General features: G+C 41.1%; 1 protein-coding gene across 1 annotated transcript; it reads left to right on the top strand.

The window, feature by feature from the left end:
- Positions 1-340: 340 nt before the first annotated feature.
- LOC144689906 (deubiquitinase DESI2) lies at positions 341-55787 on the top strand. The gene is made up of 5 exons (XM_078557407.1): positions 341-481; positions 35156-35228; positions 35984-36077; positions 37548-37689; positions 52296-55787. Exons 1-5 carry the CDS (start codon positions 443-445, stop codon positions 52536-52538), a joined length of 591 nt encoding a protein of 196 aa, XP_078413533.1. The 5' UTR covers positions 341-442; the 3' UTR covers positions 52539-55787.
- The last annotated feature ends 5161 nt before the right edge of the window (positions 55788-60948 follow it).

Here is a 60948-nt window from a genome sequence, read left to right as displayed (position 1 = left end):
TCCCTCCTCAACACCACCTCCTGCTGTAACGCCCCTGGCCTGTGGCGCGGTCCGGATGTCCATCGTCGTCATCATCACCACCGCCGCCACCTCCTCCTCCTCCTCCTCTTCCCGCTGTAGCGCCGCCAGGCCGCGGGGAGGGGTAAAGAACCGGCTTCGCCTTTTGTCCGCCGACGATGGGGACGGGGATGCGGTGATCGAGGAGGGCTCGCGCGCCGTTGGTGGAGGAGCGGCGGCGGCGGCGGCTCGCCCGGTGAGACGGAGGAGGGTGGGGGGGAACAGGGCCGGGCAGGGCAGGGGGTTGGAGGAGGAGGAGGAGGAGGAATAGCGGGGGGGAGAGGATAGCCCCTGGAAGCCGCGGGTTGGGGTGAGGGAGGAGAGAGAGGGAGAAAGCCCAGCCCGCGCCGCCCGCTCGAGCGACTGACCGACTGACCGGGAGAGAATGGCCAACGAGCTGGTGATCCTCAATGTGTACGACATGGTGAGTGACCCCCCCCCCCCTCTCTCTATTACACTCGGGAACTTAACTCAGCGACTAACATTGTGTCTGTGTGTGTGTGTGTCTGGGTGTCTATGTTCAAATAACCATTAATTACCTTCCCTTCAGCTCCGCCTCAGGAAATTTGTCCCTTTGCTGCCAAAGGAAACTCAAGAAATTTGGGACCAAAAAAAAAGTGCAGCAGATCTCAGAGCTCCTCTCCCAAATCCGGTTCAAACCTATAGTTATATATATATATAAATGAAATGTGCACAGACATCATTCGACCCAAAAGGATCTAATTTGCCTGAAGCAAAATAAAAGTCAGTTTTTGTCTCATCTGGATTTTTTTTTAAAAAGAAAAACAAATCTGTGGGTTTTGGAAGTTGAATTCCTCCTTTTCTCTTGAACCAGCGGGGGGGGCGGGGGGTGGGGGAGAAAAAACGCTGCAATTTATTGTCTTATTGTTGACTGGGTTATGATTTGTTCGAATAAAAGCCATAAACTTCACCTTTTCAAACTGTCAGTATGTTTGTCTGTTGCAATGTGGTACAATCGTGAAATGGTTTGCGTGATAAAACCATGGTGGAAATTTAAGCTGAAGTGGAAACTTTCGAAGCTTAAAGAGCCTCGCCTGGAGCTGAATGGCACTTTTTGTTGCAAATTAAAATGTTTCTTTTAAATTATTACTGACAGTGCATCCACTTGTTCAACAGTGAGATTCAGTCATTGCCACTTTGAGTCGAGATAAATTTTAGTTCCTGTTGAATAACTTGAATCTGATGCTTTTTACAAAGTTTAAAGCTCACCCTTAGTGAATTTTATTGAGTGTGACTCAAATAATCCATTTTTTTTCTAACCCCTGTGGGATTACAAATGTATGTAGAGCTACTCAGCATTGTCAACTACTGATCTGGCAGATGGTAGCATATTGGTAATGTCGCTGGACTAGTAATCCAGAGGCTAATGGCGACATGGGTTCAAATCCCACCATGGCAGCTGCAGGAATTTGAAAAATCTGGAATTGAAAGCTAGTCTCAGTAATAGTGACCATGAAACGTATCATTGATTGTCGTAAACACCCATCTGGTTCGCTAATGTCCTTTAGGGAAGGAAATCTGGTCTGTCCAGACCCACAGCAAAGATTCACCTACCCCCTCTAATGGGATGACCTCACCTATTTTGCAAAGATTGAGTCAATGGGATCGGTTTATTGTTGCGATGTGACATGGGTTTAACTGGAAATCTTGTTCGCACTTCCCTTCTCCCAAAGTTTTGCCAAGTAAGTATTGGGGAAAGAATTGCTCTGCCAACATTTAGCAACGTTGTAAATGAATTAGAAAAAACACATGATTGCACTTTCACTACACAGTGAGCAGAGGAACTAATCTACCACAAAGACTAACATGACTTTTAAAAAGTCAGTATTCATCAAAGTGTGTTTTACCCTTGTATGTTTAGTGGGATTGTTCAAAACCAAAGGGAAGGGGTCAGAGACATGGCTTAGAAGTGTTTAAACATCTAAATTTTCTTCTAACAATTCCCATGTGGACTGCTGGATGAGTGCAGCATCAAAGGAGAAGAACATTGTGTTCATACCAAGTTTCCATTCTGACCTGGTTAGGGATTGGAACTTGTAATGTTTTGAGCTACGATGGAATGGCTTTACTTCCAGTGCTACCCCACTATAGTTTATTTTCTCTTCTAGTGCCCAGAAAGAAAGAAAATCTTGAATTTATGTCGCACTTTTCACAATCACTGAACATCTCAAAGCACTTTACAGCCAATCGAGTACTTTTTGTTTGAAGTATAGTCACGCTTCTAATGCAGGAAAAGTGGCGGCCAATTTACATATAGCAAACTCCGACAAAGAGCAGTGTCATAATGACGCATACAATATGCTTTGTGATGTTGTGAGGGATAAATATTGACCAGGACACCTGGGAAGTACCAAGGGTCAGTGGGACCTTGGTGTGCATGTCCACTGGTCCCTTAAGGTAGCAGGACAGGTAGATAAAGTGCTTAAGAAGGCATATGGGATACTTGCCTTTATTAGCCAAGGCATAGAATATAAGAGCAGGGAGGTTATGCTGGAACTGTATAAAACGCTGGTTAGGCCACTGCTAGAGTATTGCGTGCAATTCTGAAATCCACATTCTAGGAAGGATGTGATTGCACTAGAGAGAGTGCAGAGGAGATTTACCAGGATGTTGCCTGGGCTGGAGAGTTTTAGTTATGAGGAGAGATTGGATAGAGTGGGGTTATTTTCCCTGGAGTAGAGGAGATTGAGGGGGGACATAATTCAGGTGTATAAAATTATGAGGGGCATAGATAGGGTAGACAGGAAGGAACTTTTCCCCTTGGTGGAGGGATCAATAACCAGGGGGCATAGATTTAAGGTAAAGGGCAGGAGGTTTCGAGGGGATGTGAGGAAGAATTTTTTCACCTAGAGGGTGGTGGGAATCTGGAACTCGCTGCCTGAAAGGGTGGTAGGGGCAGAAACCCTTATAACATTTAAGAAGTATCTGGATGTGCAATTGCCATGGCATACAAGGCTATGGGCCTAGGGCTGGAAAATGGGATTAGAATAGTTAGGTACTTGTTTGACCGGTGCAGACTCGATGGGCCGAAGGGCCTTTTTCTGTGCTGTAGACCTCTATGACACCAGGGATAACTCCTCCTGTTCTTCGAAGTAGTGCCAAGGGATCTTTTACATTTACCCGTGCAGGCAGATGGGGCCTCAGTTTAACACCTCAGCCGAAGGACGGCACCTCCAACAGTGCAGCACTGCACAGGAGTGTCAGCCTTGATTTTTGTATTCGAAGTCTGGAGTGGGACTTGAACCAGGAACCTTGTGATTCAAGTGAGAGTGCTACCAACTGAGCCACTGCTGACACAAGGAATTCAGTTGCCATATCAGTTGAATATCTTGAAACTTAGACCAGCAAGGGTGCAGCTAATATGTTGCTTTTATTACCGAGATGACTCTGCAGCAAGAATGCAAAATAAATAAGGGTGTGTTCTTGCCCCCTCACAAGGTGATTTGTTCTTCACCTCCAAGCAAAATATTCCTGGGCATAAACACAAATCTGGCAGTGTTTGTTGTTGATCATGTGCAGGCTCAGTAAGGACAGTTCTTAATGGGTTGCTGTGCAGGGCCTACAGCCTATCCTGTCCAAGGATATGATGGTGAAGTTGGATTGTGATTTAGGGGAAACCTCCATGTGAAAGAACATGCACGTGTCATTTGGTTAAAGTTAAGCTCTTGACTTTTAAGCAAATGTTTATCATGTGTTACTGCCGGTTTCAGAATTACCTGTACTTGGGCACCTGTGTGATTTCAAGCAGCCAATCTAGGTTACAAATGTCAATGCCTTCCAAGTATAGGGACAATATTGAATGGTAAATATTTGGAGTACAGTTTTGTTTTGTACAGTACAGTGTCTCAAATCCAGTTGTCTGAAAACTGGGCATTTTTTAGAATATGCCATGCATCAATTTTAATTGAGTAAAATTAAAAAAAACCTAATTTACCTGGACAGTTTGGCTAGGTGCCGCTCACATTGGCGTGGTGTGGCGCCTGACTAGTTATCCGCTTCATGCACCGGTCTATTCCCACGCTCTGAGCGACCCTTGATCCCACCCAACCCAGCTTAGCCCAAGCTGCCCAACCTGAAACCTGGCAAGATCCGAAATCCGGCACAGCCTCAGTCCCAAGGTTGCCAGTTTGGAGACACTGTACTGTACATTAAACAGTTTGTGCAGTAAAATAATAGGCACATTGTAACTGAAACCATTTTTGCAAAATTGAGTGGGACATATTTTGCTGTACATACTTTTGCAAATCAAAATTACCGTTTTATTCTGGATGAGTAATGGCTACGCAGTTTCTAGAGTTAGTTCACCTTAAAATTTTAAAGTTTATTTTAGTGCTTGAGTCACTCATTTGTTCCGCTAAAAATTGGCAGAAAGCTTGTTGTGATTTTTTTTTTTGAATACAAGAATGACCCATCTTTAATTGTCATGGGTGAAATACTGTGCAATGGGGAGATGATAGCCAGTGGTAATGTCACCTGGACTAGTAATCCAGAGCCCGAGCTAATTCCCTGTGTAACAGGTTCAAATCCCACCGTGACAACTGGTGGAATTTAAATTCAATTAATAAATATGGAATTGAAAACTAGCCTCCGTAAAGGTGACCATGAACCACCATCAATTGTCATTAAAAACCCACCTGGTTCATTAATGTCCTTTAAGGAAGGAAATCTGCCATCCTGAGCTGGCTTGACCTACATGTGACTCTAGATCCACAGCAATGAGGTTGACCCTTAACTGCCTTCTGAAATGGCCCAGCAAACCACTCCGTTTGAGGGTAGTTTGGGAGGACAGCAAATGCTGACCTTGCCAGCCACGCCAATATCCCGTCAAAAACTCAAAATTAGCTGCATAATTCCCATATTCTTCACTTTAAGGTAACATGCATTCAGGTGCTGTTGAACTTTTGTTCCACTGATGTCACCAGTCCCCGAATATGTCCTGTAGTTTTTTTAATTTGACTGAATTCAGAACACAGGCAGTCACATCATGTTGCAGTAATTCTGCAATGTAAACATGTTATAAGTTACTTGAGTGAAACTCTGTCGAAAGTATAGTGAGAATATTGTGATTGGATTTGGATCCTGCACCTTCTACGTCAGAGGTGATTTTTGTAACTCAGACCATTTCTCATAATTTTACTCTTTTTTTAGCTTGGTGATAGCCACATGGTGCACCACTTATCCACTAGGCAGTGGGCAAGAAGGTTGCTGGCTTGACTCCCAAGGCTGTGCTGAGTTGATTTACCTCATGGTATGGGACGAGAATACCACTATAACACCAGTAGAGTTAAGTAATCAAGCCAGGGCTTCTGCTCTGCGTCCCCATTTGGAAACATCTGGTAAATGGATATCTGTGGAAGTCGTGAGATAAGGGCTCAGTTGAGATTTAATAGCCTCCAAATTATTCAGTAGTTCTTGGTGCTCAGTCAAGATGAATGGCTATTTGGGTGAGGGCGCAGAGAGCTGCCAGGGTTTATACACTGTGGCAACAGTCCATGTTTTTCCAAGGGGCAAAGAAATAAGGAGAAAGAATTGGAGAGAAAGTTGAGCATTTCCTAGCACTTGAACAGATTATTTGCTACATTTTGGCATTGAGTAATAAATTGTGTCATAGACAATCTAGCAGCCATGTTGGCTGTTCCTTGCATTATAATTCAAATATCTGGAAGCAAATCAGTAATGCTTGGCCAGTCTGAGAACAATCTAGATGTATATGCTGCACATCAACATTTCAGACGCATTGCCCGTAGTGTTCAAGATGTGTTTTCTAACCATAGTATAAATGAGACAACCCCCTTGTTTTGTCTTTCTCAATGTTTCCAATTATATCTCCAGTTATCTGCTGTACGGCATACTGGCATCAGAATACATAGTCCGTGCAGATATGTGTTCCTGTGGAGAAAAATTCCATAAAATTGCAGTGTGTTTAAAAAGTCTTTTATGGAATCAAAAGTTACAACATAGATGACCATTGCTTCTGCCTGAACTGTGCTGGTTCTAGCTCATCAACTTGGGTTACTTAAGCTGATCTCATTTCACCGTCCTTTCTCTGTATATTCGTCTCTCTCAACTACTTGTTTAATTCTCTTTTTAATAATGGGAAAAGTGGCATAGCGGTTATGTTACTGGACTAGAAATGCAGAGTCCTGGACTAATAACCCAGAGACATGAGTTCAAATCCCACCACGGCAGCTGGGGAACGTAAATTCTTCTTTTATTCATACATGGGGTGTGGGCTTCGCTGGCTGGGCCAGCATTTATTGCCCATTCCTATTTGCCCTTGAGAAGATGGTGGTGAGCTGCCGCCTTGAACCGCAGCAGTCCATGTGGTGTAGGTACACCTACAGTGCTGCTACGACGGGAGTTCCAGGATTTTGACCCAGCGACAGTGAAGGAACAGCGATAAATTTCCAAGTCAGGATGGTGAGTGACTTGGAGGGGAACTTCCTGGTGTGTTCCTTTGGTGTTCCTATGTGTCTGCTGCCCTTGTCCTCCTAGGTGGTAGTGGTCGTGAGTTTGGAAGGTGATGTCTGAGGAGCCTTGGTGAATTCCTGCAGGGCATCTTATAGATGGTACACAATGCTGCTACTGTGCGTTGGTGGTGGAGGGAGTGAATGTGGTGCCAATCGAGTGGGCTGCTTTGTCCTGGACGGTGTCCAGCTTCTTCAGTGTTGTGGGAGCTGCACTCGTCCAGGCAAGTGGGGAGTATTCCATCACACTCCTGACTTGTGCCTTGTAGATGGTGGACAGGCTTTGGGGAGTCAGGAGGTTAGTTATTCATCACACGATTCCTAGCCTCTGACCTGCTCTTGTAGCCACAGTATTTATATGGCTAGTCCAGTTCAGTTTCTGGTCAATGGTAACCCCCCCCCCGCCCCACAGGATGTTGATAGTGGGGATTCAGTGATGGTAATGCTATTGAACATCAAGGGGCAATGGTTGGATTCTCTCTTGTTGGAGATGGTCATTGACTGACACTTGTGTGGTGTGAATGTTACTTGCCACTTGTCACCAAATGGCTGGATATTGTCCAGGTCTTGCTTCGTTTGGACATGGACTGCTTCATTACCTGAGGATCATCGCGAATGGTGCTGAACATTGTACCATCATCAGCGGACATCCCCACTTCTGACCTTATGATGGAAGGAAGGCCATTGATGAAGTAGCTGATGATGGTTGGGCCTAAGACACTACCCTGAGGAACTCCTACAGTGACGTCTTGGAGCTGAGATGACTGGCATCCAACAACCATAACCATCTTCCTTTGTGCTAGGTATGACTCCAACCAGTGGAGAGTTTTCCCCCTGATTCCCATTGACTCCAGTTTTGCTAGGGCTCCTTGATGCCACACTTGGTCAAATACGGCCTTGATGTCAAGGGCAGTCACTCTCACCTCACCTCAGGAGTTCACCTCTTTTTGTCCATGTTTGAACCAAGGCTGTAATGAGGTCAGAAGCTGAGTGGCCCTGGTGGAACCCAAACTGGGCATCAGTGAGCAGGTTATTGCTAAGCAAGTGCCACTTGATAGCACTGTTGATGACTCCTTACATTACTTTATTAATGATCGAGAGTATACTGATTTGGTGGGGGGGGGTGTAATTGGCTGGGTTGGATTTGTCCTGCTTTTTGTGTACAGGACATACCTGGGCAATTTTCCACATAGCTGGGTAGATGCAAGTGTTGTAGTTGTACTGGAACAGCTTGGCTAGGGACGTGGCTTCAGTACTATTGCCGGAATATTGTCAGGACCCATACCTTTTGCACTATCCAGTGCCTTCAGCTATTTCTTGATATCACGTGGAGTGCATCTTGTATTACTATACTTCAATAATTCAATAAATCTGGAATAAAATACTGGCATTAGTAGTGGCAACCAGGGCACTACCAAATTGTAATAATTACCCAGGTATGCCCTGTCCATGGAAAGCAGAACAGATCCACTCCAGCCAATTACCACCCCATCAGTCTTCTTTCAATCATCAGCAAAGTGACTGAAGGTGTTGTCGACAGTGCCTCGGCCGGTGGGCACAGACTGCTTCACATCTGGAATTGTGAATGGAACTGAAGACTGTGCAATCATCAGCAAACATCCCTACTTTTGACTGTGTGATGCAGGGAAGGTGATTGATGAAGCTGCCAAAGACTGCCTGTATGTACTTGCATATAAGAGTCATAACTTTCGAACACTGGGGACTAAAAGAAAGAAGATCACCTTTACCTGAGTCATTGTGTGCGGGTGGGATGCGTTCACCAAATCCTTGTCCGGTCCCCCTCTCTTTACTTTGGGATTTTTGGCATTGGCTGATTCCTTCTGGCTCAGCTCTGCTTCCCCACTCCCTGTGTGGCTGCACCACTTCTACATAGAAGAACTATCAGAGTTACAATCAAATTCCCCACTTTCAGCATATAATAGCTTTGAAATGGTGGGATTCTCATGTATACAGATACATCCAGTAGGTGCCATGACAGTTCAAACTATAAGGAACTGTCAGGGCTCATTCCCTATAGGTATAGTTTATGTCTAGGAATGTACACTCATGGGATGAATATCTCTATAAGTGAGACTGGCTGAATAATTTCTGCTTGAAAAGTGTCAGTGAATAATCCAAATGAATAGAGTGATTTGTTATTTCTTTGTGACACATTGTTCATTGCGCACATTTACAGTAATGAATGGAGCTGTTATGGCATTGCTCTTGATAAAGATTTGTTTTGGAACACTATTAGACAATATGGAAAGCAAAAGGTATATGAGCTGCACATAAGTTACATAAAGAAAGCTGTATACTCTGCACACACTATTTACGTAAAAATCTGGTAATTAAAACCCAAATTAAGAATTTAATTTTGAACATTGTTATCTGCTTATTAACATTACTGGAGGTTTCGCCAAGTGTTACCAGCTCCTATTCCCGATTCTTGAGTACATTGGAGTTCCTAAGGAGAGCAATAACATAGAGGTATTGATGAACAAAATGCAATCTTATCTAGGTGGCCCTAGACTTAATTCTTTGTGTTATATGCACATTTCTGGTGGCTCCATCATTTTGTTCAGCTAGAGGCATGGGATGTTTTTGTAGCCAGTGTGTTGGGAGTTCCAAGTAGCTCAGGGCCAGTGTTTTTTTGAAGAAGAGTCTTACGGACTCGAAACGTTAACTGTATTCCTCTCCACAGATGCTGTCAGACTTGCTGAGTTTTTCCAGGTATTTTTATTTTTGTTTTTGTTTTGGATTTCCAGCATCCGCGGTTTTTTGCTTTTATCTTAGTGTTTTTTTTAAATGTATTGAGTCCCGATTGGTATCAATTACCCATACCTATATCTCATTGGTCAGGGTTACGACCAATCTCCCACTTCACAAGCTGATGCCTCTGTGAGTGAAATATGTTGCCTCCCTATCTCTGTCATCTCCTCCAGCCCCAAACCCTCTGAGATATCTGTGCTCATCTAATTCTGACCTGTTGAGCATCCCTGATTTTAGCCGCTTCGCCATTGGTGACCGTGCCTTCAGTTGCCTCGGCTCCAAGCTCTGAAATTCCCTCCCTGTACCTCTCCCTCACTTTTCTCTTTTAAGACACTCTTTAAAACCTACCTCTTTGACAAAGCTTTTTGTCATTTGACCTAATGTCTCCTTATGTGACTCAGTGTCATACTTTGTTTTATAGTGCTCCTGTGAGGTGCCTTGGGACAGTTTAATTACTTTAAAGGTGCTAAATATAAATATAAGGTGTTGGACCAATGAAGCAAGAGGATATTTGGGATAGACAAGCTGAAGAAATTGCACCGAGCAGAGATGCACTGAAGGTTTTCAGAAAAGTATTAATATAGATACTTGTATTTTAATGATCTTGTAAGGCTGACAAAAATCTTCTGTCCCAAGATTGACAGTATGGTGTAATAAGTCATTCTCTATTATTCACACCATGGGAGATTGGCTCTGATTTAGCTTTGGTTATGTTTTGAAAATAAAGTTGGTTGATACTGAATCTAATGGTGATTAAACTGAGTGATTCTGTTGTAGCGTAGTTTGTCTCTTATGCTATCTTGCCTAATTATGTTTCTCTTCAAGTGAGTTGGTCAAATTTAGTGGTCTTCCCAAATGACGTAACAGTGATTTACTCCCTCCTTCCTGCTCTTCAGTCATCCCTCTATCCATGCAGTGATGTGACCTTTTTCAGTACAGTAGCCCTTAATGTTCATAATTTCTTATCAAATGCTTTTTGAAGATCCAAATAAAAACCTTTCAGTGCATTCCTGTTGTCAAGATGTTCAATAAATTGCCCAAAGAAGTTTTATAAAATTGGTTAAGTATGACATCTTTCTAAATTCACAAAGACCCTATGACTAAATCTTTTTTGAATGTTCATTTATGCTAATCGTTATTATGACCATGAGCAATTTGCCCATTATTGATGTGAGGCTAACTGATTAGTTATCCGGCATTCTGTTCCTTCTAGATCTTTGTTACAATTTTCTTTTGGAAAGAATGTCATAAATTTGGTTTGTTCCTCCTGCTGGTTCATCACTCCCTTCAGTACCCTTGAACTGTAAACCTGACTTGCTAGCACGCGCACAGACCATTGATAATTACCAAAATATCAGTGAGGAAAGAAATATCTAGTTGGAACTGCCTATGAACAAACCTGAGGAGTGGAAAGATGATGATGTGCCGCCAGAGCTTTGCTATGGTTATATTCTACATAGATTATTCTTGGATGCTAAATTAGGAGGGTTTATAAGTGCAGGAGGTGTAATAGAACAGAATGGAAACTTTGGGCAGCTCTGTAGTACTGTGCTACCTCATGTCTACATGATTCTTCAAATCTCTAACCATGTGTTTTTGAGTATGTTGGACTTAGCTGAGTGTTTACTGGTAGTGGTGTGAGGGGAATTTTCAAGACAGTAATGTTGGCTCTAAAGCAGTACTGTAATAACTTATTTGTACGATATGTGACTCCAGTCCCACAAATTGTTCATGGTTATGAGCAAATGCACCGAGCTCTTATATGCGTAGTAGCTCAAAAGCCACGTTTGTTGCGGGAGAAAGGCTGTGCAGATCAACAATTAGATAATGTAGGTCGAGGGCTTAGGCTGCTTCCTAACATCGGGGAGTAAATACTCAGCAGGCCTGGCAGCATCTGTGGAGCACAGAAGATTAAGGAGTGATTCAGTAGGGTTATTCAATATCATGAAGGGTTTTGATAGAGTCTTTAAGGAAAACTGTCTCCAGTGGCAGAAAGGTCAATAATCAAAGTCATAGACTGAAAGTAGTTGGCAAAAGAACCAGGGGTGAAATGAGAATTTTTCTTTTACATGGAGGTTGTTTATGGCTGGAAAACACTGCCTGAAAGCAGATTCAGTGACAAAGCTTCAAAGAAGGGGAACAATTTGCAAGCTTATTGGAAAAGGGCAAGGCATTGCGACTGTTTATTTTATCAGCTCTTTCAAAGTGCCAGGGCAGGTAGGATGGGCTGAACAGCCTCCTTCTGTCCTTTATCATTCTATATTTAACAATTCTGCCTCGTGATCATTGTGAATAATGCTTACAAGTGGTACGAGGACAAGGGGACACAGATTTAAGGCTTTGAGCAAGAGTTGCAGGGGGTTGTGAGGAAGAACTTGTTTACACACCTAATGGAACTCGCTGACTACGAGGGTGGTGGAAGCAGAGACAATGAATGATTTCAAAAGGAAATACATTTTCAAGGGAATGAAAGTGATTGGATTGCTCTACAGAGAGTTGCTATGGACTTGGACTGAATGCTCCTTTTTTTTTCATGGGATGTGAGTGTCGCTGGCAAGACCAGCATTTATTGCCCATCCCTATTGCACTTGCGAAGGTGATGGTGAACCTTTTCTTGAACCGTTTTCAGTCCATATGGTGTTGGGACACCCACAGTGCTATTAGGAAGGACCCTATTACTCAATAATTCTACTTTCAACTGGCGATGTTCTTCTACCTCTGAGCCCCTACCTCCTCTCTTAAGTCCAATAAAGTTCTAGTTAATGAAAACCTGATTTAGAAAAATGATAGCTTGGCTTTCCTTATTTTACAGGATTTGAAGTTGTAGAAAAGGTAGAAATTGAGTTGCCACCTTTGTCCTTCCCCTTATTTTCCTCTTCAATTATTTTCCCCAGAAGAGCTGTTTCCTATCATGCAGCTCTCTTCAGCTAGTAAGGTGGAATATACCACAGTATAATGCTTGATGTTAAACTGATGCTTCTTCCTTTTTCTCCCCTTCCCCATGATAATCTGGACTCTTTTCATTTCAGTTGAACCTGTTAACTGGGATTTAAAATTTGCCGTTTTGTTGAAACACGCATGTCTGTCTGTGGAGGCTCCGCTGTTCACTCTGTGTGAGTCAACATGTTGTGCTGGTTGAAATTTTATCTACTAATAGAATTCTGTGTGTTCATGAGACCCAAGCAAATGCATGCATAAACTTTTTTAACTATCCTTTTTCCTTTTCAATATGATGTGTTTTCAGATTTAGTAATTAGTATAAGATCCTATTATTTGACTGGAACAATGAGAATCCTAATGATAAAGGCAATTGTTGGAATTTATGTTTCATGTCAGAGAAGGACGAATGAAAGTACATGTGGTTATTATAATCAAATTGAGCAATATTGAGAAATGCTGCTGGATAGAGATCAGACAGGAAATAGAGTCCGTTACAAAATTAATCAACACGGTGACTATTTGTGAACAGGAAAACCTGGGCTGTATGAGAAATTACGAACCTTGCACGTCACTACAGTCTGCTGTCATAGAAACCATATGTATGTGTAGCCCTGTGCTAGATCTATCCAAGTGCTGTTTCCTATACTGAACCTGGAGTCCATCATTAATGGACAGGATCACTTTGAAAAGCTTGTGGGTAGTAATGGATGGTGGTTCCCATCATTTTGGACTGGGGTTTCTATCTAAAGCAATCTGCTTTAGATTTACCTTCTTACCTTAAAAATACCAAATATTCCAGCTTATTTGAAATTGAGCACATTGCAATTCAAAAATTGTCTCATGCCTCCTTAGGCTACTTCTGTTTTCAGTGCCAATTGTTCCCATCTCTCTTAGTGTGCTTCTGGAAACTAATGTGCTTTATTAGAACTATTACTGAATCTTGAATTCTAAGCGCACAGTATTTTTTTTCCAAAAGAAGGCAGCTTTGTAAAAAAGTAGATGCTTATGTACCAAAGTATGCTACAGGCATTCGGATGATCCAAGGATTAAATTGCCTAGGACTGTAATTTGAATCCTGTGATTAAATTACAGCTTCAATCTCGCTTTCTACCATGTAGCACTTCTATAAAATAATCTGAATAAATTAAAACTGTTTATGTAATAACAATTTGCATTCATATAGCCACTTCAGTGTAGAGAGACATCCCACGGCGCTATGCTGAAGCCTAATCACAAACATGGGTGCGAGTTCAAACATGATGATAGGGGACTTAAATTTAATATATAGGTAGGTCTTAAGGTGGAGAGGCAGAGCAATTATGGACCTAGGTGGCTGACGGGACAGACAACATCAGTGGATGTAGGGGGAGGGATAGACATGAGGCCAAAGCCAGAGTAACAGAGTTCTTGGAGGGGACATGGGGATGAATGGTTTGGGGGATGAAGGTTACAACATAAGGGAGGAATAACATGAAGGAATTCGAGCATAAAGAGGAGAATTTTAAATTGGAGACATCGGAAACCAATAAAGGTAGGTCAGATGAAAGTATGACATTGGCAGCAGTTTTGAATTAGCTGAAGATTAGAATGTGGAGGGTGTGAGGCTGACCATGAGAACATGGCAATAGTTGAGTCTAGAAGTTATAAAAGACATGGATGATTATTTCAGCAGCAGATGGGCTGAGGGTTTTTTAGTCATTCCCAGGACGTGGGCTTCACTGGCTGGGCCAGCATTTATTGCCCATTCCCAGTGGGCAGAAGTGGATAATATTATGGAGGTGGAAGTAAATGGTCTTAAATGATGAGAACGATATGGGTTCAGCTCAGCCCAGGGCGAAATACAATGTCAAAGTTGACAATAGTTTGCTTAATATGGATAGCAGCCAAGGAGAAAGATGAAATTGATGGCAAGGTTGCAGCGGCAATGGCTTATTCTAGTTCTAAAAATAACGACAAATAGTGTTGCAGTGACATTGATTAAAGATTGTGAGCAATTATTCTGATGGCATTGATGAGCAAAATGGTTTCACAATTAACAGGAAACGTCAATATAGAGAATAATGGATCCCAAAAATTGTTTGTGAAACGGTCATCTTATTGAGGATTTGAGTCATTTCTATAAGGAATTCAGAACCAATTTGCAGAAAATAAGGACCTGAATCCTGCTCACTGAGTTGTTTCTGTAATGACGCATAGTTTATTTGTAGAAACCTACAGTTCCTGATGTGCCTTCTGTTTACATAATAGTATATTAGTAATTCAGTCATTTTGTGTTTGGACAACAAAAATCACAAGCAGTGCAAACTACAAGAATCTTTGTAAACCGTACAAGAGGCTGATTGTTACATGGCTTTAGTTTGAAGGAAGAGAACTGAACTGCATATCTCTTGCAAGTTCTAATTCGTATATTGCAAGTGTTTCGTTAATTTTTTTTCAACGCATTGGGCATTTTAAGTGTGAAGTGTGCTATGTATGGTGGAATTAGGTTCTGCTGTTGGAAAGTTTTAAGTCAGAAAAGACAATCATGTGCATTCCTTGCACAGATGACTTGTTGTATCCAACACATTCAACCTTCTGAGGACATGTTCCTCAGAGTTTCTCACTCTTTCTCCACCCCAAACTTTTCTCCTCAGAAATGTTAAATTGGGCAAAAATGAATCATACAATTTTTACTTGATGCCTTCCGTGGTCATAATTGCTCATAAATCATTTCATGGCATATTCAGTCACCCTAATCTGTATACATTTTTAACCTAAATCTTGCGCCTAACCAGGTATTCTTTTAATTTTTTTTGTTAAATGGGTGATTCTGAAAATGGTTGCATTAGCAGTTTGAAGGATGGAGTCTTAATTGTGGCGAGCTAAAGTACAACTGAGACCTGGAATATTTTCCATCAGTTTTAACAAACGCTGGAAGTAGAATATTTGGGGAGGTAATTGTAGAGGAGGAATTGTTTTTGCAAAATTGAGGGTAATTCCAAACCGATATATCATTGGATCGTGATGGTGTATACCCTAGATTGTTAAATACAGTCAGAGATGAAATATCACAGATTCTGGTCACAATTTTAAAATTCTCTTTACATATGCAAATTATGTTGTTAGATTGGAAAATAGGCTATACAAGTTTGTTCAAGAACAGAGAAAAAGATAAACCAGGTGACTGTTAATTTACTGGGGTGACTTTTAGCCAGCATGTAAAAATGCGTGGACTAATCAATGACAGCCAACACAGATGGATTAAAGGCAAATCATGTTTAATAATTTTTTTTAAAAATGTAGAAATGACACATTGGATAAATAAAGTACAGTAGATTTAGTTAATGTAAATTTTTGGGAAAAATTCCATAAGGTTTCAAGGTTTCTAGTGTTGGAAAATGGGATTAGAATAGTTAGGTACGTGTTTGACTGGTGCATACTTGATGGGCCGAAGGGCCTTTTTCTGTGCTGTAGACCTCTATGACTATGAAACCTGTTAGGAAACTTTGGGTGTAAGGTCTGAGGAAATGTGGTACCATGGATAAAACAGAGTCAAGTGACATTACAGAGGTGGTAGTAAACAGGTAGGATTTCTGGGTTCGTAGGCATAGCCTCTTTAGGTTTGGATGATTTATGTAGGTGACAAAATATTTTTGATATATTGCTAATAAAGTGTCAGTATTACCAAGTATAAATTTGAGAAGTGTACACATTGAAGATATCTTTGGGACAATGTAACGCTAACAATTCCATTGAATGAACCCATATGCACTGACTTAAGCTACAACAGCTTATGAACCTTCTACTTAGTCGCTTGAAATGGGTGGCCTAGCTGTCACTAATTATTTCTGAGACAAGTAGTGAAGATAATCACTAGGCCTGCCATAATTCTGTGTAAGATTGTGGTTTTACAGTTCACCACAAGACATAAGCCTGACATTATTACCCTTGAACCTATACTTATCCTATATTAACCTGATGCATCACAGCAGATAAATATCAGGAAGACTGAAACGGTTGCCTTTGGACCCTGCCACAAACTCCGTTTCCAAGCCATCAACTCCATTCCTCTCCTTGGCAACTGTGCAGTTGAACCAGATCATTGACAACCTTGGTGTTATATTTGACTCTGAGATGAACTTCTGACCACACACATGCCATTGCCAAGACCGCCTATTCCACTTCCATAACATTGCCCAATTTCGTTCTTGTCTGAGCAGATCTATTACTGAAAGCCCCACAAATCATCAATTCCAAAATTGCTCAACTCTATCATCCTAGTGCAAATCCAGCTAATGAGGTTGTATAAAATAAAATGGGAATATATATCAAGAACTGGCATTCTGTGGCACGTAAACTGCATATGGTATTACCAATGCCATTCAGTGCACTTTACGCTCTGTAGAGCCGCATTCCCTAACATGTATCCTATATACACAGATGATATATGCAATAGTACTTATATTTTGAGTTTAAAAGAAATGTTTGAGTGTGGGATGTTGCATTTGATGGTCAGGTGATTTGCTCCTGTGGTATCTTGTTTTTTTTTCCCAAACTAAATGCCGTACGACCAGGAATATTCTTTAATGGAAGAATTGTAATTATAATTTTAATGCAACTGACAATCCACAACCAATGATCAGGTCAAAACCCTGCAGTCCTGGCACATCAAGTCATGAATGGTGTTGGACAATTAAACAACTAATAGGAGGGGGAAGCTCCATGTGCTAATAGAATCCAAGCCAGTTGGTGAAGTCAAAACCAAGACAGAGTTTTTCTTTATTGAGAGAATTTATTGACTTTGAGTCTCATAGACTCCCTCTCCGCTTCTTCCTACCCGTGTGTGTCAGTTGTGCCCTATATATATGTGCCCAAAATACTTAATTAAACAATGCCTTTCACCTGTGTACCTCAACAATATAATTAACATACTATCAACACCATAAACATCCCCATCCTGAACGAGAGAAGAGCTCAGAACAATTGGCAAAAGACAAGGTTGAAGCATTTGCAGCCATCTTTAGCCAGAAGTGCCAAGCATATGATCCATCACAGCCTCCTGCGGACCCCACACCATCACAGATCTCAGACCTCTGCCAATTATATTCACTGCACATGATATAACAAAACAGCTGAAAGCACAGGATGCAGCAAAGACTATAGGTTCCTACAAGCATCTTGGCAGTGGTGCTGAAGACTTATGCTCCAGAGTTAGCCACACCTCTAGCCAAGTTATTCCAGTGCAGCTAGAACCAGTACCTTCGAAACTCAGGAGCTCCAGCACCTGAAGGAGCAAGAGCAGTAGATGCATGGGAACAACATCAACAAGTACCCCACCAAGTCTCTCACAATTCTGATTGGAACTATATCGTTACTGGGTTAAAATTCTGGACCTCCCTACCCAACCACACTCTGGATGTAACTACACCACCATGGATTGTCACAGTTCAAGAAGATGGCTTAACCAACAACATTCCCTAAGTTGTATGGCTGCATAGTAATCGTAAAACTGCAACATGGGACTAACGAGCTGCACCCAACAGTGGCCCCTTTAAGATGCAGACATGTGTAATCATGCAGCCATCTTAAAGGGTCCACAAAGTCCACCTTCAAGCCCGCAACCTCTACTCTACTACCTAGAAGACAAGGGCAGCAGATGCATGGGAACAGCAAGTTCCCCTCTAAGCCACACAACATTCTGACTTGGAACTATATTGCCGTTTCTTCACTGTAGCTGTGTCAAAATCCTGGAACTCCCTTGCTAACAGCACCATGGGTGTTCCGACAACACATGACTGCAAGAAGGCAGCATGCCACCACCTTATAAAGGGTAATTGGGGACGGGCAATAAGTGTTGGCCGAGCCAGTGACACCCACATCCCATGAACAAATAGAAAAAAGCGCATTAATCAGGTTGTGCTCAGCAAAGGGACATTATAGGGAACATTACTCACTACCACAGTTTCAAGGGCAGCTAGGAATGGGGAATAAATGTGGGCCTTGCCAATAACGTCCACATGCCATGAATGAATTTTTAAAAAAAACTTGGAGGGATTTTGATTTCATTAATTGTTTTTTAGGATCTGCATGGTTTGGGTGGATGTTTTATGTGCATCAGATTTTCCATCAGTAACTGTAGAATTAAAATCTGCTTTTGATTCTTTATGCATCATATTTTTGATGTGCTACATTTTAATATGTCTCAAATTTTCTTTTACTGATTGTCTTATTTTTCTATATTACTCTGTGTTTTGCCGGAAAGAAGTAAGGAACTAACTTATGTAGTGTCTTTCATATGCGGACATCCCAAGTGCTTCACAACAAAATAAGTATTTGACAAATGTAATCATAGTTGCAACGTAACAAAGTACAACAGAAATTTTATGCAAAGCTAGATCCCACAAACTACAATAAGGTAAATGACCACATCATCTGTTTTTGGTGGTGTTAGTTGAAGGATTAGTGTTGGCCATGACACCTGGCGAGCTCTGAGGCCCTTTGAAGAGATTCACTAAAGATTACCCTGAGAGGGAAAATGGGACCTCAGTTTAACATCTTATCTGTAAAGCAACATCTCAGACAGTGCTGCACTCCTTCCGCACTGCACTGAAGTGTCGGCATGGATTTTGTGCTCAAGTCTCTGGAGATGGTCTTTAACATCACTTTTTGACTCAGAAATGAGAGTGTTACAGTTGAACCAAACGTGCTATTTGTAAGTATTCCTGTGTAGTCTTTGTAGGAGGTTCTTGTACTGAACGGGTTCTCCGCTTTTCCTAGAATTTATTGTTACAGTTCTCATTCTGTCACTACTAATCCTGTTCAGTTTATCATAAAACAGCCTTGCCTCTGTTCAGGATTTTGGAGACTGCTGAGACAAAAAGCCAATGCGTTTGGGTCATTTAGCCACAACAGTCTTGTGTGCTGCTCCTAGGTCTCAAAATGTTATTTTCTGTTGCGAAGCTGGCATTTTTATCCATTTTCATCTGCTTTTATGGTTGCATGTGCCATTTGTGACTTCCAAATTGTTCACTTGTATCTTGTATAAAATTATGAATTTTTAAATTGTGCTGGTGCTTGTGGAGGGTGTTATGAATTATCTTACTAAATGTTTGCTTTCTATTTGAGTCGTTTTTATTAACTTGATTAAAGAAGGATGAAAACTTACTTCAAAAAGTACCTCTCCCCTTCCCCGTTCACTACATCTTTTTTTTAAAAATAGATCCTTCACAACAATAGTGACTGCACTTCAAAAAGTAATTAATTGACTGTGAAGCAGTTCGAGGTCTTGATCAGATACAGTATAATTGTGAATTCTGCTTGTTTAAGAAACCTTCTGTGCAGCATTTTCAATCTCATGGATACCTACCATTTTAGGTCCTTGCATTCTTTACGTGCTGCTCTTGTTAACTAAGCTATATTAATGCTTTGCATATGTTCTAGAGCAGCTTTTCTTGTTTATATATGAACTTGTAATTTGAGCAAGCCTGCCAACCGTTACACCACCTAGGATCTCCTGCCAGTCTGAAATTCTGTCTTCTGTTAATATCTTGAGCTATTTAGGGAGGAAATCAGAGCTTCCCTGTGACCGAGCTCACCAGAATGATTTGGAAACAGTGCACAGATTTGAAATGGTGGGTCTCCTCAAAGTCTGAAACTACTGAGAGTTTTAGAATAATTAATTACTTTTTGAAGAAGAGGGAGATGCAGTCTGTACCCAATGCATTTTGATTATTATGGGACCTGAATTTGTAAAATAGTAAATAGCATTGCAGACACATTTTGTCAAGTCTCAGTCTGAGTGTTTGTATCGCTATACTGCCAATATAGACAATTGTTTTTATTTTTTCATGGGATTTAGGCACCGCTGGCAAAGGCTGGCATTTGTTGCCATCCCTCTTTGCCCTTGAACTGAGTGGCTTGCTAGGCCATTTTAAAGGGCAGTTAAGAGTCAATCACATTGCTGTGGGTCTGGAATCACATGCAGATTTCCTTCCCTCAAGGACATTAGTGAAGCAGATGGGTTTTTACAACAATTGATGATATTTGAGACTAGCTTTATATTCCAGATTTATTAATTGAATTAAAATCCACCAGCTGCCATGGTGGGATTTGAACCCATGTCCCCAGATAATTAGCCTGGGCCTCTGGATTTCTAGTTCAGTGACGTCCACCTCTATGCTTACGTTTCCCCAATGCAAAATGCCTATTATAAATGTTGCATTATATCCTGTGTTATCCTGATTGAAAAAGAAAATAGTGCATTTAAGTAGATGACTTATCTTTCGTTTGGGGGGGAAAAAACTTAGTATGGCAGTTCTTATTCTAGGGTGTGGAAGATCCATTCATAATGTTCATTCTAAAGTTGGGTGCAAGGAAAGCCATGGTATTTTGCATTGAAAATTTAGCTGTGTTACTGACATTATGGGGAATTTCTTTAAACAACAGAGCTTGATATGCATCCTGCCACATCCTCGCAACTTGCCAAAGTGCTTCACGCTTTGAAATGTAGTCGCTATTATATGGCAAACACTGCACCTCATTTCTGTTCAAGGTCTCATAAACAGCAAATTAGATGATTGACCAGAAAAAATTTGGTGGACATTGAGGGAGGGGTATTGGCCGTGGCAATGGGAGGACTTACTGCTGTTGTTCAAATAGTGGACTGTAATCTTTCAAAGGCAGCAGGGACATCCGGCAATACAACACACTCAGTGCTATGTTTGAATGGCAGCCTTTTTTTAATACACAGTAGAGAGTGAAATATAAGACTGCTATTTTAAAGTGTGGAATGAACCATCGATGCTATATAGAGTGGAATAAAATATATATCTCCATTTGCAAGGGTGGAGAATTTACTTAAGAACACTCCCAGATTGCCCTTCCCTTTGTTATGATTGCTTTAAATTAAATTGGAGGGAGATAGACTTTTACATGATACTTGCTGATTACACATGTATACATGTGATGTGGCTGGGGCTTGCTCTATATTTAAGCTTCTGCTCACTGCATTATGAGTACAGTGCTTCTTGATTATGTTTGCAACATTGGTCTGTTTGGAAACAGCATCACAAGTGCGGTACAAAAGGAAAATACTGCTGATGCTGGAAATGTGAAATAAAAACAAATGCAGGAAATACTCAAAGTCGGGCAGCATCTGTGGAGAGAAAATAAATTCATGTTTCGGGTCTTTTGTCAGTTCTGATGAAAAGCCATCGACCTAAAATGTTAAGAGTTTCTCTCCACAGGTGCTGTCTGACTTGCTGAATATTTCCAGCAATTTTTGATTTTATATCAGAAACTCATACCCAAAACATAGTGAACAGAAGCTGAGAGCAGCACACATACAGTATACTTTGTTCAACACTGCAGCACCAACCTCTTGCTCCACCTCATGCAATACTGATCTCTTGCTCATTTTCCACAGTGCGCTAGGTCGCAATTCTTGCACCAAAGGCAGTTTGGTAGCTGATGAATTTGGGTTCTGAGGGTGTAGGAAATTTGAATCCCCAGCTGTATGAAGATAAGACTGTGTTTTTGTAATTGCAAGGATTTTTTTCTAAAAATCACAGTGACAGAAATTACAGCACAGCAGAAGCCAATTTGGTCTAATGCTCCTGTGCTGGTGCTGCATGTTCATTGGGAGCTATGAAATTTAATTTACCTGCTTTTCCCTACATCCTTTAATGTTCTTTAATTTAAAATAGTTACTATTATCTAAAAGGCAAGTGGTTATAATTATACCTCTACTACTTGTTAAAGCATTTCATGTTCTAATAATTCTCCATATGGAGAAAGAAGTTTCTTTTCCCTGTTCTACTTTCATGGGATGTGGGTGCCACTGGCAAGGTCAGCATTTGCCCATCCCTAAATTGCCCTTGAACTGAGCAGCTTGCTAGGCCATTTCAGAGAGCAGTTAAGAGTCAACCACATTGCTGTGGGTCTGGAGTCACATGCCAGCCAGACTAGGTAAGGATGGCAGATTCCCTTCCCTAAAGGACACTAATGAACCAGATGAGGTCTTTAGAACAATTGATGACAGTTGATGTTGTCACCAGTACTGAGGCTAGTTTTATATTCCAGATTTTATTAGTTGAATTCAAATTCCACCAGCTGCAATGGTGGGATTTTAACTCATGTCACCAGAGCATTAACCTTAGCCTCAGGATTACTATCCCAGTGACAGTACCACGACACCACAATCTCCCCCCCCCCTTAACATTCTATTTTTCCTTTTAGCTATAGTCCTGACTATCTGCTAACTGATTTCTCAACCAATGGAAACATGGCCCTCTTTCAACTTTTCATAATCGAAAGCAGATAAATTTTCACACAAACATATGAATTAGGAGCAGGAGTAGGCCACTCGGTCCCACAAGCCTGCTCTGCCATTCAATATGATCATGGCTGATTTGAATGTAACCACAACCCCACATTCCTGCCTACCCCTGATAACCTTTCTGTTACTTCTAACCTGTTAATCAAGAATCTATCTAGCTCTGCTCCCTCCCCACTTAACTTTCTCTCTCCCAGTGAAAAAGAGCCCCAATTTTTCAATACTTCATTCTGGTATAATTTTACTTAATTTTTGTTGTACCATTTTAATGGCTCTGATCAGGGCTTGGGAAGAGAAGAGGGTGGTGCACACAGTGCTAATCACTAGGGTCATGCCTTCTGGGGACCCAGGCTCAGGCAGCACCGCCCCCTCCTCCTGTGGCTGCCTCGGGCATCGATGTGGTTGTGCACACGGGTGCGGTGGGTGCTCTGCTCTGGGATAAAGTCCCAGCACTTGAGATCCGATTGTCCTGGACTGAGAGCTCGAGTCTGTACAGCCATTTGTGCTGACCCACCAAAGAGCTACAGGAGTTGAGATGACGGAACAGGGAGGCCAGGAGGAGGAGCAGCGTCTGCAGCAACAGCATGGCCCAGGGCAATGTGGAGTGTTACATTCCATGCCCAGCTGGAGTGTTTGACAGGTGGAGAGAAAGTGCTTCTTGCCACCATCACTGCCATCCTGAACTACTCCTCAGCGATGTTAATCTCCAAACCTCCCAGGCCCATGGATCAGTGAGTGAGTGCCGGTTGTGAAAGACTGTGGCAGGACATACACCAATAGGACATAGAAAGGGTCAGAGATTGTGCAGGTGCAGTTCAATGTAGAAAAAAGCGAAGTGATAGATTTTGGAAGTAAGAATAGGGACAGGAAATGCAGAACTGAAAAACGTAAGACATTAATTAAATGGAGCAGAGGAATCTTATTGTGCAGATATACAGGTTCTTAAAAAGATGGAACACAAGTCAACAGGGCCAGGGAGGCCATGACATAGTGGTATTGTTGCTGCACTAATGATCCAGAGACCCAGGGTAATGCTCTGGGGACCCGGGTTCGAATCCACCATGGCTGATAGTGAAATTTGAATTCAATAAAAATCTGGAGTTAAAAGTCGAATGATGATCATGAAACCATTGTCGATTTGTTGTAAAAACCTGGCCTAAATGTGACTCCAGACCCACAGCAATGTGGTTGACTCTCAAATGCCCTCTGAAATGGCTGAGCAAGCCACTCAGTTGTATCAAACCGCTACAAAAATCACAAAAAAGGAATGGAACCAGGCAGACTACCCGACATCTACCTTGAATGACGGTACCAATGGATCAGATCCAAGCTCTGCCACATCCAGTCATGAATGGTGGCAGACAATAACCCTCTGGAGGAGAAGGTTCCACAAATATCCCCAATCTCAATGATGGGGGAGCCGTGCACATCCATGCAAAAGATAAGGCTGAAGCATTTACTACAATCTTCAGCCAGAAGTGCTGAGTAAACGATCCATCTCGGCCTCTCCCGGAGGTCCCCAGCATCACAGATGCCAATCTTCAGCCAATTTGATTCACTCCACGTAATATCAAGAAACGGCTGAAAGCACTGGATAGTGCAAAGTTTATGGGCCTTGACAATATTCTGGCTATAATACTGAAGACTTGTGCTCCAGCACTTGTCGCGCTCATAGCCAAGCTGTTCCAGTACAGCTACAACACTGGCATCTACCCGGCTATGTGGAAAATTGCCCAGGTATGCCCTGTACAGAAAAAGCAGGACAAATCCAACCTTGCCAATTACCACCCCATCAGTATACTCTCGATCATCAGTAAAGTAATGGAAGGGGTCATCAACAGTGCTACCAAGTGACACTCAGCTTCTGACCTCATTACAGTCTTGGTTCAAACATGAACAAAAGAGCTGAACTGGTGAGGCTAGAGTGATTGCCCTTGACATCAAGGCCTCATTTGACTGAGTGTGGCATCCAGGAGTCCTAGTGAAACTGGAGTAAATGGGAATTGGGAAAAACACTTCACTGGTTGGAGTCATAACTAGCACAAAAGAAGATGGTTGTGGTTGTTGGGGCCAGTCATCTCAGTTCCAGGTCGTCATTGCAGCAGTTCCTCTGGGTAGTGTCATATGCCCAACCATCTTCAGCTGCTTCATCAACAACCTTCCTTCTATCATAAGATCAGAAGTGGGGATGTTTGCTGACAATTGCACAATGTTCACCATTTGCGATTCCTCAGATACTGAAGCAGTGCATGTCCAAATGCAGCAAGACCTGGACAATATCCAGGCTTGGGCTGACAAGTGACGAGTAATATTCGTGCCACACAAATGCACCACACAAGTGTCAGCCAATGACCCCCATCTCCAACAAGAGAGAATGTAACCATTGCCCCTTCACGTTCAATGGCATTACCATCACGGAATCCCTCGCTATCAACATTCTGGGGGGTTACCATTGACCAGAAACTGAACTGGACTAGCCATATAATTACTGTGGCTACAAGAGCAGGTCAGAGACTAGGAATCGTGTGACGAGTAACTCACCTCCTGACTCCCCAAAGTCTGTCCACCATCTGCAAGGCACAAGTCAGGAGTGTGATGGAATACCCTCCATTAACCTGGATGAGTGCAGCTCCCCAACACTCAAGAAGCTTGACACTGTCCAGGACAAAGCAGCCCGCTTGATTGGCACCACATCCACAAACTTTTACTCTCTCCACCACCGCATAGTAGCAGCAGTGTGTACCATCTAGAAGACCCCAAGAAGACACCAAGGCCCCTTAGACAGCACCTTCCAAACCCATGACCACTACCACCTAGAAGTGCAAGGGCAGCAGATAGATGGGAACACCACCACCTGGAAGGCCCCCTAAAAGTCAGTCCTGACCTGGAAATGTATCGCCGTTCCTTCACTGTCAGTGGGTCAAAATCCTGGAACATCTTCCTAACAACACTGTGGGTGTACCTACAGCACGTGGACTGCAACGGTTCAAAAAGGCAGCTCACCACCACCTTCTCAAGGGCAATTAGGGATGGGTAATAAATGCTGGCCCAGCCAGCGAAGCCCACTTCCCATGAATGAATAAAAAAAGTAAAATAAACAAGTCCTGGTGTGTCTCGAAGTATAGAATACAAAATAAAGGAATTTTACAGGACCATAATTAGCCTGTCGTTGGGATTACTGTGTAGTTTTGAGCACCCTCAAATAGGAAGGATATAAAAGTCAGAGGAAATGTGCATTGTAGATTCACTGCTGAAGGATGAGGAGGCAGAGTTAGGAAGAGAAAATGGAGAATTTTGGGTTTGAGTGTGAGTGGGTGAGAGTGGAACCATTGCCCAAAATTGGTTGGTAAACAAGAGTCTTGGGACTCCTGTACTATCTGCCTTGGTTCTCTTCGACTGCCTGGTGGTCCCTTTCTCTCTCACACTGCAGGTTAGGAGCATGCAGGCAAACACCTCCCCAAACGTGCTGTCCGCATACTTTTCTGCCTTGCGAATGCACTGCAGTGACTCCAGCTGCTGCTCATGTTCTGAAACCCAGAGCTCAAGCTTTTACAGCGAGTGATTCTTCCTGCAGATGTTTGCCTAGGACATGTGGTGCATCCATGACTTCCCACATTCTACAGTATGCATATTCAACTCGGTTGAGCAACCCCTGTCATACTTTTAACTTTTACTATTTATTATAACCAGAATAACTTAACAGTTACTCACCAAACAGCATCTTCCTCTGTATCGAATTAAGAACCAAATACTGGAGGCAGGAAAAGGTAGAAAAAGAAAAGAGCACCTCCTTTCCTCCTTCACCAAACTCCGTCACTCACCAAACTCTTAGCTCGCTCTGTAAAGTCGCACTCTATATATAGTGTGCAAAAAGTGCACAAGCCAAGAAGTTTTGCTAAACCTATATGAAACATTTCGACTCCACTGTGACTATGGTTCCCAATTCTGGGCACCCAAAGGATGTGAGGGGGGAGGTGGGGGTTATTGATAAGGGGCCCGGGAACAGGAGAAGCTGCGGGACCCATGATTTCTCTCCCTGGTCCTGATTCCCATATCCTTGCTATAACGGGTTACCTAGTACTGCATGTACTAGTCCAACTGTTACCTAGCTACTACCTCATACTAATTCAGTACCACTCCCTTTTTTCAATGTTCCTATAAATAAAACCCAAAATCTATTTACTTCCTTATGGCCTCTTCTACATGCACTGCCACCTTTAAGGATCTATGTCATACATTCTCTCCTCCATTCTAGTTTGGGGGATACATTCTTTTACTATTTTTCTTCAGGGTTCTACTTCACAATATTCTGCATTGAACTACATATGTTAACTCTATGTACACTGCACACTTGTTCCTGAGATCCTCCAATCTGTTGTGTTTACTCTCGTATAAAAAAAAGCAAAATACTACTGGTACTGGAAATCTGAAACGCAAAATTGAAAATACTGTCTGACCTGCTGAGTATCAGTGGGGAAAGAAACAAGGTTAACGTTCCAGGTCTTTCATCAGCACTGGAAAAATTAGAGATGTAACAAGGGTTAAGCGCGTACAGAGGCAGGGAAAGGAGTGGCAGTTGAAAGAACAAAAGAGTAGATCTGTGATAGGGTGGAAGCCGGAAGCCAGGAAAAATTAAATGGCAGAAGGGGTCATGGTGCAAAGGAAAAGGAGATGGTAATGGAACAAGTAAAACAAAAAAAAACAAAAGATGAGCCTAGAGGAGGTATAAATGGATACAGCAGAATAATTACTAAATAGAGGCAGAGGTTATGATCTGAAGTTATTAAACTCTGAGTCAGGAAGGCTCTAAAGAGCCTAACTGAAAGATGAGGCACACTTCTCTAGCTTATTTTGTGCTTCATTGGAACATTGTAGGAGGGCGAGGTTTATGGGAGTGGTACAGAGAATTAAAATGACATTTCGAAAACATAGTCTTTCTTATCGTCTTCCATTCCTCTTAGTTTAATATCGAGGAGCAAAAGTCATTGGGGCATGTTACTATCAACAGCCCATCAATCTGAAAAATATCCACTTATCCTACCCTCTCCTTTCTGACCTCTTATCCATGCAGCTGATTTGCCTTTAAAGCCATGTGCTTTAATATTCACAACATTTCCATTTGGCCCTTTTCAAATTCCTGTATGCACTTGATAGTGTGTTCCCCTTCAAACACTTTCTGGAAAGATGCAATTAAATTAATTCAGCACAACCTATCATTTACAAATCCATGCTGACTAGCCCCTGCCTTGTTTTGACTATTTTCTAGAATTCTGTGCACAGTTAACGTAAGATTAATTGCCATAAAAATTCTTCTTATTATAACTCCTTTCCCTTGCCAGGTCTGTAAAATTGATCACTGTCCAGGCCTTTGGCACAGTTTCCATTTCCAAGCAGTTGGAAGTATTATGGTGAATGCTGCTGCTATTTCCTTACCAGCCTAGCCCCTCAGTATTCTGATATTCATTACCATCTGGGCTTGGATAATTTACAGCTTTTAGACCCATTTTTCTTCTCTGTTATCCACTTCTTTTGAACTTTTATCTCCACTAATGGATCTTTCACATCCTCTCAGATATCCTTGGAGTCTCACTTTCACCTGCTGCAAAATAATGTAATTTTAACATGTTTACCATTTCTTCACTTTCAAGATGCTTTTCTTTGACTCAATTCACAGAAGCATCTTACTTTTTTTTCCATTTAATCTCTCCTGAAAGTTTTATGGCTATGAATATGTAGTTTCCAGACCTGTATGGCTGAAACCAAGTTTCCTTCATCACTTCCTTCTATTCTCATTATTGCATTTAGTTCACTGACTTGATTTCTAAGATTTGTATGTAAATACCACAATGCTGGCCAATTCAATTTTTGTAAGAAAGAAATAGAGTTTGCATTTGAACAGCACAGTTTAAACAGCAAGGTTTTTTAAAAAAAATTAAGTACTAGTGAAGTCTAATCATTGTGGCATACACCAAGGTCCCACAAAGGACAGAAAGATAAATTAAGAAATAAAAAACAAAAATTACTGAAAGCACTCAGCAGGTCAGGCAACATCTGTGTGGAGAGAAACAGAGTTTAGGTTGATGACATTTCTTCAGAACTGGAAGATGTTGGAGATTGCGAGATAAATTGCCTTATCTGTTTTTCTTTTCGGTGATTTTTCCCTGAGCATCTCAGTTTAAACTGCCACCCACATCACTACCTATTTTTGGTGCCAAGTTTAGTTTGGGTAGAGTCCATCTTTCCTGCAGAAACTGCTGTTCCACAGCTGGTTCTAACACCCACAAAATTGAAGCCCCCCTTCCTACATTACTCATCTTCTCACTCTTCTGCCTTCTGCTGTATAATCTCCCTCTGTCGAGCTGTGCGTGGCATAGGTTGTGGTTTCTGAGAATATTAACATTAACCTTTTTAGCTTCCTTGCTAGCTCTGTTATCACTGATCATAACCCTTGTCTCAGTCAGTAGTTTCCGTATGGATTAAGGAAGAACTTAGATTTATGTCATGCCTTTTGCGACATCCCAAAGTACTTTGCAAGTCACTGTTGTAATGTAGGAAAACGTGGCAGCCAATTTGTGCACAGCATGATCCTAGACACAGCAATGAAATAAATAGCCAGATAATCTGTTTTAATGATGGTGGTTAAGAGATAAATATTGGCCAGGACTTGGGGACAATTCTCTGCTCCCTCTTAATTTTGCCTGGACTCTTTTCCATTCACCTGAGAGACTAGGCATTTAGCTTCTCATCCAAAAGACGGCACCCCAAATAGAGTAGCACTCCTTCAGTACTGCACTGAAGTGTCACCTTAAGTCTTGCAGTGATCTTTGAACCCAGAACTCAGGTGAGATCCTTGGATCACTGCCCCAGACCTGTGAAGTAGTTGCTTAATTTTGACCTCAAGTAGTTCTCACCCTGATTGCATTTCTTCCAATTACACCTTTTGGTCATTGTTCCCTACCCTATTGCCTCTTCCTTATCTTATCCAGGTGCACCCATGCTGTGGGACATCTGATCTAAAACTTGTTCCCCAACTTAGCGTGCTGTCTAATGTATTTAATTGCTTCTCAACTTCAGCAATATGTTGCTCAAATGTAATGGCTCAGTCATAGAATCATAGGAAGGTACATCTCAGAAGGAGGCCATTTGATCCACAGTGTCTATGCCAGTTCATTGATAGAGGTATCCAATTCCTTCAGTTCATTAGTTCTAAAATCAAGCAGCCATTGGTTTTGATGAGGGGCAGATGTGCGATAATTAGCTTTTCAGCCTTTTCGGCAAAGGCATTTGACGCAGCACAAAAGCCCAACTAATTAAGTGGTGTAAATAGCGGCATAATTTACTCGCCATATTTTCTTGGAACTTCTGCATCATAGTGGCATATACTACCAGCTTGTTCTTTCAAAATGCACCCTTTTCTTAGCTGACAAATCTTAGCTAATGCTGCAAGAAATTGTAATTATTAGGTCAGAATTTATTGAAAGCTTGTCCTGTGGTGCATCTACAGTGTAGACCACTATTGTGATAAGTTTGAGTTTACTGAATTTAGAGCCACTGTGATAACCACAGACAAACCATTACAGAATAATAGTGATGGACTAGTATGGTGCAATCGCAAGACTCATAGCTTAGTGTTTAAAATCAAGAGTCTAGTTTCGGTGCTGTTTGTTATTCAGTGTGGCAGTTCTGACAGTGTCTTGGGTCACTCTCTGGTGCAAAATGTAAAACAACAGTCATTATATGAATCTGGCAAGAGTACTAACATCAATTTTTTTTTCCCTTAACTTTCCTTTCAGTTAGGAAACTGGTTGCAGCCTTAAACTATCATCTCAATGTGACCTTTTTTTAAATATGTAGTTTGAATAATTAATCGTGTACATTGTAAATGTGATTGTTAGTGGTCACAATTTGCCCAATTACACAATATAATTTCACTAATTGTCATTTATACCTTGCACAAATGGTTGCCATTCACTTACAAACCTTAACAAGGGGTGGTGTTCTGCTGTTTGACGTCAATGGGAAATACAGACAAGTTGAATCCTGTCTTCACCAGATGTACAGGCTTACTGGATAGCGATCAGGAGTAGGAATGCTGTCTGATTTTTTTTTTTCCCTCCATCCCAAGCCACTGCAGCCAGATTGAGCTAACTATGCACAAGCCAGGCAACAAGTCTGATCTTTTTAGCCTGTATAATTATTCCAAACACACTAAGGGGAGCACCATAAAACACTAGTTTGAATTTTTTTTGTAAAAATCCTTCATTTTGCACTATTTAAAGTTCTTGTATTCCATGAAGATGCTGATATTTGGGTATATTTAGTGCACAGGTATTGGAAAAATCTCACTTAAACCAAATGGTTTTAATGTTTATGCCAGTAGGTTTCTTAGTTGACATGCTTAAACTATTATTTAAAAATGTTCCTTTTTCAGCCACCACCTCTACTTCACTATGGTGTTTAAAACTCAAGCAACTTTCTCCATGCAAATTCGAAAGTAAAAATTGTACTCCAGCGTATTTTCACAATCCAAGTGAACATAGTCAAAGTTTTTTCACTTACGTCCTACTCTCAAGGTAAACACATTCAATTCAAGGGGCTTAGAAGAATTTATTTTCAGATATAAGAATATGGAAGATTTGTCAGAAGCGTTTTCATAAGCTGTGATTGGTGTAAAATTGATTTATAGCTTTCAAGAAAGTACTGAATAATTAAAACTAAAAAGCTAAGGGAAAATGAGTTTAATTCAGAGAGAATTCAGAAAAGTAGGTCTATATTTTTTTAAATCACCCCGGGGTCTGCTATTTGAGTTGACAAAGGCCTTTCTGAAATTCATATAGATAACATCTACTGGCTCACCATCCACCAGATTTGTAGCCACTGACACCCCACTTCAGGCCTTATGATTGAGCGAAGCTCATTTATGAAGCAGGTGAAGATGGTTGATCCTAGAACACTACCCTGAGGAACTTTACAAAGATACCCTGGGGCTGGGATATTGACCTCCAATAGCCACAACCACCTTTCTTTTGTGCCAACCAGTGGAGAGCTTTTCCCCGATTCCTATCGATTTTGATTTTACTAGGGCAGTCACTTTTGCCTCGCCTCTGGAATTCAGCTGTTTTATCCATGTTTAGACTAAGGCTGTAATGAGATCTGGAGCCGAGCAGCCCGGCAGAAACCAAATTGATAATTGGTGGTAAGGTGCAATTTAGTAGCACTGTCAGTGACATCTTCCATCACTTTGATCGAGAGTAGACTGATGGGGTGATAATTGGTCAGATTAGATTTGTCCTAAATTTTATGGGCAGGACATACACTTTGTTGGGTATGCCAGTGTTGTAGCTGTCCTGGAGCAGCTTGGTGAGGGCCGTGGCTAGTTTTGGAGTACACGTCTTCAGCACCAAGCCAAGATGTTCTCAGGGCCCATAGCTTTTACTGTATCCAGTGCCTCCATCACTCTCTTGATATCATATGAAGTGAATCAAGTTGGATGAAAACTAGCATAAGTGGTGGTGGAGGTTTCAGGAGACAGTAGAGGAGGATCATCCACTCGGCACTTCTGGCTGAAGCCTTATCTTTTGCACAGGTGCTGACCTCTGCCATTATTGAGTTTGGGGATGTTCGTGGAGCCCCCTCCTTGTGTTGCTTAATTTGCATACTGACATTCATAATTGGATGTGACAGGACTGCAGAACTTTGATCTGAATTCTTGGTTTTGAGATTGCTTATCTCTTTCTAGCATGCTGTTTCAGTGGTTTAGCATACGTGTAGACTTGTGCTATAGCTTCATGAGGTTAGCACTTTTTTTCTTTTAGCTGTGCCTGGTGATGCTCCTGGAATGTACTACTACACCCCTCTGAATCAGGGTTGGTCTCCTGGCTTGATGGTGTCCAGGTAGAATGAGGAATACGCCAGGCCATAAGGTTACAGTTTGTGGTGGTAATATAATTCTGCTGCTATTAAAGGCCCATAGTGCCTCAACGGTGCCTAGCTTTGCACTACTGGATCTGTTCTGAATCTGTCCCATTTAGCACAGTGGCAGTGCCACACAACATCATGGAGGATGACCTTGATGTGAAGACAGTATCCACAAAGACTATTCGATGGCTGCAGCTGCCAGTACTGTTATGGACAGATACATCTGTGACAAATAGATTGGTGAGGATGAGGTTGAGCAGGTTTTCTCTCGTGTTGGTTCTTCCACCATCTGCCTCAGGCCCAGTTTGGCAGCTATGTCCATCAATACTCTGTCAACTCGACCAGTAGTGGTGCTACTGAGGCATGGAAGTCCCCAAACTAGAGTACACTCTGTGCCCTTGCTATGCTGAGTGGCCATTTACTAATTTAATTATTCCCTTGTCCTCAGATAGAAACTTCCACTTTTACTGGTCAAATGTCCCTTTGCACCCTTCTCTTGCCTCTAATATACATAAAGATACTACATTATTTTCCTTTATCTCTGTTTATTCACTGTTTTTCTTTTATGCTTCGTGGCTTTCTTCTACTTGATTTTATAACTGACCTTGTCCTGTTCTTTCTCTCTAATTATCAGATTTTTTTTCTGTCTTTCTTCCTTTTGACTTCTCTCTTCATCCGTTCTCTTTTGCTCTTTCTTTCCCTTTTGAATTGTCCCTGCCATTTTATTATTTACATGCAACATTTCACCCCCTTTTGGGTTTTTCATCTGAAATCCAGTTTCTGATTAACGTCTTTATTACGTTTTGTCCTCATTTCAACTTAAAATAAATAATTTTATGGTCACTAAACACTAAATGTTTCCCTACCTCAGCCTTGCTTATTACTGCATCCCTACGAGTTACAAACAAAACTATTAATGTATCTTTCCTTCCACTTGTGAGTTCCCTCACCTAACATTTAAGGACTTTTTTTTGAGTGCAATGAACTTCCTCGTACATACCTACCTTCCTAGTGCAAATGCTGGTCTACGTCATGAGGATCCAGAGCTTCGACAGTAATAGGTTCTACTCCCATTCCACACTCTTACTTCAGTGGCCTCCCAGGACCTATCCTTGCCACCTCCTCTTCCTCATCTACATGTAACCCCTTGGAGACATAATCTGGAGACTTGGTGGTCAGCCTCCACATATATACTAATGACAGATCTATCTTTCTGTCACCTGTTTTGACCTCACCACTGCTTCTGTGTTGTCAAACTACTTGTCCAGTATTCAGTCATGGATGAGCCTGAATTTGCTCCTGCTTAATATTGACATGACCGAAGCCATCATCTTTGGTCCCTGGCCACAAACTACATATGCTTGGTTACAATTATGTCCCCCACCTGATCCCTGTCGCACGCTAAATCAGGCTGCTCACAATGTACTCTTCAACCTTGATCTGCGGTCCTATCGTCCTCATCATCATCTTCATCATCATCTTCATCTTCATTATCACTTTCATTATCATCTTCATCATCATCATTTCAGCAACCGCTACCTCTTCCTCAACTAATTTCTTCTGAAACCCTTTTCCACGCCTTTGTTAGTATGAAACCTGACTATATTGTCGCTGTAAGCCATTCTTCTCTCCTTTTCCCTTCGTAAACTTAAGCTCATTTAAAGCTTTGCTTCTGTATCCTTTTCCATACCAAGTGCAACTCACCCATCATCGATGCCCTCGTTGGCCTATAATCCGCAGCCACACATCTACTTCGGAAAGGTCATTGACTTGAAACGTTAACTCTGTTTCTCTTTACAGATGCTGCCTGACCTGTTGAGCATTTCCAATATTTTCTATTTTTATCTCTACCTCAATTTTGTGGTGGCCTGAAAACAAATTTCTACCACGAACTTTCTTTCCAACCTTCCAGATCCTCTCAAAATTCCCAGTTACTTCCTCTCAGTATACCTTCAATAATTTTTTTTTCTTTACGTATCCTCCTGATCCACCTATAGTACTGCAGATATATTCCTAATTCAGCCTCCTCATTTAGACTGGATACAAAAATTGAATATCTATTTGTATAAACCATTCATTTTATTTTTCTTTGGCATTTATGTAAATATATCTTAATTCATTCCTTAGTCTTGCTATATTTTCTGATTCCTTCCTGACTATTGTTTCTTATCCACTACCACCCACTTTTCAAATTTAAACTCTTTCCGACTGTTGGACTTGTCTTTTCAAGAAGATAAAAAGTAACACATGGCTCTTCCTCGTCAAATAAAAGTTTTAGCAAAAATGCTTTTTCATGAAATTATTGCCTCATGGACTGAAAAGGAGATTGATCTCTATCCATTGTCAACAACTCTCAGACTACAAGCATTATACTATAAAGCAGCTTATCATCCGTGGAAAATGTAGTCACATTTTCTTTTGTGCTGGCTTGGCTCTCCTATGCCTTTTTTAAAAACCTTTTAGCCTGCGTTCTTTTAATACACTGTATGCTTTCGGGACACTTGGTGAGCAGATTAACCACGTACTACTGAACTACTTGAATGAAGTGAATCTTAGTGTTGATCTTTGTAAAGTATTCAAGATTAGAAAATGCTTCTCCCAAATTTGAGCTGTCATTAACTGATACTTATAATTTCTCTGAACCTTTTTGCTTGTTTTATGTTTCTAGTACTGGATTAATGAATACACCTCATCACTGGGAATTGGGGTCTTCCACTCAGGCATTGAAGTATATGGCAGAGGTAAGGATTAAACAAAGTAAAAACTCCATGATTTTTACTGAATCATTTATTTTTTATTTGGATTAAAATGTATCTGATCAAATGCTTATACATTTCTGTTAGACATTTCTTTAGTCACATAGTTGACATTGTCTATGAAGTTTCTGGTGAGCATTGCACTCCCCTGCCTCAGCTTACTGCAGCGCCTACTACCATATGTTTTATCCTGCATTATCTCATAGATTGTGGGTCAGTGCTGGGTATCGGTTTCTACTTAACTGCTTTCATTGCTGCTTTGTAATACCTCATGGTTCTGGGATTGTCTCTGCCTGCTCTGTACTGGTCTACTGTTCTGCCTACCTCCTTCCTGAGAAGGCAAAAAAATCCCTAAGGACACTGATATTTAAAACCAACACTTTAAATTAACAGTTGCATTTAAAGCTCTCAGAATCTGCAATTTGCAATATATACCACAACCTTTCTCTGCAAAATGTTGATTTTAATTTAGTCCCGTTCTACATTGTAATGGATGTTGTAATTGAGAACCTTGCGTATAAATAGTAGTAGTGAATCACACATTGTTGAGAGTTGATAAACTTCCCCATTTCGTAGCTCAAAATGGATGTCGTTTGCAAGTTGTCCTGCTTCTAAGTGCTTCAAATTTCAACAAAGTAACTATAGACAATGCCAATTTGATAAGATTAGGTCAATGCCGTTGCAAAGCAAAATGTAGATTAAAACTAAATCTGTTAGTAAAGGCACTTTGTTTTCTGCAGAGTTTGCCTATGGTGGCCATCCTTATCCATTTTCAGGAGTATTCGAGATCAGTCCTGGAGATTCAACAGAACTAGGAGACACATTCAAATTTAAGTAAGTCATATAGGCAAGAATTATGTTATTTCTCATGCTTTTGAAAGTTCAATAATTAAACGGATCCATTCTTCATTAAGCATCCATCATACGCCTAAGAGTAAAGGTGGCTTGCTGGACTCTGGGGAAGACCACATACAAAGCGCGCACACAATTATTAGTGTAGTTACTGATGAGCAGTGCCATCTATTGCTGTATAACTAAAGGCCCAGGACAAATGCCATAGCACCAATTTGTTTCCCCGCACCCCACAACAAAAAGCGTTTTATTCTTTGGTCACAACTAGATGGGTATCAAGGCAAAGTGATTTTATGGGATTTTCAGAGGGTAAGGTCAGCCTTCACTGGTACATTGGGAGCTGTTGAGAAGCAACCTGCAATCGGGACCAGAGTATGAAAGTGTGTGCGCTGGTATATGTAGCTGAAGATAGAGTGGAATGGGATTTCGAAATGGAGGTTAAGACCTTCAAATTGAAGGCAGTGAAATTTGACTTGGATTGGGGTGGTGACTATAGAATGTTTCATTTATTGTTAGGATGTGGGCAACAGTGGCGGAACTGCATTTATTGCCCATCGCTAATGCCTCGGAGAACTTGGTGCCCATGGAACTCAGCAGTCTTTTAATTGTTGTGTTCCTGTGATTGTGTTATGTAAGGAGCTCCAGGACATTGATCTTATGACAGTACCTAGCTCCTATCAATCAGTGCTCTTAAAATAATACCCAGCCCAAGAGAAAATGCAGAAACCCCACCTGGTACAAATTGCCCTTGTCTTCATGAATCAATGTTACTTCTGTAGAGACGCTGTGGTTTGCACTAGTACGCTACAGAATGATTCTCAAATTGGTGCCACGTCCAAGATAATTTCACATAACACTTGCAAAAGGAACCAAAACGTTTGAAATTATGTTCAATTGAAGTGGTGTTTTCCAGTATTTTGATTACACTTTCCCCTTTTGGATTTAACACTCTACAACATAAAGGCACTGAAAATTATTCCCATTTGCGTGACTCTAGAATTGTGACTATAAAAGTGGGAGGGTAAACTGCAAGACCTGTTTACTACCATAAAATAATCCTGGTACATTAGAAATATTGGTAATACTGGTAATATTTATGACTGGGAGTAACACAATTGTATTTAACATTTAAAATCAGTCTGCACAGTGCTTGGTGAGGTTATATGTACACGTTTGGCTAGAATGAGTTGTGGACAAGACCATTTTTGCATGTGAATAGTTTGCTTTGTACCATAGCCACTTCTAAACCCAAGAAAACTAGACTGGTATGGAGAACAGGATATTTCTGATAACTTTGGAGCCATCTGGGGAATTTAAGCCAGTAAGAACCTCTAGTTCAGTGAAAAAAGCATTTATGAAATAAATGGAATTCAGTGTTATAGAATTTGTTGCACAAGATTAGCATTCTTTACTTTCCTGTAAGAGTTCACTTAACCTGTTTGCATTCTATAGGGAAGCAATTGTGATGGGTAGCACTGATTTTACAGAGGATGATGTGGGGCGCATTGTGGAGGAGCTTGGAAAGGAATACAAGGGAAATGCGTATCACTTAATGCACAAAAATTGCAACCATTTTTCTTCAGCTATATCTGAGGCAAGTACATTGTAATTTACAGAACCACACAGAGTTAATTTCATTTGAGTTTTGTTTTAGTTGGCTGTTGCATTTGGAATTCACATATCAACAGCAAAGTAACTCGAATTTTTTTTCCCTTGGCCCTTTCTTTTTTCTATCTCTTTTTCTCTCCCTCCCTCCCTCCCTCCCTCCCTCCCTCCCTCCCTCCCTCCCTCCCTCTCCCTCTCTCTCTCTCTCACTCTCCTCCCTCCCCCCCACCTCACACCCAACTTTGTTTACCCACCCTTGTGTAATTCAGACAGTGATAGCAGGATTAGTGTTCTGGATTTTTCTTCGTGCGTCTCCTTTGTGAAACAGTTGACGTAATCTTTTTTCACTTTGGTTGATAAATATATAAACGTCATCGGAAATTGTTAAAAGTTTTTGTAAAGATGTTCAACCTTTAGTAAAATAGTGTTGAGAGATATTTCTATATAACAATTTCACAAAGCTTTATGTTAATCATAGGGCAAAAGGAAACATTAAGGATTATGCCATGACTGGAGTCTTGTTTCTGGAAAGAAAATTTACAAAACTGAAGAGAACTTATTTTTAAAAATGTTTTTTAAATTTTTGCATGAGCTAGATACTTAGTTAAATCCTTTTCTGACCCATAGATGTAATGCGACAAAAAACTTAATGAACCAATCGTGAAACTACATAAGGAAACAAACAGCTTTCAGCAGTTGGAATGAAAAGTCTAGATCCACTGATATACATTCACATATACTGACATTCATAGATTTCCATTTATTTATATTGCAGTCTTTCTCAAAATTTCATATTATATTCCTCATTCTGCTTAGACAACAGTGTTGCAAATTTGTACATCTACATGACTATTCAAAAATTGCGAACCAGTAAATAATATCGATAAAGGTAATTTAATCTAGCCCAGTCTATCATGATGATTCATTATGTAAATTGCACAAAATCATCTGGTAACTGTTGCAGGAACATATTATTACATCATGTGAGCCATATTACTCATTATAATGTGCATTACTTCTAGTACATATCCTGTGAATAGTGTAGAACAATGAAAATGTACAATGTTTTACAATATGTGAAATAAATCTGTAATTATAAATGCAGAATTTTTATTCATACTAATGCATAATATTTATTTATGAAGTTAATTGTGGGGAGGTGACACAAGGCTGAAGGTTTGCCTAGGGTGCCTAATACTCTTGCACTAGCTCTGGCTACAATGGTTTCTTGATGGTGATTAGGAGCAGGGAAATCTGGTCTATTTTGCCTTTCCTAACACCATGATACTGAAACCAATTGAAGTGCCCCTAATTTATTCTTTTTTGATTATTCCTTCATGATATGTTGGAGTCGCTAGTAATGATATGTTGCCCACCCCCAATTGCCCTTGAGAAGGTGATGGTGAGTTCTTGAGGCATTGTAGTCCATCTGGTGCAGGTGCACCTACAGTGCTGTTAGAAAGGGAGTTCCAGGATTTTGATCCAGCAACAGTAAAGGAGCGGCAATATAGTTTCAAGTCAGGATTGTGTGTGAACAGAGGGGAAACTGCAGATGGTGGTGTTCCCATACGTTGTCTCCCTTGTCCTTCTAGGTGGTAGAGGTCACAGGTTTGAAAGGCTCTGTCGAAGGAGCATTAGTGAGTTGAAGCAGTGCGTCTTGTATATAGTACCCACTGCTGCCACTGTACGTTGATGATGTAGGAAGTGAATGTTTAAGTTGGAGGAACGGGTGTCAATCAACGGACAGCTTTGTCCTGGATGGTATTGAACTCCCTGCATGTTATTGGAGCCACTCTCATCAGGCAAGTGGAGAGTATTCCATCACACTCCTGACTTGTGCATTGTAGATGGTGGACAGGCTTTGGGGAGTCAGAACGTGAGTTACTTGCCTCAGAATTTCCAGCCTCTGATCTGCTCTTGTAGCCGCAGTATTTATATGGCTGGACCAGTTCAGTTTCTGGTCAACGATAACCCCCAGGATGTTGATAATGGGAGTTTGGCGTTGGTAATGCCATTGAATGTCAAAGGAGATAGATTCTCTCTTGCCAGGGGTGGTCACTGCCTGGCACTTGTATGGTGTGAATGTCACTGGCCACTTATGAGCCCAAGCCTGAATGTTGTCCAGGTCTTGCTGCATGTGGACACAGACTGCTTCAGTATCTGAGGAACCACAAATGGTGCTGAATATTGCACAATCATCATCAAACATTCGCACTTCTGACCTTATGATGGAGGGAAGGTCATTGATGAAGCAGCTGAAGATGGTTGGGCCTAGCACACTACCCGCTACCTGGGATTGAGATGATTGATCTCCAGCAACCAGAACCACCTTCCTTTGTGCTAGGTATTACTTCAACCAGTGGAGAATTTTCCCCCTGATACACATTGACTTCAGTTTTGCTTGGGCTCTTTGATGCACCACTACCCATTTAAGGTACATTGACCTCGCTGTTTCTAAATTCTATTACTGGGTGAGCAAAAATTTCCTCCACCTAAGTATAGGGAGGATTGAATCCATTTGCCTTTGGCCCCTGCTCCAAACTATTCCCTAAAGACTGACTCCACTCCCCTCCATGTCTGAGGCTCAGCCAGACTGTTGGTAACCTTGGTGTCCTATTTGATCCCTTGATGACCTTCCAACCACATATTTGCACCATCACTAAGATGTCCTATTATTTCTGTAATGTCGCCTGTCTCAGCCCCGACCTCAGCTCATCTGATGCTGAAACCTTCGTTCGCTTTGTCTTTGTTATGTCTATACTTGACTGTCACAATGCTGTCCTGGCTGGCCTCTCTTGTTCTACCCTCTGTAAACGTAAGGTCATCCAAGCTTCTACTGCCTGTATTCTAACTCATACCAGGTGCTATTCACCCATCACCCATGTGCTGAAGGACCTATATCGACTCCCAGTTAAACAACGTCTCTATTTTAAGCTTCTCATCCATCTTTTCATATCCTTCCATGGCTGCACCCTTCCCCATCTCCTCCAACCCCACAATTTGAAGAGTTCTGTGCTCCGCTAATTCTGATTATTTGAGCATTCCCAATTTTATTGGCTCCACTATTAGAACCATAGAACACTACAGCACAGAAAACGGCATTCGGCCCTTCTAGTCTGTGCCGAAATATTATTCCGCTAGTCCCATTGACCTGCACCTAGTCCATAACCCTCCAAACCTCTCCCATCCATGTATCTATCTAATTTATTCTTAAAATTCTTATTGGTGGCCAAGGCCTAAGATCTGGAATTTTCTTGCTAAACTTCTCCACCGCTACCTTTTTTTCTTAAAATTAAAGACAATAAAAACTACTTTTTGCTCTAACATTGCTTAATGTGGCTCGGGGTGAAATTTTGTTTGATAATGCTCCTCTGAAGCACCTTGGGATGTTTTATTACATTAAAGACGCTATATAAATACAAGTTGTTGTTAGGTCAGCAAACTCAGCATTGGTAGCTATCAAGCCTGGGACCTTTTTGGTTACTCATTGCAGTAATGCAGCATTAATGGTTTTAATGTTGTATTGATTAATGTCCGTACCAATTGCAGAGGTTTAACCACACCGTAGATGATATCCTGAAACATGTTGAGCATTGAAGAAAGCGAGTTTTACTGCATTCTTGGTAACATTAAAAACTTCAATGCATTCTGCAAACAATTAATTGAAGTATGGGTTTGTTTGTGTCAAGTAATTTGTTCAGAAAGGTGTCTGGTATTGTCGCTTTTGCTCACTCCACACCTTCTCATTAATTATTGCTTAGTCACGTAATCATGTGTATCATAACCAGTTGCAATATTTGCAAAATTTACATTTTGTAAGCGCTGCTTCCACTCAGCGGCAAAGCACTTCTTTTTATCCACTCAGCTTTTTATTTAATGTGGGACAATGCATTTGTATTCCAAAGGGAATAAATTTTATGTGCCAGCAAGTTCCCAATCTCTCTCATGCTGCTAATAGTTTCTTTAGAGTGAAAGAAAATAATGGATGAGTTTTCCATGCTTGTGTATTTCCTGGTGATTGTTTGAAGAGTTAGCTTTGGCTACTGCCAACAAGGAGGTCAGCTATCTGGCTGAGAGAATACTCTGTGTTTTGCTCAAACCAGGAATGCAGATGACAAAATTGGAATAAGGGAAATGTTTGCGTCAGTGTTCTTAATTAAAAGAAACTGGCAGAACTGTGGTAGGTTTACTTGTGGGATGTCCCACGGTTTTCAAACCTTCCTGGAGTTGTAAATGGGATTAACCTGGTGAATCAAAAAAAAAGACATCTAAAATAATACAGAAACAGAATTACCTGGAAAAACTCAGCAGGTCTGGCAGCATCGGCGGAGAAGAAAAGAGTTGACGTTTCGAGTCCTCATGACCCTTCAGCAGACTTGAAACGTCAACTCTTCTCCGCCAATGCTGCCAGAGTTTTTCCAGGTAATTCTGTTTTTGTTTTGGATTTCCAGCATTTGCAGTAGTTTTTTGTTTTTATCTAAAATAATACCTTTAACTGCATCTGCCTATTCAATTTTAGACCAAATGGTGGCTGTTGCTGTTTTTGGGAAGTATTGTAAAACTCCTAAAATACAAGTACAAGTAAGTTGTAGAGGGCTTGTCCATTCTTGCTGGGGAATTAATGTTGCAAAAAGATCTTGTTATCTTCAATGGAAAAATTAGAGGCCCAGTGAGAGGCCCTGACCAGGAGGTCACATCATAGTTGCCGGCATGTTTTATTTTTGTTTATAGTTTGGTCTTTTTTGAAATCCTACACATACCTATAGGAGATTTTTCATGTGAAACCGTTGCGCTCTATAAATGAAAAGTTATTGCACTGTTGGATAAAAGTTGATTTATTACTCCAGAGGTGCCAGCAGTCTGTTGAAAAGAGAGATGTTTGGAAATTGTTCTGTGTCAATACTGATTTCAAAGTAGAGCATATGATGTCAGGCCTGGATGTTATACCTGGTTATAAATATGTATTTTTAATTGATAAAGGATAAGCACTCTAGCACTTTTTCAAGAGGAATGGAGTGCAGGGAAGATTAGTTGTTTGTCTATCCTGACTTGAATGTGACTTCAACAACTTTAACTACTTTTTTTGTATTGCAACTTTCACAACAAAAGCAAAGGGAGAACTCTTTTTTTCCCCAAAAACCAAGATAAATAGTTACGGCTCGTAACACAGAACACCTTCGAGGTTAAAAGAGAAGGGGGAGATATTGATTGGCAGCCCAAAACCTGGGATTTAAAAGCCTGAAGTTTGCAGAAGAATGGGATTTTGAGATTTCACAATAGATATTTGTCACAAGGCCCTCCCCTCAACTCTTGACCTCCCAGATTTTGCAAAGCAGATCATGTCTTTACCTGTGCTGGAGTTTATCCATACCTCGTTAAAGGAGCTGCTCATGAGTCAAAAGGGAGGGGGGGAGGATAGGAAATATGTGATGAGAGCTTCCCATCTGAGTAATATCTCTCCCATTCTTTTGCAATCCTTTGCAGCCATTGAGCAACATGCTATTTTGAATGGAAATAGGAAAGACAGGAATTTAAATTGTTTTCATTCAAAGTCAGTGCAGCTTCTTGACAGTCTCTGCCCCTTCTGTTTTATCTCATGAAGCAGTTCCTGTAACAAGGCAAGGATGAACTCCTACCTTTATGAAAATCATGCTTTTAGTAATCATATGACTTTTCCTTTGCTGCACTTCTTCAGGATCTCCTTTGGTGCAGTCATTATAAGGCTTTTAATTAAGCCTCTATCTAGATACCACGTCAATCAGGGTGTCCACAAACATTTGAAAAATAGCTCTGATTATTTTGAAGTATTTTAAATTTTTCTTCAGTTTCCAGTTTTGTGGCATATTTTAAATATTCTGCCAGTTTGCCAAAATACCAGACTTTAAAAATTAGCTGTGAAGGAGTGTCATAAACCACTTTTTAAAAGTTACATATTTTGTAAGTCTGAGGGTGAAAGGTAACCATGGGCAGAATTTTCAGGTCAGCGTGCGGGCGTGCACCTGATCTGCTCAAGTGTAAAATAGTGTGCGATGATGTCGGGTGAGCATCCCGCACTCGCACGATATTTCGGTTGGCGGGCACGCACAAAAGTCGGAAGCGCACCCACAATTAAGAGGGCAATTAAGCCCATTAAATTTTTAATTGTCCCCGATTTTTCATGGTTTGTCTAACCTCACGGTTGGCAGACGGATTAATCGGCCAGGCGGCCTTTGCATTTTTCATGAAACCTCATCAAAGGGCGGGATGAGGTTTCAGTTATTAAATTTAAAAAAAAAATCTATGGACAGCAGTTTTATAATTTATATGTTCAGGTGACTGCTTGTGATGCTTGGGCATTTTTGTTCTGATTTTAAAATCTTTATTTAGTACTTTTGAAGTCCTCAGCTCTGTGAGGCTCTCTGCCTACAGGGAGCTTTCATTCAGCGCTCGCCCACATCCATGCTTACGTCAGTGCCTGCCCTCCTCCTGCCCCCATCCTGGCAGTGCTGAAGATTTCAGCGCACACTTTCATGCTGGCTGGCCATTAATTGGCCAGCCAGCATGAAATCGCGGTTCGGGCCGATCGCGGTCGGCGGTCCGTTCCCCAGCCACTCCCGGACCCGCCGATTGTGCCCACACGCCAACCTGAAAATATTTTATTTTGGCCAGTTTCCCCACAACTGAACAACCTTGAAAGCACTGTTAACAATTTGCTGAGGTTGCACTGAACTCTAAATTTCAAATATTAAAAAATAGACAAATGAAATGGACATGCAAAACTTGTACATCCTTTCCCACAGAGTGTATTTAGATCTAGATTTCTTCTCATGGTGTGAGTGTTGCTGGCAAGGCTGGCATTTGTTGCCCATTCCTCATTGCACCTAAGGTGGTGATGATCCAACACCTTGAACCCCCGAACTCCACGTGGTGAAGGCGCACGCAAAATACATTTGGATCAGGAGTTATAAAATCTTAACCTGGCACCGATGAAGGAACAGTGATTATTTGTCCAACTTGGTATGGTGTGTGCCTTGGACATGGTGGTGTTCACATGCTTCTACTGTCCTTGTCCTTCTAGGCGAAGGAGATCATGGGTTTGGGAGATGCTGATCAAGGTTAGGCAGACCCTTGGATCAAGAATGGCATTCTAATTTTGGTAGTCAGCAGGAAAAGTTTAGTGGCAGATTAGTTTGAAAAATTTTGGCCAAAACCGATGGATTTTACCAGAAAGAAATATTTAGAAATGGTTCCAAACTGAATTCAATTGAAATTTTGTTAGGTTTATCTTTGTGAATTAATTAATTTTTTTGAAATGATTTTACACGAGGTACTCTCTTGGATTCAACATTATCTCCCACTCTCTTAAGCAGATCTAGATTCATATATGCCTATATGTGACAATATTTAGTTTAACATAGGGCTCAGGCAGAGAACCCTTGTACTGGATTTTGGTTTACTCAAATGTGTCATGAGCCGCCATGTGATCTCTTCAACTTCAGAAAGGCAGAAGAATAAACACTATTGGACTATGGCTTAGGCTATAAACCAATGCAGATTAATTGCCCATTAAACAGGTAAATGATCAATAGTCATACAGTTGTTTAACTTATAGTAATTAAAAAGTTTTCTCCCCTAAGTGTTAAAACCAGTCAGTTCTTGGGAGCAAACCTTAAACAAAAGATTGATCCTTGAATTGTGGGCTTATTCAGTCTTTAAGTGGTGATTCACCCTGGTTATCCCTGACACTGTTGGCTTTAGACTGATAGCTCCTTGGCTGCAATTCAACAATTATACAATCTCAAAGCTCTTGGAAGATATCCCAAGAGAAAAGGAATTATGAACAGTGAAGCAAAAAAGCTGGATATCTGAAATATAAAATGAAAACACTGGAAGCAGTCAGCAGGTTAAATAGCATCTATGTAGAGAGTAAGATAAGATTAATGTTTCAGATCTTGTATAGAATTTACAGCATAGAAATGGGTCATTTTGGCTCAAAGGCCGATGGCAGTGTTAATGCTGTACATGAGTTTTCTCCCGCCTTGCTTCACCTAACCTAGCAACATATCCTTCTATTGCTTGCTCCCTTATTTAGATATTTGGCTTCCCCTCATGCATCTGTACTCCTTTGCCTTAGTCACTCCATGGAGTAGCAAGAACCAATTCTGATTAAGCATTGCAACACCTGAGATGTTAACCCTTCCTCCTCCTCCTCCACCACCTGACCTCCTGAGTGTTTCAATTTGTTATGATTTAGCTGGTCATTGTCAGGCTGACCAAATCCCAAAGGGAAACTTGGCCAAGCTATCACAACGATTTGCAATTTGTATTTGTATTACCAGAAGGTGTGCATTGAAGTCAGAAGTAAAGAGTCCACTACCACTTTGGGAGATTTTAAATATTAAATTAAAATATTTATTAATAAAAGAAAACTTAAACACACAAGAATACAATTACATAGTTAAATTTAGTTTTACAACATTTCCCAAAAGACTTCTACTTAACTAGATTCCCAAAATAAAAACCTTTTTCCAGGTCCGAATAGATCCTTAATCTATAAAGCATCAAGTAACATTACCACAAGGCACCCACTGTTGCTATAAGGAAAGTATTTCACAGCTCCTCTCTTCCTCTCACTCGGCAATGGAATTCCAAGGCTTTTAACAACACCTTGCTTTCTGGAACAAGCAAGCACTTCCCTGGGGTGGCTAGAGACTAATCTTTCATAAGTCTGTCTTCACACAGCACACCTTTCAAGATCTCACATGGCCACTCCTCATACAGCTTTCAATCTTTTCCTAAATATATTTTCTCTCCTTTTGTTCTTCAAATCCATTGTTTTAAACTTCCTTTGAAACTCATACCCTTCCAGATATGAGATCTTTCATGTTTCCATCTTGTTTTTGCTTTTGGGTCAATAAAACACGATATCCCCACTGCTTGTTTGCCTATGAACTGCTGCAAGATGGAACCATTTGCCTTGTCACCTTCTAATTCCCCATTGAAATTCAAACAACCTCTCAACTTATCTATAAATGCAAATGTTAGCTCGATTATTTCCATTTCAAAATGCCTGCTTTTACACCTATACCCTTTGATGATTTAAACCTTGCAGTCTGACTGTCTTCAGTCCAATTAAATCAGTCGTAACACAGCCCCCACAAGCCTGCTTCTGTTTCCCACAGTAATATTAGAAAAAATGATATTTCCGTTACACATTATTTTCTGCTTTTAGTTAAACACTATACTACTTTTAACTGCATTAGATTGTTTCCAACTACTGTTTTCCCACACTGTATAGTGGCATTTCTCAGTCGATTGGCATGTCAAGCTGACAAAATTGACACCCAAGTGAAAGGTAGCAAAAATGCTTCTTGGGAATAATGCATTTCAAGTTGGATTAAAATGAGCGGCTAGTTTCTTTTTCATCTTTTTCTGGCCAGCACAGACATGATGGGCTGAATGGCCCCTTTCTGTACTATAACTTTTCTATGGCCATTTTGCCTCCCAGACTATAATTTATAATCTGCTGTTGGAAAAATACACTATGTATCAAAATTTAATCCAGTGTGTATGGTAGCCAGAAAATAATTAAACCACCATGGACAAAAAAATAAATACTTTGGTCACATAGTGTATAGTCAAGTTTGAGTTGGTCATCCTTTCTTGGTGGCCTCCCATTTGGCATCTCAGAATGAGAATTGTTTTTCTGCAACTCTACAATTATACACTTGTGCTTTTGCCAAACTTCTCCTTTGCCTTTTAATTATTATAGCATTAGAATTTTAAACTGGAAGTTGCTACACTGCATTACACTAGCAATTTAGACACAGCTGTGTTTGAAAAAAGAATTTCAAAGTCTTGTGTAACCAAAATAAATCGCTTGCAGCCTTTTTGTTCCACATGAGAATCTTGAGGATTGAAACGCGGCTTGTCTCCAGTTGAAGAGCCAGTAAATCAGTGCATTCTTTTAGATTTTTGGAAAATAACTGGCAATATAATTATTAACTGTACTTGGTAACTACCCTGTTTTTATGTAGCTCTGCATGACACAGGCACGCTGCTTTCCTGAATTCCTTTGTCACTAATTTGAACCTGGTTGGTACATTTTGTAACCCCTTTATTTTGCTCTTTTTCAAATGCAAGTGTCATCTTGACTTAGTTGGTGCCCTCACCCTAGGAATGGTGCAAAAAATAAACTGACATTTCAACAAATTGCTTTTGTATAGCGTTTCTAACAAAACATTCCAAAGCACTTGGCCAGGCATGGGGCTTAGTGAGTGTTTTCCAGGGTGTAGGGCCAAAGAAGTTGTAGGCTCTATAGCCAAATGTGGAGCTGAAGGATGCTGAGGAGTCTAGAAATGGTGCCATTTTAATGGAATGCTATAATGGCATTTGGATGAGATCCTAAAGTGAGCTACTATCTGCTGTTGAGGTGGGCGTGAAAGGATCAATGACACTATTCAAAGTATTCTGGCTAAATTGCACCCCTCGACCAGTAAAATCTTGTTGGCTATTGGACCTTGTGTTCGAATTGGCTGCTGCATTTCCCTCCAGAACAACAGTGGTTGCACTTCTAAAGTAACTAATATCTATGAGCCACTCGGGATACCCTGAAGACCTGGAAGTTGCTGCATAAATGCAAGTTATATGTATTTTCCTTTATGCAATCCATGATTAAATCCCAATGGATAATTATCCTAGTGTCAACTTTGCTGAGGAGGTTTCTGGACAATTTTGTTCAATGAACTGAGAAATAGGTGAGCCAAACCTAGCTTTAGAACAGTTGTGTTGATAATTTGAAAAAATATATAATTTGTCTTCAGTTTGATACAAGTTTTAAAAATATTCGTTGATGTGACATATGTTAATATCAATGTCTGCAATAATGTGGCTTGTGCCTACAGCTACCTACACAGAGTTTTTGAACTTGGTCATTGAAAGATAGTCAGTTTAAAAAGAGGCCAGGCATTCTCTTCCATGGGAAGGCAGTCATTTTAGGTTACACTTAGCTCCTGCGAAGTGGTTGGAAAGTGGCTTTAGCAGAACCTAGAGGGAAAATGGTTCTCTTTTGATCAGGCAATGGTGTCCCCAAAACAAAGCACCTTATTGAAATAATTCTGACACATACTAGTAAGAGTGTTTTTTTATTTACACCAAATATTTATTTGATACATTGAATAGAATAAGGCAGTTAAGCTTGAGATGTAAAAGTAATTATTGCTTTGATACTTCACCTGCAAACCATCTAAAGGCTAGCTTGCTGATTTAATCTTTTCCCCTGCACATACATTATTGGGTATGTGCTGGTGCATGCTCCAGCAAGCAATATAATTACTAAGCATCCGGTAGACTTTGCTTGAAGCCATTTCCCCCGGTATGAATGCCAACTTGGAATCACTGTTTGAGCACAGAGATTTTCTGAAGTCAAGGGTGTGAGCTTGGATCAGAGAGATGCAAATTGGAGTTTGCTGCTGCCAGTAGTAAAGATTTATGAATAACATGTTCCAAGATTAAGAAGCTATCTGGGCTTGGACCCATGACTTTCTGACTCTATCCATGCAGCAACCAGCACTTGAGGAAAAGGAGCTAGAGAGGATAATATCTGTGCCCAATTGTCTGCCCTCAATATCTGGAAGATCTTTCCTGAGTTTACATTGTTCTGTTGACGCCTAACTGTGGAAAAAACAGTTTGAGGCTAAAGAGGCTTGGCTCATACCTGTAACATTAAGGATTGGCCTCGCTGCTTTGTCCTGCACAACCTCTGGAGCCTGCATAGCCTTTTTATGATGCAGTGAACAGAATTGCACTTAGTATTCTAGGTATACTGAGCCAGACCACCTGTCAGTTTCTGGAGATTTGAACTCAGGACTTGACAACATAACACTTGGGATTAACCACTCCCAGATACAATCCTGTGGAAGTTACATGTGCATCCTACCTTTTTCTTCCAATATATGTAGTATTTTGCTTGTATATTATTAAACTTCATTTACCTCTAATCAGCCCAGCTACATCCTTGGACAAGTTTTCTTCATAAGATTTTGCTGGCATCTTCTGATTCTAGTCCCCTTCTCTGCCCCATGCATCCCCCAAAAAGATTAATGTCATGTGCAAATTTGGCTAGCTTGAACAAGATTGTGAATGCAAGTCCGTATGTTAAACTGGAGGAGCAAAGGAACCAGCAAAGATTTTCCACGTGCCCTGTTAACAACATCCTTAATAAAGTCTGGCATTTTGCTTACTGATGCCTGGTTAACTGGCCTATCTAGTGTTCCCTGTTTTCTGTTTCTCTCCGGTCTTGAATAGCAGTGTTACTTTTCCTACCTTGCAATCCAGGAGTGCATTCTAGAATCTAGAGAGTTCTAGAAGATTGAAACCAAGGCATCCTCTATCTCTGCTAGCATCTCTTTTAAAATCCATGGGTATAAGCCATCAGGTCTAGGGGGTTTGCAGCTTTTAGTCCCATGAATTTTTCTTTGCTAATAACTGCTTTTAACTTCCTCACTCTCATTGGCCCTATGATTCCCCACAATTTCCAATGTGTCCTTTTATGTTCTGTACTGTGAAGACAGACCCACACTATTTGTTGAACATCTGTAATTTCTTCATTCCCCATTATTATTTTCTCCTGCCCCTGCCTCCAAAGGACCTACCTTTGCTTACGCTAATCCCTGTCTTTTCCCATACATGTAAAATTACTTACAATTTGTTTTATATTTCTTGCTAGTTTACTCTCATTGTATTTCTCCCTCCACCAATTTTTTGATTATCCTTTGCAGACTTTTTTAAAAAATGCTCAGAATTTCTACTCTTTTTGACAATGTTGTAAGACTCTTTTAATCTCATACTATCCTTAGTTTCCCTTGGTACCCATGGCTGTGCCATTTTGCCAGTGGAGATTTATGCCTTGAGGAAATGTTTCTTGATGGAAAATTATTATTTATTCCTTTACATGTTTGTCATCACCCATTTACCAGCATTTCAGTCTGCCTCAACCAACTCGCCCTCATACCACCAAAATTGTTTAAATTCTACACACTATTTCAGACTTAACCACATTACCCCCAAACTTAATATAAAACTCTATCATATTATGTTTACTTTTCCCCAGAGGATCCTTTGCCAAAAGATTACTAATTAATCCTGTCTCAATGCACAATACTAGTTCTTAAATAGCCTGTTCCCTAATTGGTTTTTGACATGTTGTTCTAGAAAACTGTCTGCAAGCTACTTTTGCTAATTTGGTTTGCACAGTCTGTATGAAGTCCACCACAATTATTGCAGTACACTTTTGCATGCTCCTCTAAGATACCTGATTTATACTCTGTCCAACACAACAACTACTGTTAGGGACCTATAAATGACTCCTATAAATGTTTTCTGTCCTTTGTTATTTCGTAGCTCCTTCCATACTAATTTTGCATCCTTCTATCTCCTGCCTTTATCTCATCCTATATTATTAGGGCTTTACTTCCATTTTGTATATATTTTCTAAAGATCCTGTACACTGGAATATTTAGCTCCCAACTTTGGTCAACCTGCAACCACATCATGTAATGGCTGCTAGATCAAATCCATTTATCTCTACTTGTGCTATTTATTTGCCTATCTTGCTATGAATGCTTTGTGCATTCAGATATAATGCTTTTAATTTTGTTATTTTTCCTTGCTGTGACCTTCATTGGTAATGCCCCATTAACTGTTACTAAACCAAAGATTATGTGCTGAAGTCTCTGGAGTGGGGTTATGCCCCGAAAGCGTCTGATACAGAGTCAAGAGTGCTGGCACTGAGCCAAGGTCAATATAAGCTCCTGATTATGTAACTCATCCATAATTTTAGCACATGTCCTGATAACTACAGTAATATAAATAGGCAAACAGTGCCTGTACAAAGATAATAAGAGCCTTTGAGCATAATTGATGGTTAGTCGATCTAAACTGGGTTTAATGTTGATGTAGCTTCATGATGACACTATTAGAGAGCATGCTGCCCACTGTGAATTGAGCCACAGAAACCCAGAATATTCCATGTTTCATCTTCAGCCTGCTGGATTACTTGATCTCGTCCTGGGTTACAGCAGAAGCTCTACGGTGGTAGAGGGAAAAAAGGTGCTGGATTCCTACTCCTGATTGCTCTCTGTCGATCCCTGCAGGAGGTGCATGAGGTGGAAGAACAGCATCAGATTTGGATGTAATACACTCCATAATGAACTGCCTCCTGACACTCGGCATCTGCAGTCGTTCAGTGCTACAGAACTGTCATGTCTCTTAGTGCTCAAGGTCTGCACCAGTGGACTACCAAGTGCAGACCCACTCTGCTCATTCCCTTTACCTTTTTAATATTCCTCTCTTTATGTTACATGGGAAGAATAATTACTTGAACAAGGTGCTGCAGGACAGCCAGCTTTTTCAGAGAGTTAAATGGAGGAGAAAATTTGAGGGAAGAAAGTATTTGCCTTGGTATGCTCAACCTAACCTCAGAAGGCTTGTCAGCTATCTGCAAAGCAGCATTTTGATTTGTCCCTGGAATAATAACAAATTTTACTACATTTAAAGAAAATCAAATTTGGAAACTATTTTAAAATGACATTCCGTTTCTATTTTCTTTTACAACAGATTCTCTGTGGAAAAGAGATACCTCGCTGGGTTAACCGGCTGGCTCACTTCAGTTCCTGTATTCCATTTCTCCAGAGTTGCTTGCCGAAAGAATGGCTGACACCTGCGGCACTGCAGACCAGCGTAAGCCAGGAGCTGCAGGATGAGCTCGGGGAGGGAGAAGATGCAGCAGCTTCAACTTCTGCCTCAGCGTCGACCTCTAGGTCCACTTTGCCCACCTCAGGCCACCACACCAAATTATGATCCTCCGCAGAGACTTGAGATTGACTTTGTAGGACATACAACTGACTTTTTTTAATTTAAAAAAAAAGTAATTATCACAATCATTAGAAACTGCTCCTGCAGGGTGCTGAACATTCTAGATCCTTATTTCTCATTTTTGATTTTTTTATTACTTCACCTGGCGTTTGTTTCATGTTCAAAATTATGTTTTGTCGTTGATATTCCATGTTCTTTCCTCCTTTCTGATGGCTTGAAGGGGTCACTGTAAAGAACTGCTTTTGAAAACTATATGTATATATACGTGTATATATACAGTATTTTGGATAATTGTTTACAAAGTCCAGTAACTGAGATCAACGCTTAACAACCTGTTGTAACTGGTAATTTTATATTTTTTAAAGCACTCTAACTGTTGTAGACAGGTACAGTAATGAAGTTCACTGGTGATTAATCTACTCTAAAAACCTTAACTTCCCCCCTTTGCGTTATTCTCCACCCCCCTCATCCCTTCATGATAATACTTACTTTTACCATATTTAATAACATTTTCAGTTGTGTTTTTTCAAAGAATGCGACAAAATCAATATCTTGCACGCTTCCAAAACTGTACCAGTCTGCAACATCCGAAGATACAATGCTATTATTGTGCACAGACAGAGTACAAAACATCAAAGTCGAGCAATAAGACTTTCACCAGCATTCTCAATGAACAGGGTGCTTGAGTTTGTAATAATGAACTAATTAGCGCCTCTGCTCTTGAGGCTAAGAATCAAAGACCTCTTCAGCTGCATAGACCAGTAAGTGAAACAAACCCTAATACTAATTGGCATACTGTTCAGGTTGCCTCATTCTGCTAGTATTGTACGTAGTCTGTTTAAAACTTTAGCGTCGAAAGTTGCTCCTCAAGGAATTTTGAAACCTGTAGGAACTCCTGTCTAATCTTTTCTAACTGACTTACATTGTAGGAGGGATTAGCACTTTAAAATGTACACTTGGGCTATTGTGAATCATGAATTGTGAGATAAAAATGTTCACTGTCATTTTCTAATTATGAAATCCCTTTGACAATATTGGGAGTCTATTATGGAAGTTTTACTTCTCAGAAGTGATTTACAGTATTCTAAGGAAATTATGTTTCAATCACATGCTTATCCACCCACCCTGGGGATGAATTATGTATCTGTCCCAGGCTTGTGCAAACCCTCATTCCCTGTCTTTCTGTGTTCCTTTTCCTTTTTTGAAAAGAAAACCACTGTACATTTCAGCAATCCTTTAGCAGGTTGTCTTTGCGATTGACACTCTGCGCTGTTGTGTGCCTTAGAGAGTTTGTAAATGGGGTGTTACAGACTATCCTAAACTTATAAAAGGTGACTTAAAGGGACATTGTGTTTCTGTGCTTGGCAATCAGGTGTACACGAATCCTACTTGGGTACCAACCACCATGCCAAACAAATCTTTCTAGCCAGCCCATAGAGTTCACTTGCAAAAACAGTTTAATATTTACTAAAACTGTTTGATGTTAGAACACACTTGATAAGAGTGTTACCACACTCAAGAATGTACGGTTGGATGGCAAGTTACATGGCAAAGTTGTCAAATATAGATCAAGATTCCAAGGCCTTTTTCTTTAACATCCTCTGATGTTAACGGTGTGTCATTGTATAATTCTGACAGAGAATGATTCTGATCCCTGAATGATTCTAATTGTGCTTCACACAGGAGTTCTTGACATCCCGCCAAGAGTTGTGTTGCTATGCAATAGTATTCCTAACACTGCCTAACTTTTGTTGAGTAATACAACTGCTGTCAAGATCACTGGCTATTGTTGCTTACCCGAGTACAGAGTTGATTCCAGTCCAGTGACTAAATTGTGATCTCCCTATCTCTGCTGCGTCTGTCGAAGGAGACGCATTAACTGAGTGGCAGGCAGGGAAAAATGGGAGAGTAAGTCAGCTTACTTATGTTTGGCTAATAAACTTCCTACTGACTGGTTTGTTCGTGGTACACTTTGCCTACTGTCTCAGTGATGGAGTGTTATATGGAGTGGAAGGAAATGTTTTGGCAGTATATATCATAGGAGAATGATAAATGATATGAGGCCATTTTTTGGTTAATTGTTACTAAGTAAAGGAGTTAGTAATTGCTTTACAACAGGTGTCAGTCCCTGATGGGCTGCATATGTTTTTAACCCTTTGCAGACCAGTGGTAGCTTAGTGTACACTCTAATTGAACTGGGTACAAACCTTGGCACTGACACCACACACTTTATAACTCTGAATTTGATGTCCATTTTCCATGAACTGCTAGATCTTGAGCACAATTCTGTTAACATGTCTGTGCAAGTGACCTATCCAAGTTAATTATGGGCTGCTGAGAGCCGGAGCTGTTTCAGACTCCCTTCCACTGTAGAATTCAATGGTGGGTGATAGACTGATTTCAAAGCGGTGTCGAGATGGGGATCCTCCCACTTCTTCGTTGTGTTCCGTTGATCTGTACAGTTAGAGGGTCAGCAATGATATTTCAGGCCACTTTGGTTAGGGAGGGTTAGTGACCTTGTGCCATACCAGGGGTAAGCAAAACTTGATGTCTACAGGTGAATGGATAGAACAATTCAGGTGCACATGCATCACAAATGCCAGGAAAAGTGGCCACCCTCTAAGTGTGAACATTGAACCCTCCTTTATGTTAAAGCGGTCCAGTAGAAATTGGTTATAGCTACCTGGCTAAAAACATTCTTTTAGGATTATCTATGTAGCATGGCAAGAGTAGAATTGGGTTTTGAAGAGGGGAGAAAAGTACAATGTTATGTGTTAATTTGTACTCCGGACTGAAGGGGTTAACTACATATGCATGATGCTCCAAATATTGGTTCTGGCCTTTTGTAGCACTGCTTCACTGAGTGAGACCCACAGGCACAGTGTACCGCTGTATCTTGAGTAAAAGTTGCTCTTGTTCACACACCACTGCCTCTTAGATGGTACAGAATATGTTACGTACCCGATTGCCAGGGTACTTCTGTGAGGTGCCTTTTTAATTGTGACACAGGGACCTGTTGATGATCCAGGTCAATTCATCCAAAATACCTCGTAACATTTTCCACTCCAGTAGCTGTATGTAATATTAAGTCATGTTATATCTAATTTAAGCAAAGGGTAGGGCAATTGTCCCTTTACTATTCCTGACCTTGCAAACTTTGAAAGTAGTTCTTGTACTTTATTTTTTTGAACAAAATGTGATGGCAGCATTAAAAAAAACTTGTTTGTTCTAAAACTTGGTTGATTTTGGACTTATTTTATTGTCAGAACTTCAATTGCCAGAGCTTACAGCCCATGTTATCTGCATCTTTCTTGCTTGCAGTGGAGACTATAGTAAAAGGGGACTATGTTCAAGGCACTTTCAAACCTTGGCACGTGGAGTCTGGTCACTTTTTTTTAAGAGATTTGTCAGGTTTAAGTATTTTTATTTTTTGCTTTTATCTGTCACAATTCCAGGTTGAAGAATATTAAAGCAGCACACTATTTAAATGGAGAGAGATTGCAGAACTCAGTACAGAGGGATCTGGGTGTTCAGACACATGAATCTCAAGACGTTAGTATGCAGGTATAGCAAGTGATTAAGAAGGCAAATTGAATTTTATTACAAGGGGAAGGGAATATAAAAGTAGGGAAGTTTTGCTACAGTTGAACAGGGCACTGTTGAGAACACACCTCAAGTACTGTGTACAGTTCTGGTCTCCTTAATTGCATTGGAAGCAATGCAGAGAAGGTTCGCTCGACTGATTCCTGGGATGAAGGGGTTGTCTTATGAGGAAAGGTTGGACAGGTTGGGCCTGTATCCATTGGAGTTTAGAAGAATGAGAGGCAATCTTATTGAAACATATAAGATCCTGAGGGGAATTGACAGAGTGGATGCTGAAAGGATGTTAACCCTTGTGGGAGAGACTAGAACTCGGAGACACTTTTTAAAAGAGATCTCCCATTTAAGAGTGAGATGAGATATTCTTTCTCTGAGGATCACTTGTCCATGGAACTCTCTTCCCTGGAAAGCAGTGGAGACTGGGTCATTGAATTTATTTAAGGCTGAGTTAAATAGATTTTAGGTAAACAAGGGTGTTAAAGGGTTACGGGGGGTGGGGGGCAGACAGGAAAGTGGAGTTGAGACCACAACTAGATCAGCCATAGTCTTATCAAGTAGCAGAGCAGGCTTGAAGGGCCGAATGGCCTACTCCTGCTTCTAAGTCCTATATTTCTATGACGGAGGACCATGGTCCATCTCGTTCATCTACCATCCTGGTGGTCACATGATGCAGTGATAACGGAGTTATTGACTAACCTTGGCAATCAACCTCTTGCTCAAGCATGACCTGAGGAAAATCCCAGTGGTGGAGAGCTTTGGGGCCCATAGGTCCAAAGTTGCACTTCCTCCTAAGCATACTACAGGGTCCCTATTCCCACTTGGCAGCCAGCGACACTCAGGAAAACATGTTGGGGTATATCAGAATTAGACTTGGCTGTGTCCCCCTGATTAATGATGACACATGTTTCAACCCTGCCCTGGCCTTGGGCACTGAACTCAAGTAATTGTTAAAAATCATTGTGATTTATTAACTTTCTCTGCTTTCGCTGCCCTCAATTATTGTAATATTGGAGCCGTTTTCATCCAAATCTATCATTATGTCAACATTTCAGGATATTATAGAAGTTAAGCGTTAGGAATTTTTAAACTACCAGGTTTGTATGCTATCAGATAGCCTCAAAGGATTTAAGTAATTCTTGTTCTCTGCCTTTCGACTCCTACCAATCTTGAAAGAAAAGAAAGACTTGCATTTGGATAACACCTTTCATAACCACCAAACGTCTCAAAAGTGCTTTACAGACAATGACGAGCTTTTGAAGCATAAGTCACTGTTGTAAAGTTAGAAAAGGGGCAGTCAATTCACACACAGCAAGCTCCCACAAACAGCAATGTGATAAAGATCAGAATCTGTTTTTTGTGATATTGATTGAGATAAATATTGGCCAGGACACTGGGGATAACTCTCTTGCTCTTCAAAATAGTGCCATGGGATTTTCACCTGAGAGGGCAGATTGAGCCTTGGTGATTTTTGTGCTCAAGCCCTGATGTGTCCCTTGAACCCACAGAGGTGCGAGTGCTACCCACTGAGCCACAGCAGAAACCCAGCCAGACCTAGCTATGTGTGGACCATGCTAATGCTAACTAATGTCAAGGACATTTGACAATACACAGTGGCAGTAATCTCCTTTGTACCTTTCTATTGTCACTGAATAATTGGATCTATCTAATCGTCTTAATCCTAAATTCAGTCTTCAATTAATGTTTTTTTTGCACCAGTTGAAGTTCAGTGTGAATTGTTCATGAAATTAATTGCTACATTACATAGTCTGAAAATAATCTCTGTTCTCTACATAAATGAAAATTTTATTAACCACACACTGCAACTTTTTGACTAATGAGGACGCAGTCCCAGAGGCACCGGCTGCTCTGATATTTTCTTCCAGTGGTTGTTCATCCTGTTAAAGACTAGGCAGAGCGTGAGCCAGCTGTTTAACCTTGGATGAGGTGGAGGGGAAAAGGCTTCACAACTGAGCCTGACCCTACCTTTGATTGACAAGAATAGTTCTGGTGCTCCTGCTGTTGCCCAGTTTAGGATTGTTTTGCACCCCAAGAGCAGAGAGCTCTTTTTCATGGTTCATTCGACTTTCTTTAACTAAGATTGATAGAGTAATTAACCTGTCACACCATGGAGGTTGACAGAGGGATTATATTGCTGTTGGTCAGTTGTCACTTAAGAGATGGATGGCCATGGACTCATTTCTTTTCAGAAACTTGCCGAAATAATCTAGACTGACGCTTGTGCAGCTGGGGGTGGGTGATTTGTGTAAATATCCACGTAAACCCCATTGCTCGTCCACAGCTCCTAGTCTCTCATCTTTCAGAACCAAAGTCAACGACCTCTCGCTCCACCCCTATCTGCCATTGTTCTGCCCACTCATTGGGGAAAGGTTAGATAACCTCCTTTCAGGGCTGAAAAATTTGAGATGAATGAGGTGGGATTTTATAGAGATATATAATACGTTAAACAGAAATGCTAATCTTGCATGTGATAGGGCGCGAGCATAAACTGGCAGTTCAGGCCTGATGTCAAGAGTGATTTCTTCATATGGGTTTGGTTACTACTTGGAATGGTTGGCTGGGGAGGCAATGAAGGCAAAACCTTCAAGAGATAGTCATATATATTGGGGCTGAATGTGAGGTTTCAGCTTGGCTCATATTATTTCACTCCATGTTGCAGCTGTGGGCACTATCCAGGCAGACTTGAGTGTCTGCTCAAGTAATAAATCTCCTGTCATTACTTAAAGAGTAGTTGGGGTATTCTCCTACTGACCCCAACAATAGCCCAAAATCAGATTAAGATGTCCTCCTACCCCTTTGGGGTGTTGCTACGTGAAAAATCGGCTGCCCTGGTTGCCTGCGAAATAAGTGGCTATGCTTCAAAAGTATTTAATTGCCTGGAAAGCACTTTGGGGCATTCTGAAAATACATAAGATGTTATATAATTGCAGGCTTTTTCTGGGGAATGAGCTGCACTTGTACATTTGAATGAGGTGTGAGGAGAGGATTAGTTTTGGTCCAGGCCTCATTTGGAGCACTGTGTCCAGTTCTGGCCTCCATACTTGAGGAAGAATGTGAAGACATTGGAGAGAGCGCAGAGAAGATTCACAAGAATGATTCCTGGGATGAAAAACTGTAGCTATGAGGATAGATTGGAGAGGTTGGAAGAGAGTCAGGCAGTCAGCAGCTCCTAGAGGAGAGTGTGAGAGGAGGAACCCGAGCCAGGCAGTTAGCAGCACCTAGCGGAGCGATTAAAAACAGTGCGAGAAGCAGCAAGAGTTTGAGAGCAGAGGTGACTGAGGGAGTTCGGTGAGGAGGGAGGAGGTGCTCCTTTCCTTTTCTACCTTTCCTCAAAGAAGAGCGGCAGCCTTGGTAAGTAGGTCCCGGTGAGTAAATTAGAAAAGTGTAATACTTTTAAACAAGTTGCTGTACTTGGATTTAACTGAGAAGTGCCAGGAATAAGGGACATTTAGGGCCAATATAATAAAGTAATATAAAAAATCCAAAGTAGAATAAAGTTAACGTAAGAGAACTAGAGTTAAAACACGGCAGGGCAGCTCAATCGAGTGGAATCCGTGTGAAGCCATGGGCACTACCGGTGTCCTAGACGACCACATGTGCAGGAAGTGCTGCCAGCTGCAGAAACTTGAGCTCCGGGTTTCAGAGCTCGAGTGGTGTCTGGAGTCACGGTGGCACATCTGCGAAACTGAGAGTTACGAGGATAGCACGTTCAAAGAGGTGGTCACACCACAGCGTAAGGGCCTGGAGGCAGAGGGGGAATGGGTGACCACCAGGCTGTCCAAGAGAAGTAGGCGGGTCGTGCAGGAGTCCCCTGGGGTCCCGCTCACAAATCGGTTTTCTGTTTTTGAAGCTGGTGAGGATGCTCGTTTCTCAGAAGTGCAGTCAGAGCCAAGTTTGTGGCACCATGAGCGGCTCAGCTGTACAGGAGGGGAGGAAGAAGAAAGGAAGTGCAATAGTGATAGGGGATTCATTGGTCAGGGGAACAGACAGGAGTTTCTGTGGCCTGTAGACGTGACTCCAGGATGGTATGTTGCCTCCCTGATGTCAGGGTCAGGGATGTCATAGAGCGGCTGCAGGACATTCTTCTGAGGGAGGGTGAACAGCCAGAGTTTTCGTGGTCTACATTGGTACCAATGACTTGGGCAGGAAGGGGGATGTGCTCCTGCAATCAGAATTTAGAGAGCTAGGTGGAAAATTAGCAAGCAGGACCTCAAATTTAGTAATCTCCGGATTACTCCCAGTACCGCCTGTCAGTGAGTACAGATATAGGAGGATAAGGCAGATGAGTGCGCGGCTGGAAAGATGGTGCAGGAGGGAGGGCTTTAGATTCCTGGGACACTGGGACTGGCTCTGGGGGAGATGGCACCTGTCCAAGCCAAACAGGGTGCACATGAACAGAGCTGGAACTGAAATCTTTGTGGGGCATTTTGCCAGTGCTGTTGGGAGGGCTTTAAACTAACTTGACACGGGTGTGGGAACCAGGAGAGAATATCAGAGGGGAATACCAGGGTTCAGAAAATACTGGGAGGGGGTGCAAAGGAGATTCACCAGGATGTTGCCTGGGATGAAACATTTAAGTTATGAAGAGAGGTTGGATAGACTTGGGTTGTTTTCGTTGCAGCAGAGAAGACTGAGGGGCGACCTGATTGAGGTGTACAAGATTATGAGGGGCATGGACAGGGTGGATAGGGAGCAGCTGTTCCCCTTAGTTGAAGGGTCAGTCACAAGGGGGCATAAATTCAAGGTGAGGGGCAGGAGGTTTAGGGGGGATGTGAGG

This window comes from Cetorhinus maximus, chromosome 14 (assembly GCF_964194155.1).
Source record: "Cetorhinus maximus chromosome 14, sCetMax3.hap1.1, whole genome shotgun sequence".
Taxonomy (NCBI): Eukaryota; Metazoa; Chordata; class Chondrichthyes; order Lamniformes; family Cetorhinidae; genus Cetorhinus; species Cetorhinus maximus.
This window is presented reverse-complemented; position numbering and strand designations above follow the sequence as displayed.

What these genes read in the sequence shown, in the direction of transcription:
- LOC144689906 (XM_078557407.1), top strand. Translation starts at nt 443, where the DNA reads ATGGCCAACGAGCTGGTGATCCTCAATGTGTACGACATG. An exon ending in TCCTCAATGTGTACGACATG is followed by an intron (nt 482 to 35,155) that starts GTGAGTGACCCC and finishes TTATGTTTCTAG; the next exon opens with TACTGGATTAATGAATACAC. An exon ending in CATTGAAGTATATGGCAGAG is followed by an intron (nt 35,229 to 35,983) that starts GTAAGGATTAAA and finishes TGTTTTCTGCAG; the next exon opens with AGTTTGCCTATGGTGGCCAT.